The sequence below is a fragment of the Odontesthes bonariensis genome, chromosome 18, assembly GCF_027942865.1.
Source record: "Odontesthes bonariensis isolate fOdoBon6 chromosome 18, fOdoBon6.hap1, whole genome shotgun sequence".
In the NCBI taxonomy this organism is placed as follows: Eukaryota; Metazoa; Chordata; class Actinopteri; order Atheriniformes; family Atherinopsidae; genus Odontesthes; species Odontesthes bonariensis.
In genome coordinates, this window is record NC_134523.1 from 1,856,046 (window position 1) to 1,926,612 (window position 70,567).

The following is a 70,567-nucleotide window of genomic DNA, read 5'->3' on the forward strand; positions in this document are numbered from 1 at the left end:
CTTTACTGACATGGCGCGTTCGGACGGGACTAGATTTCCCGGTTATTATTACTTTACCCCAGGTCCCCCCATTAAACTAGTCCCGTCCGAATAGGGCTTAAGTCTCTACTGGAGAAACGAGGCAGCATTTACAGAACCAAACTGGATCCAGTGGACGTGGTTCTGATGGGAGTTGGGTCCAGGGTTCAGGAGTTCTGTGAGCAGACGGGTCAGAGGGTCGCCCTGCTGGGAGCTGGTTCCACCACCATGGAACTGTTTGTAGGGACACCAGAACCAGAACCAGGTTCCTGAGAGGAACTCAGAGGTCCAGAAGCACTGAGTTTAACTAGCTGCTGCAGACCCAGAAGTCTGGTTCTGGTTCTGCTTCAGTCCAACAGAACAGCATCTTCATTCAGATGTTCCTGATAAATAATTTCTGTTTCTTTACAGAACCGAGCACAAGTTCTGCTCAGAGTCCCCAATGCAAACCATCAGAACCGGGTCACCTACTCAAACTTCATCTGAGGAGGAAACAACCAAACTAACGTGGACCCGGTTCTGACCCGGTCTGACCCGGTCTGATCTGGTTCTGATCTGGTTCTGACCTCAGGACCAGCTGAAACAACGTTTCACGCTCAGCGTTAACTGGAGCTGAAGGCCCGGTGGGTCCATCAGAACCAGCAGCAGCAGGCTGTGACATCACACACCTGCTGCTTCCTGTCAGGGTCACATGCACGCCCCGTGCACCTGCACACCTGCACGTGCACAGCGCAGGATGTGCTGCTCTGTCCCTGTTGGAAGTTTTTTCTGATTCAAACCAGCAGAATTTGACAGGTGACTGGACCTCCCGTGCACGAGAACAGATCGTGCCCGTGAAGCATCTGCACCGGTTCAGAACGGAGGAACCCGGTGGGCCACCTGTTCAGCCTACCTGTCACTCACACGCACGCGCACGCTGCCGCGGGTCGCGGATCTAACCAGAGCGGACTTTCTGGTTCTCTCGGAGTCCAAAGAGCTCGGTCCCACACAGGGCGCGCGCACATCCGCCCGCACGGTCCAGCTGGGTCCGGATATATAGTCCCGGCCCGCCCTCTAAATTACCCAGAAGCCCAGAGATACCCCCCCTCCGGGCCGTGAACCCGGAGCCCCTCTCCCTGCCGTTCCGCGGAGGGTCCGCAGAACCCGGGACCAGGACCGGGGGGCTCCGGTAATCCGGGCTTGGTCCCTGGGTTCTGGTTCCGCTCACCTCACTGTGGCTCTTCAACCTGTAAGTTGGCGGGTGCGTTTGTCCGCGCGGGCTGGATCCATCATTTCCGACTGGTGACAAAGGTGCGCTGCTGAGCGCGCGCGCGTTTGCTGTTATTCAGGCGCAGCGTGTTCGCGCACGAGAGCGTGACAACACAAAGAACCTGAAAGCGTTCCGGTGGATGTGTTCGGACCCATAAGTGTCGCAGCAGAACCGGAACCACCTGCCGACACACGCACAGCCCCCCGCACACGGCTCCTGCTCACCGCTGCCGCTCCGCCGCGCCGCTCCTCACCGCTGCCGTGCCGCTCCACGCCGCGCCGCTGGTTCTGGTTCAGCTCACTCCACGGCCGCTCATCTGCGGCTCGGAACCGGATCGGTACCGGATCGGTTCTGCGTGCAGGCGCGGCTCCCACCGGGTCTGCCTGCTGAATTATAAATGCTCCATTTTCCACAGCCACAACAGTTCGGGTCCTCCCGCCTCCGGGGGAAGCTGATTGGTTCAGAGCCTCCTCGTGACGCCGCAGAGACGGAACGCACATCTGGATGCGGCCGCGCGCAGCTGGAGTTACGCACAGCAGCTGACCTGACGTCAGGCTGCGTCGCGGCTCCCCTGTGGGCAGAAAGGTTCCGGAACCAGGTGTGAGAGTGGGCCGCAACACGCAGGTTCGGTTCTGGTTCTGATGAGAAGAACCCACTCAGCAGAGGTCTGGGGGGTTCGGTTCTGGTTCTGATGAGAAGAACCCACTCAGCAGAGGTCTGGGGGGTTCGGTTCTGGTTCTGGGGGGTTCGGTTCCGCTCTGCAGACCCACCATCCGGTCCGCGGGAGCTCCAACACTCACAGCGGGATTTGTGGCCCCGCAGCGCCGCTCTGCGTCCCGCCTGGTGCCGCACCTGCCGCGTGCACGGCTCCGCTCGTGCACGGCTTCCTCAGATCCAGTTTGTTTTTTACATTTTTAATAAAAATATCAGTTCTCATTACTGAGTTCTGTTGGCCTCAGGTTCTGGTTCTGGAGGTTATTCACTGAATTATTCATTAAATTATTTATTAATCAAATGAATGATTTAATAATTCAGACATATTCCAGTTTTATATGTTTTATTTCACCAAAAATAATCAGAATAATGTAATGACTAAATATTATATTTTTCAATCAAGCAATCATTATAAGTAATAGTAATAACAATAATAATAATAATAATAGAGCTGTAACATCTGTGGCGTTTAGGTTCTGTTGGACTTTCTGCTGTTACAGTTCGGCAGTTTGAGGTGATTTTGATGCTCAGCAGCTTACAGTTTTTCAATAGCTAAAACACAATTTCTGAAACCTTGCTCAATTTTCTGAAAACATTAAACACAAAAGTTTTATTTGTGCTCAAAATGAAACACTGCTCTTAAATCATACACAAAGTGCTCAAACTGATATATCCTATCAAACAGTCAGTAAACAATACACCAAGAAATAAAAAACACATTGTTCAAAACATATAGGTCTCAGGGAGAAGAAGATTTTTAATCTCAAAACAAATTTTATATTTTTCTGTCATTGTTTTTGATGAACGTAAAGTCATGTTCATTGTACTACAGTAAACAATATTAAATATAATACAAAATCAAAAGGAGTAAACATAATCAATGTGCTTCATCCTGTCTTTGGGCCAGAGCGCCTCATCAACATCACAAGAAACCGTTTCCCTCCTGAGACAACGAGGGAAGGTTCCTCACCTGTATCACCACAGGCTACATCCAGCGCTTGCAGTAGATTTACTCAGGTGTAGGGTTGTCTGTCTTACACTTTCCATCTCCAACAGGAGAAAAACTCCTCAATCGGATTCAGGAGAGGCGAGTATGGAGGGAGGTACCAGTTCATAAACTGCCCATTGATGTTAAACCATTCCCTTACCTGAGCGGCTCGGTGGAATCGGACACCATCACATAGGTGGGAATGGGATTCTCATTTAGCTCTTGACCCTGGGTGCTGGGTGTTCTATGGCCCGAGTGTAAGGTGGTGATGAAGAACACCACGGCTGCTGATAGCAGCACAGATTGGGACATTGCCACCTCGCTGACCAGGGACATCAACAAAGGCCCGCTGGCCAATCACGTTTCGGCCGCTCCTTCTCCTCTTTGTTAGATTGAAGCCTGCGTCAGCGACAAAGATGAACTCATGGGGTCTGCCCGAGGATTCCAAGTGTGTAGAAATACAATATGTAGAATTTTGTAAGTCGTACAGAGACAGTGCTACACTGTAACATACAATCAGGCCGACTGTATTCACTTCTGATTCACATACATTGTATGTACTGTAAGTAATGTCATTCACATAGTATGTGGCAGTACTGTACACTTACTGAGCTCGCATTTCTTTCACCCTGGGTGAGTTGCGCTCAGAAGGTACTCTGTATACTTGTTTCATTCGCACCGTTACGCTGGAGGACACGGTCAGTTGTGGAAATGCTCACACTGTTGATTCCCTGGAAGTTTGTGTTGTCTTCTATCACTCGTTCCTGGAGTTCTCTGAGTCGTATTAGATTGTTTTGAAGGACCATGCCAACTATAATTTCCTCTTGTTCACAGTGAGTATAGCTCTCCTTCCACCTGCATGTGGCAGCCTTGCAATTCTACAAAATGTGCAGTTACAAAACATGTTCATGCAGTACAAAACATACAGTGATTAACTTTATGTCTATTGAAACAGCTGCATGTAGTGTAGTACAGTAAATTAGAAAAACACAGCAGTATACTGTACCTGTTCTGCTCTCTGAAAGTCCTTACTATGGTGGACACAGAAAATCTGCTTAAACTGGGTCGTACTCTAAGTCTCAGACCATGGACAAGAACGTGGTCAATTATTGTTGCACGAACTTCATCCGATATTTCCACTCTTTGTTTTCCTCTTCGTACTCTTCCTCTTCTTCCTCCTCCTCCTCCTCCTCCTCCTCCTCCTCCTCCTCCTCCTCCTCCTCCTCCTCCTCCTCCTCCTCCTCCTCTCTTCCTCCCCTTCCTCTTCCTCCTCCTCCTCCTCCTCCTCCTCCTCCTCTTCCTCCTCCTCCTCTTGCTCCTCTTCCTCTTCCTCCTCCTCCTCCTCCCTTTCTTCCTCTTCCTCTTCCTCCTCCTCCTCTTCCTCTTCCTCTTCCTCTTCCTCCTCCTCCTCCTCCTCCTCCTCCTCCTCCTCCTCTTCCTCTTCTTCTTCTTCTTCCTCCTCCTCTCTTCCTCCCCTTCCTCCTCCTCCTCGTTGCCCACCTCGCATACGCACTTGTCCTCGTCCTCTCACATTGTTTCGTCTCTCCATTCTAAGACTTTCTCCTTCCCACCTGTTTGCTCTCTGGCCTGGCTTATATTGGTTGTGTCACTTCATTTGAAACAAGTGAAATCAGTTTTGAGTGGTTGTGTTTAATGAATGACACGTGTTCTCTATTTGCACTTGTGTTTGCCAGTATGGATGACATGTGCATTAGAGTGCAGAATGTGTTTAGAGTTCTGATAAAAAGTGCAAATGAGATCTGCAAATTGTGTTTTACCATGTGAAATGGTTTAAGGTATATTAGCTAAATGAGTTCAGGCAACTGAACTTTGTTCAGCCAGTGGCTTTTAGTGTTTTAGCAATTGAGAAAAACTGTAACTGAGTAGATGTCTGATTTCCCAGTAAACCTGATCGCAGCATGAGACTCCGCCCACAGTATAAGGAGCTGTGTTGCCCTGAGTTCAGACTTTCAGGCACAACTTTCCTCTGAAGTCCGCACCATAGACATAATATACGCAGACGCCTCATAGACTGACGCTGCCTGTTGGAGCTGACGTATCAGCGCGGCCGCCATCTTGGATGGGTCTCCAATGCCCCCACGTTGCATTTATTTTGACTAAGGAAGGTGTTTATCCCCAACTACAATAATCATAACACCCTGAATATTTACCGGATTTTTACGGCTTGCTTTGTTACAAACGGCAGAGATTTAGTTATGATACAGGACGCTGTCACACATTAAAAATACGTGCTTTCATGCTGGATCACTTTGTATTATGCTCTATAACAAAGACATATGGTAGGCTATGGCATATTGATAAATGTATGAATGAATTTAAATATAAATTTTATATTTTAATAAAGAAACAAGTTTGATTGTTCATTTGAATTTATTTCTCTCACACACAGGACGCTTCTTTAACACATATACATACAAGCTCCCATATGGGATTCAAGGATTCCTTTTATTTGTATTCTTACAACAAAATTTTGTTGTTACTCAAGAACAACAGACAAAACAACAATAATTAGGAAAATAAAGTGTCATGAATAAAAAATAAATAAAGTGTTGAGTAATAAAAACAGTTATAAACATATTAGAAAAAGATATATACAGTTCTAAAAATGGCGGAAGTAAACGTCAACGCAGTATATCTAATATAACATTGCACATATATACTGTACCAGCTCAGTATAAGTATAAGGCCTAGAAAAATAAGCGTTATAATTCCAGGTCATTCCAGCGTTATACTACCCTGTTAGGCTGGCAACTAATAATAATAATAATACATTTATTTATATAGCACCTTTCATACACAAAATGTAGCTCAAAGTGCTTTACAAATAAGATCAATATACAAAGTAAATAAAGTAAAATAACCACAAGAACAACAAGGGGGGGGGGGGGGGGGTACAGACACAAACCAAAGACAAAGCACTAAAAATAGAAAAATGAATTTACCAATAAAATAGAGAAACAACAAATGCAACATACAAATAGTAATAATAATAATAATGATAATAATAGAATCCATAAAACTAGTAGAAGGCGAGGCTGTATAGATGTGTTTTTAGCTGCTTTTTAAAGTTTGTAATATCTGTTGACTGGTAGAGTTCCAGATGTTTGGTCCATAAAAACAGAAAGCAGTCTTTTTATATTTCGTCCCAGGAACACTTAATAAAGTAGCACCTGATGATCTCAGAGCTCCATTTGGAACATATTCTGTGAGCTGCGCGGGGGGCGGGGACAGCGCGGGCCTGGGGGCGGGGACAGCGCGGGCCTGGGGGCGGGGACAGCGCTGCGCGGGGGGCGGGGACAGCGCGGGCCTGGGGGCGGGGACAGCGCTGCGCGGGGGGCGGGGACAGCGCGGGCCTGGGGGCCTGTGGGTTGTTGCGGAAGTGAAGGAGCGGACCGGTGCCTGGCAGACCGAGCTGAGGGCAGAATCTCTGGTTGAGCTGCTCTGGTTGGGCGGCTGCGGATCTTTTTCACTTCTCAAAGGTACTCAGACATGGGGGTCTCAGGGGGGCTGCGGGCCGGGCTCTGCTTGGTGCTGTGTCGCGTTGTTGCCAGGTGAGTAACCAGAGGGTCACAGGTGGAGCAGGTGGAGCAGGAGGAGCAGGAGGTTCTTACAGCCTCAGAGCTTCCGGTGCCCATACGTAACGGCGTCACGTGACAGAAACGCTTTGTTTTCCAGTTGCTGGAGCAGTTTCACCTTCACGTTCACCTGGTTTAGACTGATCACGTGTTCTCTCTCCACTGTGTGTGTGTGTGCGTGTGTGTGCGCGTGTCCAGCTGTGCCCGGACTAACTTCAGCAGCATGCAGGGGCCGCAGGGGGATCGGGTCATGGCCCTCTCAGAGTGGGAGGACCGCTGGCACGAGGACAAGATCGGCTTCCACCAGCCCCACGTGCACAGGTAAACAACCAGTTTGTGCTCACTGAAGCGCGTGTGCATCAGAGGGGATTCCAAAGGTCTGTGGACAGGAAGTGACGTCATCACTGAGAATCAATACAACGATCAGAGAAGAAAATCAGATCAATTATTCTGAAGCTCAGTTCCATAAATATCAGAAACTGGAGAAAGATCAAATATTCACTAATATCCTGGAAAATAATCCAGAGAGTGGACAGCTGTTATCAGTGACCACGTGCCTGTTTTTAATGTTTATTACTGTGATTATAGCGAGAAAAACGCCAAAAATGATAAATATATAAGAGTGAAAACAGACGAAACCATGACTGCACTGAAAAATGATTTAATGATGCAGGACTAGAATGTAGTTTATAAAGAAAAAGATGTTGATGAAGCAGATGAGGAATTTCTAATAATATTTAATTAATTATACAGTAATAATTGTCCTATAAAGAAATACAGGACACCGTTTGCAGCGAATAGGAGCGAAAACCCGATGGCTGAACCGGGAAAAATTCTCCTATGGCCCCTAGTTGCATTTGGTGACCGACCAACTTATTACCGTTCAGAGTCTAAGGTCCCGCTCCAACGAGCCGAGTCACCCCACTGGTAATGTACATCCTAAAAATGATTCATTATCACCCTTTAAGAGGAATTAGCTAAACACTTTAAACATGAAACACAACCAATATAAATTTAATCAAGGCTCGATTATATGAGTATATTAGCCTCTGAGTAATTATGATTAACTTTTCTTTTAAATGATATATCTTTCTTAGATGACCACATGACGAGTCGTGTGGTCTCTTGTGGTCCAATCCTGTCGGTGCTCGGTTCTCCTCTTGGCTGAACGTCTGTTCAGCATTCTGATCCGGAACTAATCTTGGAAGGAGAGGTCACCAGTACATCGCTTCCCTGAGGGATATTCAGCATCCCCTCCCTAACTAATTTTCTTTTGGGATAATTTCGTTGTGTAGTTCTCCACCATCATCTTGGCATGATGGGCAAAGCCTCCCAGAACTCAAGCTTATGAGTCCTCCGGCCATACGTCCTGTAGTGGTTCTGAATCTGTGGAATAATATTAGCAAATCTCGCAGCGCAGTAGTGCAAAATGTCATTTGCACTGTATTTTTATACTCAGGGCATCTCTTTGAAAGGTTCAATCCTAATGCCCAATTCATTATTTATTTATTTTTTCATATGGACCCCAAATCAAAACAAAACCAAAATAAAATAAACGAAAATCAAATCAAAGAAAATATAAAATAAACATAAAACAAAACAAAACAACTGGCCAGTTGGTATAACCCTTGCTTTTAGGAACCAGAATAGTCATCAAACTGCTGTGCAGCCTTAATGAGAAATCCAGTACCATCTCCTTATTTTGCTGTGAAAAAACTTTAAATTATTTAGAGAACACATCATCACGATCAACATCAACATCAGCACAGTTGGTATAATCCTTGTTTTTAGGACAATACGAGAATTCTCACCCAGTTGCTGTCCAGCATTCATGAGAACTTCTGTATTATCCACTTATTCTGCTGTGGAAAAATCGTCAGACAGTTTTGGGATCATGACAACACACAAACAACACTCAACACCAGACACCACAGGTTAGCACAACAGATGACAAACATATATCGCATTTCTGGGTTTGCTCAAGCAAACCTCCTGTTTTCATTGGGGCCTAAGTATACAAACAGTGGTCTTCATATTCTGAGTCTGATTCCATGTCTTCTTCTTCCAGGTCAGGGAAGTCGTCCAGAGCAATTGTCTCACCTGTTTGTTGAATCAGTTGATACGAGGGCAGTGCCGGTAACTTATTATCAATAACCGTAGTGATGCATTTTACACAGAGCTGTCGAATACACGGTATGCAGCAACAACCACACAAGGTAAACATAGTCACCGATGCCAGTAGTGCAATGAATACATACGTAATCATTGTTTTCCATTTACCGAACGTTTTGTCCAACCAGTTGGATAGTGGGCTTTCTTGACCTGAGTGTCTTGCCAGCTCTGCAGACATAGTTTGGAGGCCAACAAGGGCTCGAGTTATGGAGCCATCTGGAGCTGTGTTGTTTGGAATAAAAACACAGCACTCGTGGTCGAACATAGCGCACACACCTCCTTTTTCAGCTAGAAGGAAATCAAGGGCCATTCTATTTTGATAGGTCATCAGTGACGTAGCAGCTAACTGTTCATGTAGGCCTGCTATTGCATCTCTGGTCATGTTATTGAGCCTTTGAACATTAAAGTGAATGTAATTAATCCTGTCTACATTTTTGTTAATTGTAACCCACCAAAATAGGGATGATTCGAATCCTGCTCCAATTTGATTTATAAGTTTATATTCATCGGGTACTCCTCTGGGGACCCCAATAGCATCTATGTAAGTTGGAGAATTTTGATATATGCTAAGTGTCTCTCTCTTGCGTCTATTTACGCTGCGGGTGTCACGAGTGGACAGCCATGAGGTGACCTCAGATGCAGTTACTTTGATGATGGTTATTGGTGTCACTAATGATATTATAGTACATGTTCCTGACCAGTTGGGAGGGAGTGTATTTCTCAAACGAGTTTTACCACAATACCAGTACACATCTGTGCGGGCCTGTCTAAGTTTGGTAGCATTAATCTATGTTGTAACATTAATCGTAGTGGCACACCAGTCCTTTGGGATGTGACCTACTCTGTATCCATATTTACTAAACCTAGTCAGACAGGTGTGGTTTGTTTTTACAGGTGTGAAAATCGGAGGGACCGCCCAGGTTGGAGCTAATGGATGTGGGGTCTCCAGATGTTTGCATGCTACATCAGGATTCTCAGTCATATCCAACTGCATCATGCAAAAACTTTCATTTCGAGAGAACAGTGATGGTACCGTTAGGAGAGCTGGACTGGGGGGAGAACACACAATACAATCTTGTTTCATAGCTAATTTGGCTGCCCTTTTTACCCAGTCTAGCCAGAAATTTCCCTGGTACAAACCTGTGTCTATTTCTGGGCTTGCTGCTACGGTATTATTGTCTATTAGTTGGGATTGTGTAGTCACATTTATCCGAAAGTATCCTAAAGGATCAGATCCACTTACATATGCCCCCAAAACATACATTCCAGAGTCTGACTTTTGGGGGTTCTTTAATTTAACTATTAATGGATTACAAGATCCCTTCTCACAAGAATGTCCAGATGTACCTTTAAATAAGGACAATCGTGTTTTCAGTGGGTTTGGTCCTGTGATTGCTTTAGTAGGATAATATCCCCAGTCATTCGGGCCAGTGTTAGCTGTAACATAACTCCAGGAGGAACACCTGGAGGGGTACAATTTACCATTAGCATGTCCAGTGTCGTCTGTGACCACAAAAATGTACTTCTCTGATCCTTTAAACCATTCATCGTTAGATTCACATTTTATGATTGAGCACATATCGAATTGTACGAGACCATCTTGTTTCTCACTAAACTGCAATTGAAATATGCTGTTCCTGTTGTCGGGAGACCTTCCAGCCACATGGTGTGGAGTAGCGAGGTGAGAGGATGTGTTAAGATTAGCAGCACCCCATAAGAGACATATGGAACCGAGCAGAGTTATTGCAACCGTTACTGAGGTATGACCATCTAGCCCCCAAAGTGGTGCTTTTCTTACTGGTTTCATTGTCAGTGGTGTGTTTGGTAACCACGGCCACGGGTCACGGCACCATTTGTTAGATTCGGTTCTTTTAGTTGGAAGCTCAAGAACGGACCGGAGTAATTCAAGTGAAAATGAAGTCTTTATTTGATGGCAACAAGTGAAGTATTTCAGCGCTGGTCTCGGTATGACAGAACTCTCGCAGGAATCCGTCAGATCGAGCCACGATTTCCGGGTATCATCTGTATTTATAGCCTCATAGGTTGGACTCACACTCGACCGAGTATGATTGGACATGAGTAGGTTCAACATGCTTCGTCATATTCTCTGGATCAGCCCAAAACAATGTGTGTGTGTGAATCTGCCCTTGCTTTCCCAGGCTTTCCTAATTGTTTTGTCTTTCTACTCCTGGATCACTTTAGGTCATAATGGAAAAGTACTGAGACTTATTTCATTCATAATGTCTAAGAACAAAGCCAATTTTAACATACATAAATATACAAATAGTCTGTGGGTCACCAAGGGGCTACAAAATGCCTGCAAAAAGAAAAGTATATGATACAGTATTTTATCTGCACTCTTTACTTTTAAATTAATTAATTAATGATTATTTTTAATGGGTTTTTTAATGGTTTTTTTAATTTTAAATTTTTATTTATTTTTTATTTTTAATGATTTTATTGCCTTCTTGTGATTTTATGTAGCTGTGAAGCACTTTGAATAACCTTGTGTACGAATTGTGCTCTATAAATGAAATTGCCTTGCCTTACAGACAATCCTTAAGAAGCAGAGGAAAAATATAACAAATATGAAAATAAATTAACTAATGTTGTGAGGCTGTGTAAGAAAGAATGTTATAATAATTTAGTGGAGGAAAATACCATCGAGTTATATAAGTTATCTAAGAAACAGTTTGTGCAGATAGGTGACTATAAATCTGATTTCAGGAATATTACATGCGGGGTACCACAGGGGTCAATATTAGGCCCCAAATCATTCCTATTATACATCAATGACGTGGAGAGTTTGGCAGGAACTGAAGCTTGTTTTGTTTGCAGACGACACGAATATTTTCTGTTCGGGTGAGAATCTGCAGCAGAAATAAATAAACTAAAACTATGGTTTGACAAAAATAAATTATCATTAAATGTATGCAAAACAAAGATCATGCTGTTTGGGAGACACAGAATATATATATATATATATATATATATATGCTATATTCATATTTACATTTATATTTACAAGGATATGTGTGTAGTATATGTTTATTTTTGTGATTATTTATTTCTATAGATATTTAGGAAGTGTGTATATGGCATATATTTATATAGTTAGGATATTTACAAACTGAAGAGTAGTTAAAAAGGGAAACTGAAAAAGTATTTTTACTTCTTCCCATTCCTTTTTGTTTTGTTATGTTTTAGCACTTTATGTGATTTCATTTTTAATTTATTTTTCTTTCTTTTGTTCGTACAAACAGGTTTAACATAGATTTTCTTTTTCATACATGTTTGAAAATAAGAGTTTCTGTTTCCCACTCAGGATGCTGGAGAACAACGTGGACAAAGTGCTGAGCGGGCGGGCCGGAGTTCGCTTCTTCTTCCCCCTGTGTGGCAAAGCCGTGGACATGAAGTGGTAGGGCTATTATTTCTGCCCCCTGTTTCTGCCTCCTCAGGCTGCTGTTTCTGCCCCCTCAGGCTGTTCTTTCTGCCCCCTCAGGCTGTTCTTTCTGCCCCCCTCAGGCTGTTCTTTCTGCCCCCTCAGGCTGTTCTTTCTGCCCCTTAGGCTGCTGTTTCTGCCCCCTCAGGCTGTTCTTTCTGCCCCTCAGGCTGTTGTTTCTGCCCCCTCAGGCTGTTGTTTCTGCCCCCTCAGGCTGCTGTTTCTACCCCCTCAGGCTGTTCTTTCTGCCCCCTCAGGCTGCTGTTTCTGCCCCCTCAGGCTGCTGTTTCTGCCCCCTCAGGCTGTTGTTTCTGCCCCCTCAGGCTGCTGTTTCTGCCCCTCAGGCTGTTGTTTCTGCCCCCTCAGGCTGTTCTTTCTGCCCCTCAGGCTGTTCTTTCTGCCCCCCTCAGGCTGTTCTTTCTGCCCCCTCAGGCTGTTCTTTCTGCCCCTTAGGCTGCTGTTTCTGCCCCCTCAGGCTGTTCTTTCTGCCCCCTCAGGCTGCTGTTTCTGCCCCCTCAGGCTGCTGTTTCTGCCCCTCAGGCTGTTGTTTCTGCCCCCTCAGGCTGTTGTTTCTGCCCCTCAGGCTGTTCTTTCTGCCCCTCAGGCTGTTGTTTCTGCCCCCTCAGGCTGTTCTTTCTGCCCCCTCAGGCTGTTCTTTCTGCCCCCTCAGGCTGTTCTTTCTGCCCCCCTCAGGCTGTTCTTTCTGCCCCCTCAGGCTGTTCTTTCTGCCCCTCAGGCTGTTCTTTCTGCCCCCTCAGGCTGCTGTTTCTGCCCCCTCAGGCTGTTCTTTCTGCCCCTCAGGCTGTTCTTTCTGCCCCCCTCAGGCTGTTCTTTCTGCCCCCTCAGGCTGCTGTTTCTGCCCCCTCAGGCTGTTGTTTCTGCCCCCTCAGGCTGCTGTTTCTGCCCCCTCAGGCTGTTGTTTCTGCCCCCTCAGGCTGCTGTTTCTGCCCCCTCAGGCTGCTGTTTCTGCCCCTCAGGCTGTTCTTTCTGCCCCCTCAGACTGCTGTTTCTGCCCCCTCAGGCTGCTGTTTCTGCCCCTCAGGCTGTTCTTTCTGCCCCTCAGGCTTTTCTTTATGCCCCTCAAGCTGCTGTTTCTGCCCCTCAGGCTGTTCTTTTTGCCCCCTCAGGCTGCTGTTTCTGCCCCTCAGGCTGCTGTTTCTGCCCCTCAGGCTGCTGTTTCTGCCCCTCAGGCTGTTCTTTTTGCCCCCTCAGGCTGCTGTTTCTGCCCCTCAGGCTGCTGTTTCTGCCCCCTCAGGCTGCTGTTTCTGCCCCTCAGGCTGCTGTTCTTTCTGCCCCTCAGGCTGTTGTTTCTGCCCCCTCAGGCTGTTGTTTCTGCCCCTCAGGCTGTTGTTTCTGCCCCCTCAGGCTGTTGTTTCTGCCCCTCAGGCTGTTGTTTCTGCCCCCTCAGGCTGTTGTTTCTGCCCCCTCAGGCTGTTCTTTCTGCCCCTCAGGCTGTTGTTTCTGCCCCCTCAGACTGTTGTTTCTGCCCCCTCAGGCTGTTGTTTCTGCCCCCTCAGGCTGTTCTTTCTGCCCCCTCAGGCTGTTCTTTCTGCCCCCCTCAGGCTGTTCTTTCTGCCCCCTCAGGCTGCTGTTTCTGCCCCCTCAGGCTGTTGTTTCTGCCCCCTCAGGCTGCTGTTTCTGCCCCCTCAGGCTGTTCTTTCTGCCCCCTCAGGCTGCTGTTTCTGCCCCCTCAGGCTGCTGTTTCTGCCCCCTCAGGCTGCTGTTTCTGCCCCTCAGGCTGTTCTTTCTGCCCCTCAGGCTGTTCTTTCTGCCCCCTCAGGCTGCTGTTTCTGCCCCTCAGGCTGTTCTTTCTGCCCCTCAGGCTGCTGTTTCTGCCCCTCAGGCTGTTCTTTTTGCCCCTCAGGCTGTTCTTTCTGCCCCTCAGGCTGCTGTTTCTGCCCCTCAGGCTGTTCTTTCTGCCCCTCAGGCTGTTCTTTCTGCCCCTCAGGCTGCTGTTTCTGCCCCTCAGGCTGTTCTTTCTACCCCTCAGGCTGTTCTTTTTGCCCCTCAGGCTGTTCTTTCTGCCCCTCAGGCTGCTGTTTCTGCCCCTCAGGCTGTTCTTTCTGCCCCTCAGGCTGCTGTTTCTGCCCCTCAGGCTGTTCTTTCTGCCCCCTCAGGCTGTTCTTTCTGCCCCTCAGGCTGTTCTTTCTGCCCCCTCAGGCTGCTGTTTCTGCCCCCTCAGGCTGTTCTTTCTGCCCCCCTCAGGCTGTTCTTTCTGCCCCCTCAGGCTGCTGTTTCTGCCCCCTCAGGCTGTTGTTTCTGCCCCCTCAGGCTGTTCTTTCTGCCCCCTCAGGCTGCTGTTTCTGCCCCTCAGGCTGTTCTTTCTGCCCCCTCAGACTGCTGTTTCTGCCCCCTCAGGCTGCTGTTTCTGCCCCTCAGGCTGTTCTTTCTGCCCCTCAGGCTTTTCTTTATGCCCCTCAAGCTGCTGTTTCTGCCCCTCAGGCTGTTCTTTTTGCCCCCTCAGGCTGCTGTTTCTGCCCCTCAGGCTGCTGTTTCTGCCCCTCAGGCTGCTGTTTCTGCCCCCTCAGGCTGCTGTTTCTGCCCCTCAGGCTGTTCTTTTTGCCCCCTCAGGCTGCTGTTTCTGCCCCCTCAGGCTGTTCTTTCTGCCCCTCAGGCTGTTGTTTCTGCCCCCTCAGGCTGTTGTTTCTGCCCCCTCAGGCTGTTCTTTCTGCCCCTCAGGCTGTTGTTTCTGCCCCCCTCAGGCTGTTCTTTCTGCCCCCTCAGGCTGCTGTTTCTGCCCCCTCAGGCTGTTGTTTCTGCCCCCTCAGGCTGTTCTTTCTGCCCCCTCAGGCTGCTGTTTCTGCCCCCTCAGGCTGTTCTTTCTGCCCCCTCAGGCTGCTGTTTCTGCCCCCTCAGGCTGTTGTTTCTGCCCCCTCAGGCTGTTGTTTCTGCCCCCTCAGGCTGTTGTTTCTGCCCCCTCAGGCTGTTCTTTCTGCCCCTCAGGCTGTTCTTTCTGCCCCCCTCAGGCTGTTCTTTCTGCCCCCTCAGGCTGCTGTTTCTGCCCCCTCAGGCTGTTCTTTCTGCCCCCTCAGGCTGCTGTTTCTGCCCCCTCAGGCTGTTCTTTCTGCCCCCTCAGGCTGCTGTTTCTGCCCCCTCAGGCTGCTGTTTCTGCCCCTCAGGCTGTTCTTTCTGCCCCTCAGGCTTTTCTTTATGCCCCTCAAGCTGCTGTTTCTGCCCCTCAGGCTGTTCTTTTTGCCCCCTCAGGCTGCTGTTTCTGCCCCTCAGGCTGCTGTTTCTGCCCCTCAGGCTGTTCTTTCTGCCCCCTCAGGCTGCTGTTTCTGCCCCTCAGGCTGCTGTTTCTGCCCCTCAGGCTGTTCTTTCTGCCCCCTCAGGCTGCTGTTTCTGCCCCTCAGGCTGCTGTTTCTGCCCCTCAGGCTGCTGTTTCTGCCCCTCAGGCTGCTGTTTCTGCCCCTCAGGCTGTTCTTTCTGCCCCCTCAGGCTGCTGTTTCTGCCCCCTCAGGCTGCTGTTTCTGCCCCTCAGGCTGTTCTTTCTGCCCCTCAGGCTGCTGTTTCTGCCCCCTCAGGCTGTTCTTTCTGCCCCTCAGGCTGTTCTTTCTGCCCCTCAGGCTGCTGTTTCTGCCCCCTCAGGCTGTTCTTTCTGCCCCTCAGGCTGTTCTTTCTGCCCCTCAAGCTGCTGTTTCTGCCCCTCAGGCTGCTGTTTCTGCCCCTCAGGCTGCTGTTTCTGCCCCTCAGGCTGCTGTTTCTGCCCCCTCAGGCTGCTGTTTCTGCCCCTCAGGCTGCTGTTTCTGCCCCTCAGGCTGCTGTTTCTGCCCCCTCAGGCTGCTGTTTCTGCCCCTCAGGCTGCTGTTTCTGCCCCCTCAGGCTGCTGTTTCTGCCCCTCAGGCTGCTGTTTCTGCCCCATCAGGCTGCTGTTTCTGCCCCTCAGGCTGCTGTTTCTGCCCCTCAGGCTGTTCTTTCTGCCCCCTCAGGCTGCTGTTCTGCCCCCTCAGGCTGCTGTTTCTGCCCCTCAGGCTGTTCTTTCTGCCCCTCAGGCTGTTCTTTTTGCCCCCTCAGGCTGCTGTTTCTGCCCCTCAGGCTGCTGTTTCTGCCCCTCAGGCTGTTCTTTCTGCCCCCTCAGGCTGCTGTTTCTGCCCCTCAGGCTGCTGTTTCTGCCCCTCAGGCTGTTCTTTCTGCCCCCTCAGGCTGCTCTTTCTGCCCCCTCAGGCTGCTGTTCTGCCCCCTCAGGCTGCTGTTTCTGCCCCTCAGGCTGTTCTTTCTGCCCCTCAAGCTGCTGTTTCTGCCCCTCAGGCTGTTCTTTTTGCCCCCTCAGGCTGCTGTTTCTGCCCCTCAGGCTGCTGTTTCTGCCCCTCAGGCTGTTCTCTCTGCCCCCTCAGGCTGCTGTTTCTGCCCCTCAGGCTGCTGTTTCTGCCCCTCAGGCTGTTCTTTCTGCCCCCTCAGGCTGCTCTTTCTGCCCCCTCAGGCTGCTGTTTCTGCCCCTCAGGCTGTTCTTTCTGCCCCTCAGGCTGCTGTTTCTGCCCCTCAGGCTGCTGTTTCTGCCCCTCAGGCTGTTCTTTATGCCCCTCAGGCTGCTGTTTCTGCCCCTCAGGCTGTTCTTTTTGCCCCTCAGGCTGTTCTTTCTGCCCCTCAGGCTGTTCTTTTTGCCCCCTCAGGCTGGCAGATCTGGGTCACTCTGTGGTCGGTGTGGAGATCTCTGAGAAGGCGGTCCGACAGTTCTTTGAGGAAAACAACATGACATACAGCGTGGAGTCTGTGCCCACCATACCTGGAGCCCAGCTGTTCAAGGTGAGATCAGGTTCCACAGATCAGGTTCCACAGATCAGGTTCCACAGATCAGGTTCCACAGATCAGGTTCCACAGATCTGGTTCCACAGATCAGGTTCCACAGATCTGGTTCCACAGATCTGGTTCCACAGATCAGGTTCCACAGATCAGGTTCCACAGATCAGGTTCCACAGATCTGGTTCCACAGATCAGGTTCCACAGATCAGGTTCCACAGATCTGGTTCCACAGATCTGGTTCCACAGATCAGGTTCCACAGATCTGGTTCCACAGATCAGGTTCCACAGATCTGGTTCCACAGATCTGGTTCCACAGAGCTGGCTCCACACATCAGGTTCCACAGATCAGGTTCCACAGATCTGGTTCCACAGATCAGGTTCCACAGAGCTGGTTCCACAGATCAGGTTCCACAGAGCTGGTTCCACAGATCAGGTTCCACAGATCAGGTTCCACAGATCAGGTTCCACAGATCTGGTTCCACAGATCAGGTTCCACAGATCAGGTTCCACAGATCTGGTTCCACAGATCTGGTTCCACAGAGCTGGTTCCACAGATCTGGTTCCACAGAGCTGGTTCCACAGAGCTGGTTCCACAGATCTGGTTCCACAGATCAGGTTCCACAGATCTGGTTCCACAGATCAGGTTCCACAGATCAGGTTCCACAGATCTGGTTCCACAGAGCTGGTTCCACAGAGCTGGTTCCACAGATCAGGTTCCACTGATCAGGTTCCACAGATCAGGTTCCACAGATCAGGTTCCACAGATCAGGTTCCACAGATCTGGTTCCACAGATCTGGTTCCACAGATCAGGTTCCACAGATCAGGTTCCACAGATCTGGTTCCACAGATCAGGTTCCACAGATCAGGTTCCACAGATCAGGTTCTACAGATCTGGTTCGACAGATCTGGTTCCACAGATCTGGTTCCACAGATCTGGTTCCACAGAGCTGGCTCCACACATCAGGTTCCATAGATCAGGTTCCACAGATCTGGTTCCACAGATCTGGTTCCACAGATCTGGTTCCACAGAGCTGGTTCCACAGATCAGGTTCCACTGATCAGGTTCCACAGATCAGGTTCCACAGATCAGGTTCCACAGATCAGGTTCCACAGATCTGGTTCCACAGATCTGGTTCCACAGATCAGGTTCCACAGAGCTGGTTCCACAGATCTGGTTCCACAGATCTGGTTCCACAGAGCTGGTTCCACAGATCAGGTTCCACAGATCAGGTTCCACAGATCTGGTTCCACAGATCTGGTTCCACAGATCTGGTTCCACAGATCTGGTTTCACAGAGCTGGTTCCACAGATCAGGTTCCACAGAGCTGGTTCCACAGATCTGGTTCCACAGATCTGGTTCCACAGATCAGGTTCCACAGAGCTGGTTCCACAGATCAGGTTCCACAGAGCTGGTTCCACAGAGCTGGTTCCACAGAGCTGGTTCCACAGATCTGGTTCCACAGATCAGGTTCCACAGATCTGGTTCCACAGATCAGGTTCCAAACTAGATTAAACAGCTTAATGTGCAGAGCAGCTTGTTCGAGACAGGTTCTGTACCCCGTTCTTAAAGATAAAAAGATTGCTGATTACAATTCTTTTTTCTTGTTTCACCTTAATATTCTTAGTTTAACTGAACATTTTGACAGTTTTATCGATTATCTTGGTATGTTGCCAGTTGATTTTCAGTTGGAGGCTTGACCGAAACATGGCCGAACAGCCAAAAAGTTTCACTGTTTCCCAAGAGAAATTCTAACCAGCATCCCTGTTTCAGTGCTGTTTCAGAGCTGTTTCAGTGCTGTTTCAGTGCTGTTTCAGTGCTGTTTCAGTGCTGTTTCAGTGCTGTTTCAGAGCTGTTTCAGTGCTGTTTCAGTGCTGTTTCAGTGCTGTTTCAGTGCTGTTTCAGAGCTGTTTCAGTGCTGTTTCAGAGCTGTTTCAGTGCTGTTTCAGAGCTGTTTCAGTGCTGTTTCAGTGCTGTTTCAGTGCTGTTTCAGTGCTGTTTCAGAGCTGTTTCAGTGCTGTTTCAGTGCTGTTTCAGTGCTGTTTCAGTGCTGTTTCAGAGCTGTTTCAGAGCTGTTTCAGAGCTGTTTCAGTGCTGTTTCAGAGCTGTTTCAGAGCTGTTTCAGAGCTGTTTCAGAGCTGTTTCAGTGCTGTTTCAGAGCTGTTTCAGAGCTGTTTCAGAGCTGTTTCAGAGCTGTTTCAGTGCTGTTTCAGAGCTGTTTCAGTGCTGTTTCAGTGCTGTTTCAGTGCTGTTTCAGTGCTGTTTCAGTGCTGTTTCAGAGCTGTTTCAGAGCTGTTTCAGAGCTGTTTCAGTGCTATTTCAGTGCTGTTTCAGTGCTGTTTCAGTGCTGTTTCAGAGCTGTTTCAGTGCTGTTTCAGAGCGGTTTCAGAGCTGTTTCAGTGCTGTTTCAGAGCTGTTTCAGTGCTGTTTCAGAGCTGTTTCAGTGCTGTTTCAGAGCGGTTTCAGTGCTGTTTCAGAGCTGTTTCAGTGCTGTTTCAGTGCTGTTTCAGAGCTGTTTCAGAGCTGTTTCAGAGCTGTTTCAGAGCTGTTTCAGAGCTGTTTCAGAGCGGTTTCAGTGCTGTTTCAGAGCTGTTTCAGAGCTGTTTCAGAGCTGTTTCAGTGCTGTTTCAGTGCTGTTTCAGAGCGGTTTCAGAGCTGTTTCAGAGCTGTTTCAGAGCTGTTTCAGAGCTGTTTCAGTGCTGTTTCAGAGCTGTTTCAGAGCGGTTTCAGAGCTGTTTCAGAGCTGTTTCAGTGCTGTTTCAGAGCTGTTTCAGAGCTGTTTCAGAGCTGTTTCAGAGCTGTTTCAGAGCCGTTTCAGAGCTGTTTCAGTGCTGTTTCAGAGCTGTTTCAGAGCGGTTTCAGAGCTGTTTCAGAGCTGTTTCAGTGCTGTTTCAGAGTGGTTTCAGAGCTGTTTCAGTGCTGTTTCAGTGCTGTTTCAGAGCGGTTTCAGAGCTGTTTCAGAGCTGTTTCAGTGCTGTTTCAGAGTTGTTTCAGAGCTGTTTCAGAGCTGTTTCAGTGCTATTTCAGTGCTGTTTCAGTGCTGTTTCAGTGCTGTTTCAGTGCTGTTTCAGAGCTGTTTCAGAGCTGTTTCAGTGCTGTTTCAGTGCTGTTTCAGAGTTGTTTCAGAGCTGTTTCAGTGCTGTTTCAGTGCTGTTTCAGTGCTGTTTCAGAGCGGTTTCAGAGCTGTTTCAGTGCTGTTTCAGAGCGGTTTCAGAGCTGTTTCAGAGCGGTTTCAGAGCTGTTTCAGTGCTGTTTCAGAGCTGTTTCAGTGCTGTTTCAGTGCTGTTTCAGAGTTGTTTCAGAGCTGTTTCAGTGCTGTTTCAGAGCTGTTTCAGTGCTGTTTCAGAGCGGTTTCAGAGCTGTTTCAGTGCTGTTTCAGAGCGGTTTCAGAGCTGTTTCAGAGCGGTTTCAGAGCTGTTTCAGTGCTGTTTCAGAGCTGTTTCAGTGCTGTTTCAGTGCTGTTTCAGAGCTGTTTCAGTGCTGTTTCAGAGCTGTTTCAGAGCTGTTTCAGAGCCGTTTCAGAGCGGTTTCAGAGCTGTTTCAGAGCGGTTTCAGAGCTTTTTCAGTGCTGTTTCAGAGCTGTTTCAGAGCTGTTTCAGAGCTGTTTCAGAGCGGTTTCAGAGCTGTTTCAGAGCTGTTTCAGTGCTGTTTCAGTGCTGTTTCAGAGCTGTTTCAGAGCGGTTTCAGAGCGGTTTCAGAGCGGTTTCAGAGCTGTGGAGGAGGTGTCTCTCTTTGTGAAGGAAACATCAGATCCTCCCTTCCAAATGATCTTGTTGTGATGGTGGGATATGAAGTCGAGGCTGTTTTTCTACAGCTTGTTGAGCCTTCCTTCCTCTAACAGGATCTTTATTTATAGACCACCTAATTCCAATGTCAATTGTTTTATTGACAGCTTTTATTCTGCCCTCACTAAGATCACCACTGAAAAAAAAGCCTGCTATATTATGGGTGACTTTAATATTAATCTGTTAAATAACCAGTCATCTCAATTTCTTAACCCTCTCAACGCCACTTCCTTCTTCTCCCTCATAACGAATGAGAATCCCCGCCTGAATACACTCACTGATTCCTGCGGTGCTGCGGGGGTCTCAGGCATTTTGTTCTGACTTATCTGACCACCTTCCTGTGTTTTATCTGGAGCCCACCAATGGGAAATCAGATTCATCTGCTGGACCTGGAGACATTTTCCTTCCTAACCTTAATAACAGTAATAAGTCGCTTCATAATAAATTATCCATCATTAGTTGGTCTGCTGTTGTATCTAAAAATGAAACTGACGACATCTTCCATGCTCTATATTTTAAGACCTTCATACGCAGCGACGGCACCCCCCTGTGGTGAGCCTTCAGAAGTTCATCTGTAACTCTCAGTGAGGGTTAACATCCAGCCGGCAGACTGCTCCTGAGGTTAAAACACTCTGAAAGCCTTCTTCTCAACATGTCGGGTTAGGGTTAAAAGCAGAAGTAAAGACCAACTGACAACTGATGTGTTCAGCTCTGTGAGGCATGCACAGGGAACAGGGTTCTGATCAGTTCTCTCAGGAAACACTGGACCTGTTTTACTCCAGACTCTCTCCATCAGAACGTTTTGACTCTAATCTGACATAGTTAGAGAAATGAGCCCGTTGAACGAGTGTGTCTCAGCAGAAGAAGAAGATAGAGGTGCAGACATTTATTTCTACTGATCAGTACACCAATAAAACCCATCATCCAGGTCTACTTCCACCCAGAGGCTCTAACCCTTTATACTCTGGTCCTGATCAGTGACCCTGCCGCCTGCAGAGTGCAGAACGCTCCTGAGATCCAGCTTTAAAGCTGAGGGCGGCCGGCTGCTCAGTTTCATATGAGATCCAGCTTTAAAGCTGAGGGCGGCCGGCTGCTCAGTTTCATATGAGATCCAGCTTTAAAGCTGAGGGCGGCCGGGTTCTCCAAAGCTTTGGAACAGCTTCATATGAGACATGCCATGTCATTGGAGTCATTTAAAAATGCTCTCCTTTTGGTCCTCTTGGTCCTGCTGTGAGCCAGACTCAATTTTTCCTGGTTATTCCTGAATTATTTTAGAATACTGTAGCATTTATTTTGCTGTTCTTATTTTATGGTTTTCATTAATATTTGTGTAAAGATCTTTGGTATACTTTGGTTGTTTAGATGTGCTACAGAAATAAATGTGACCTTGCTAATGTTGACATGAACTGTGTGTCCGTCCGCAGAACTCGGAGAAGAACATCTCCCTGTATCAGTGCGACCTGTACGACTTCTCCAGGTGAGCTGACTGTGTCTTCTGAGGTTCATTCAGCTTTCAATTCAATTCAGTTTTATTCATAAAGTTCCAAATCACAACAAATATCATCTCAAAGCACTTCAAAGATACTTGCTGAGAGAGAGAAACACAAGTTAATGACAACAATGATGTCACATGTACATGGAGAGGTGCATCATGGGAGCTCCCCCAGCAGGCTGGGCCTACAGCAGCAGAACTATGGGATGTTTCAGGGTCACCTGAGCCATCCCTAACTATAAGCTTTATCAGGAGGGAAAGTTTTAAGCCTGGTCTTACAGGTAGAGAGGGTGTCTGCTTCCCTGAGTGACTCTTTTTCTCCATCACAGCTCTGTTGAGGGTCAGTTTGGAGCGATCTGGGACCGAGGATCTCTGGTGGCCATCAACCCAAAGGACCGTGAGAGGTGGGATCAGATGGACTTCTTTAAGATTCAGCATGATGGACGGAAACATTAAGGAGCGTTGAACTGTTTTCTTCTTCATGTGCTTCACAGGTATGCAGCTCTCATCATCTCTCTGATGGCCGGAGACTGCAGATACCTGTTGGACACGTTTCTGTACAACCCTGACCAGTATAAAGGTACGTTTGACCAGTATAAATTTACGTTTGACCAGTATAAAGGTGCGTTTGACCAGTATAAAGGTGCGTTTGACCAGTATAAAGGTACGTTTGACCAGTATAAAGGTACGTTTGACCAGTATAAAGGTGCGTTTGACCAGTATAAAGGTATGTTTGACCAGTATAAAGGTACAGTTGACCAGTATAAAGGTGCGTTTGACCAGTATAAAGTACGTTTGACCAGTATAAAGGTGCGTTTGACCAGTATAAAGGTGCGTTTGACCAGTATAAAGGTACGTTTGACCAGTATAAAGGTGCGTTTGACCAGTATAAAGGTACGTTTGACCAGTATAAATTTACGTTTGACCAGTATAAAGGTACGTTTGACCAGTATAAAGGTGCGTTTGACCAGTATAAAGGTGCGTTTGACCAGTATAAAGGTGCGTTTGACCAGTATAAAGGTGCGTTTGACCAGTATAAACTACGTTTGACCAGTATAAAGGTGCGTTTGACCAGTATAAAGGTGCGTTTGACCAGTATAAAGGTGCGTTTGACCAGTATAAAGGTACGTTTGACCAGTATAAAGGTGCGTTTGACCAGTATAAAGGTACGTTTGACCAGTATAAATTTACGTTTGACCAGTATAAAGGTACGTTTGACCAGTATAAAGGTGCGTTTGACCAGTATAAAGGTGCGTTTGACCAGTATAAACTACGTTTGACCAGTATAAAGGTGCGTTTGACCAGTATAAAGGTGCGTTTGACCAGTATAAAGGTGCGTTTGACCAGTATAAAGGTACGTTTGACCAGTATAAATTTACGTTTGACCAGTATAAAGGTACGTTTGACCAGTATAAAGGTGCGTTTGACCAGTATAAAGGTGCGTTTGACCAGTATAAAGGTGCGTTTGACCAGTATAAAGGTGCGTTTGACCAGTATAAAGGTGCGTTTGACCAGTATAAACTACGTTTGACCAGTATAAAGGTGCGTTTGACCAGTATAAAGGTGCGTTTGACCAGTTTAAAGGTGCGTTTGACTAGTATAAAGGTACGTTTGACCAGTATAAAGGTGCGTTTGACCAATATAAAGGTACGTTTGACCAGTATAAAGGTGCGTTTGACCAGTATAAAGGTGCGTTTGACCAGTATAAAGGTGCGTTTGACCAGTATAAAGGTACGTTTGACCAGTATAAATTTACGTTTGACCAGTATAAAGGTACGTTTGACCAGTATAAAGGTGCGTTTGACCAGTATAAAGGTGCGTTTGACCAGTATAAAGGTGCGTTTGACCAGTATAAACTACGTTTGACCAGTATAAAGGTACGTTTGACCAGTATAAAGGTGCGTTTGACCAGTATAAAGTACGTTTGACCAGTATAAAGGTGCGTTTGACCAGTATAAAGGTGCGTTTGACCAGTATAAAGGTGCGTTTGACCAGTATAAAGGTACGTTTGACCAGTATAAAGGTGCGTTTGACCAGTATAAAGGTGCGTTTGACCAGTATAAAGGTACGTTTGACCAGTATAAATTTACGTTTGACCAGTATAAAGGTACGTTTGACCAGTATAAAGGTGCGTTTGACCAGTATAAAGGTGCGTTTGACCAGTATAAAGGTGCGTTTGACCAGTATAAACTACGTTTGACCAGTATAAAGGTGCGTTTGACCAGTATAAAGGTGCGTTTGACCAGTATAAAGGTGCGTTTGACCAGTATAAAGGTACGTTTGACCAGTATAAATTTACGTTTGACCAGTATAAAGGTACGTTTGACCAGTATAAAGGTGCGTTTGACCAGTATAAACTACGTTTGACCAGTATAAAGGTGCGTTTGACCAGTATAAAGGTGCGTTTGACCAGTATAAAGGTACGTTTGACCAGTATAAAGGTGCGTTTGACCAATATAAAGGTACGTTTGACCAGTATAAAGGTGCGTTTGACCAGTATAAAGGTGCGTTTGACCAGTATAAAGGTGCGTTTGACCAGTATAAAGGTACGTTTGACCAGTATAAATTTACCTCTGACCAGTATAAAGGTACGTTTGACCAGTATAAAGGTGCGTTTGACCAGTATAAAGGTGCGTTTGACCAGTATAAACTACGTTTGACCAGTATAAAGGTGCGTTTGACCAGTATAAAGGTGCGTTTGACCAGTTTAAAGGTGCGTTTGACTAGTATAAAGGTACGTTTGACCAGTATAAAGGTGCGTTTGACCAATATAAAGGTACGTTTGACCAGTATAAAGGTGCGTTTGACCAGTATAAAGGTGCGTTTGACTAGTATAAAGTACGTTTGACCAGTATAAAGGTGCGTTTGACCAGTATAAAGGTACGTTTGACCAGTATAAAGGTACGTTTGACCAGTATAAAGGTGCGTTTTACCAGTATAAAGTACGTTTGACCAGTATAAAGGTGCGTTTGACCAGTATAAAGGTACAGTTGACCAGTATAAAGGTGCGTTTGACCAGTATAAAGTACGTTTGACCAGTATAAAGGTGCGTTTGACCAGTATAAAGGTGCGTTTGACCAGTATAAAGGTACGTTTGACCAGTATAAAGGTACGTTTGACCAGTATAAATTTACGTTTGACCAGTATAAAGGTACGTTTGACCAGTATGAAGGTGCGTTTGACCAGTATAAAGGTACGTTTGACCAGTATAAAGTACGTTTGACCAGTATAAAGGTGCGTTTGACCAGTATAAAGGTGCGTTTGACCAGTATAAAGGTGCGTTTGACCAGTATAAACTACGTTTGACCAGTATAAAGGTGCGTTTGACCAGTATAAAGGTGCGTTTGACCAGTATAAAGGTACGTTTGACCAGTATAAAAGTGCGTTTGACCAGTATAAAGGTGCGTTTGACCAGTATAAAGTACGTTTGACCAGTATAAAGGTGCGTTTGACCAGTATAAAGGTGCGTTTGACCAGTATAAAGTACGTTTGACCAGTATAAAGGTGCGTTTGACCAGTATAAAGTACGTTTGACCAGTATAAAGGTGCGTTTGACCAGTATAAAGGTACGTTTGATGCTAACAGATGTTCATTTCCTTCTAAAACACCTAAACATGCCACATGTTCGCTGGTTTGTGTCGCAGGTCCTCCTTTCTTTGTGCCTGATGAGCAGGTCCACGGGCTGTTCGGTAAGTGTCACCGATGACTCCGGCTCTAACCCGATGACAGCGTTAGGTAAACTGATTATTGGTGATTCCTTCCTGTCAGGGAGCCGCTGCGACGTGGAGCTGCTGCAGTCGGTGGACGCTCTGACGGACAAGCAGCGAGCCTGGGGCATGGACTCCTTCACTGAAAATGTGCACCTCATCACCCTGAAGAGCAGCTGAACTCTGAACTGTCCGGCCTCCCAAACTTCAGACCACACCGGGGCGCAGGCAGAGAATAAATCATGCAGCTGATGTGTGTTCAGTTTTAACAGGGGAAGTTTTTAGGGTCCAGAATGAAATTAAACCAACAAAGAAACTGAGTTTCCATGAAAGATCCACAGAAAACAGTTTAGAGCTTTTCATGCTTATATTTCATAGTTTGATTCTGGTTGAATGCCTGACGATATGCTGGTGTCTGTACCGCCGCCATCAGGAGGAGCTGGGATGGGGTGAACAATCCAAATAAAAAAAATGAGGATTCCTACTTTTCCTTTGATTTGATTGTAAACAATGTGTTTCCCTGATCTTTTAAGGTCTCATGGACTTCATTTGGTTATCATTTTTACATTTCAGACCTGTAACACATTCCCAAAAAACACAGGACGGGGGCCAAACCGCCCCCTAAAAACAAGGGATGAAAATGTTCCTATAAACAGATGTTGGTCGTCAAGAGTCTTTGGGCGTTAAACACCAAACTAACACCAAGAACAAGCCCCCCCGCTCTGCTGTGTCTTCACATCAGCACCCTACCCGGGGAAACAATAGCTCTTTTTAACAGGTACAACTTGGGAATGTATATATTATTCAATAAGGAAATAAAACCATAACCAGAACATAAATAAAAATCTGATTCTCAGTACAGGTTTATTGTCCAACATGGTTCCAGCTCAGTTATTGACTGTTTTAATGAGTTTAGTTTGTGTGTACATGTTTGCTTTTATCAAACATTTAATCTTAAGGCACCAAAAAATGACAGATTTAAAGTCTCATTAGCACTGAGTTCATTCAGTACTCTAAGCAGTCTGAGCGATCTCTGCCAGGGACCCAACAGAGTCCATGAATCAGCCGAAATGGGTCCAGGCGGTTGATTAGTTTAAGGAGCTCTCTGAGGAGCAGAGATGTTCAGAGGATCTCCAGTTTGTCCACAAAAGTGTTTAAAACATGTTCCTCAGAGCTCTCAGTGGAACATGGTTGATGTGGACGGGTGATGTGGCTTTCCTCTGTTAACTTTCAGGTCAGGACCGGACATCAGGAGCAGGTCTGGAAGCTGGCTCCCTTCCTGTGGGGAGATGTTCACCACATGATGTAGTTATGTGTTTGTTGTGGAGGGGCAGCGGCCTCCTGAAGGTTCGACTCCTGCTGCTGCTTCCCTGATTGGGTGATCCTGATCCTACACCAGGAATACCCACATCCGGTCCTCGTAGGCCACTGACCTGCAGGTTTTAGAAGGTTCCCGGCTTCAACACACCTGATTCAGATCAATGCATCATCAGCAGGCTGCTGCAGAGCTTAACAATCCATAAAGAGATCCATTTCATCTGAGTCAGGTGTGTGGAAGCAGGGAAACGTCTAAAACCTGCCGGACAGATCTCTGGAGGACCGGATGTGGGTAGGGTGGAGGGTCCGAGCCGTCACCTGATGGTGTCTCTGCTGCCCCCACCCAAAGTGCGCTCGATCGCTGGGGTCGAGCGCACCCCAGCGATCGTTTTAATTCACCAATCTCTGTAACACCCTATATAACGTTCCCCTTTTTTCTATTCCAATGCCCCCTTTTGTGCAGAACCACTTGAGATCTGTGTAATATCACAGTAAAATATCAATCAAGTAGCAAATCACCCCACATTTTCAAGAAAAATAACAAACCTAGCCCTGAGTCCTTGACTCCTAGCCCTACCACCACACGTGGAAAAATTACAGACTCTTCACATGCGGATTTCAATTTAGAAGACAACCCCTGAAAGGGGATATTCATTGACAACATGAGTTAATTTTGTCTTTTATTTGTTTGAATTAAACTATCTGGACACTCATTGCTCTTCCTATGTGAGACTGTGTGTTTATACTTTACATGTGACCATTCAAATAAAACAAACAGACAGTAAATTTATACTTTGATTTTTAATGATCAGAGGACATCTTAATGCAGACAACTTAATTTAGCATGACCAATGTGCAGAAATTTCATACAAGAGGTTTTCTGCTCACCTTATGTCTAATTGTCTGAAAAAGGGTTTCCCTTCAGAGTCAGCCAATCCGGGTCACGGCACCAAATTGTTAGCTCAATTCTTTCATTGGAAGCTCAAGAACAAGCCGGAGGAGCCTTAAGTTAAATACAGTATTTATTGGTGGTCACAGGTGAAGTATAGCAGCGCTGGGCTCAGAGGGACAGAGCTCCGTCAGACCGAGCCCCGATACCCGGAAACATTTCATATTTATATGAACCTTAATCTCCCAGAGGCTGGACTTACACTCGACAGAGTATAATTTAAACATGAGCAGGTTCAACACGTCTTTGTCATGTTCTCTGGAGAAGCCGAACAATGTGTGTGTGTGAATGTTGCTTTAAGCGTGCATCTGCTTTCCCAGGTTCTTTATCTGACCCAGTTATTTAGTCCCGCTATGTCACCTTGAAGTCTTGGACATACTTAGTGTTTTTATGAGCAGTGGAAAAGTACAAACTAGGAACCTATATTATTTAGTAAAATACAGAATATGAATTCATACTGTCTAAGAACAAAGCCAATTTGAACAGCGGGTCGTTCGATTCCCACTCTCGCCGCTCACAAAGATCGATGGACTAACAGCTGGAGGGGGGGCAGTCCACCTCCTGGCCACGGCTGAGGTGCCCTTGAGCAAGGAACCCTTACCCCCACGCTCCCCGGGCGCTGTGAGCGGCTCAGTGTTTGGCATCTGTCTCCATGAATGTGTGTTCAACAGGTGCCAACATGGATATAATTTTGTGCTAACATTCGTGTGTACATAACAATAAAGTAATCTTAATCTGAAACTAATCCTGCAAACTTCAGTGAGAAACATTTCTGATCTGTAGAGATAAATCTGTGGAGATAAATCTGTGGAGATAAATCTGTAGAGATAAATCTGTAGAGATAAATCTGTGGAGATAAATCTGTGGAGATAAATCTGTGGAGATAAATCTGTGGAGATAAATCTGTATAGATAAATCTGTGGAGATAAATCTGTGGAGATAAATCTGTATAGATAAATCTGTAGAGATAAATCTGTATAGATAAATCTGTGGAGATAAATCTGTGGAGATAAATCTGTATAGATAAATCTGTGGAGATAAATCTGTGGAGATAAATCTGTATAGATAAATCTGTATAGATAAATCTGTATAGATAAATCTGTGGAGATAAATCTGTAGAGATAAATCTGTATAGATAAATCTGTGGAGATAAATCTGTGGAGATAAATCTGTATAGATAAATCTGTAGAGATAAATCTGTATAGATAAATCTGTGGAGATAAATCTGTGGAGATAAATCTGTATAGATAAATCTGTGGAGATAAATCTGTGGAGATAAATCTGTATAGATAAATCTGTAGAGATAAATCTGTATAGATAAATCTGTGGAGATAAATCTGTAGAGATAAATCTGTGGAGATAAATCTGTAGAGATAAATCTGTAGAGATAAATCTGTGGAGATAAATCTGTAGAGATAAATCTGTGGAGATAAATCTGTGGAGATAAATCTGTGGAGATAAATCTGTGGAGATAAATCTGTATAGATAAATCTGTGGAGATAAATCTGTGGAGATAAATCTGTAGAGATAAATCTGTGGAGATAAATCTGTAGAGATAAATCTGTAGAGATAAATCTGTAGAGATAAATCTGTGGAGATAAATCTGTATAGATAAATCTGTGGAGATAAATCTGTGGAGATAAATCTGTGGAGATAAATCTGTGGAGATAAATCTGTATAGATAAATCTGTGGAGATAAATCTGTGGAGATAAATCTGTGGAGATAAATCTGTGGAGATAAATCTGTATAGATAAATCTGTGGAGATAAATCTGTAGAGATAAATCTGTGGAGATAAATCTGTAGAGATAAATCTGTGGAGATAAATCTGTGGAGATAAATCTGTGGAGATAAATCTGTGGAGATAAATCTGTGGAGATAAATCTGTAGAAATAAATCTGTGGAGATAAATCTGTGGAGATAAATCTGTAGAAATAAATCTGTGGAGATAAATCTGTGGAGATAAATCTGTGGAGATAAATCTGTGGAGATAAATCTGTATAGATAAATCTGTGGAGATAAATCTGTGGAGATAAATCTGTGGAGATAAATCTGTAGAAATAAATCTGTGGAGATAAATCTGTGGAGATAAATCTGTGGAGATAAATCTGTATAGATAAATCTGTGGAGATAAATCTGTGGAGATAAATCTGTATAGATAAATCTGTGGAGATAAATCTGTGGAGATAAATCTGTGGAGATAAATCTGTATAGATAAATCTGTGGAGATAAATCTGTATAGATAAATCTGTGGAGATAAATCTGTGGAGATAAATCTGTGGAGATAAATCTGTGGAGATAAATCTGTGGAGATAAATCTGTAGAGATAAATCTGTATAGATAAATCTGTATAGATAAATCTGTGGAGATAAATCTGTGGAGATAAATCTGTATAGATAAATCTGTATAGATAAATCTGTGGAGATAAATCTGTGGAGATAAATCTGTAGAAATAAATCTGTGGAGATAAATCTGTGGAGATAAATCTGTGGAGATAAATCTGTGGAGATAAATCTGTAGAGATAAATCTGTGGAGATAAATCTGTGGAGATAAATCTGTAGAGATAAATCTGTAGAGATAAATCTGTGGAGATAAATCTGTAGAGATAAATCTGTGGAGATAAATCTGTAGAGATAAATCTGTATAGATAAATCTGTATAGATAAATCTGTGGAGATAAATCTGTGGAGATAAATCTGTAGAGATAAATCTGTGGAGATAAATCTGTATAGATAAATCTGTAGAGATAAATCTGTAGAGATAAATCTGTGGAGATAAATCTGTGGAGATAAATCTGTGGAGATAAATCTGTAGAGATAAATCTGTGGAGATAAATCTGTAGAGATAAATCTGTGGGACTCTCTTCTCTACCGGGTGAATAAAGCTGGAACCAGCTTCAGTGTGTTTACTCCCAGCAGCTGTCTGTCCACACTTCTGTATGAACCCAACAGCGCCCTCTACTGCCCCACAAAATACCTGCAGGAGAAACACAAACTGAATGTTTTTATTCTGCATGACTGAAACGGGTTCTGATGAAGAAATGATGAAGCTTTGTCTCTCAGAAGTGATGAAACATAAATCATCCTTCCACAGCTTTGAGCTCTGCCTCAGAAGCTCTCTGTTTGGGGGAATTCATCCTGTTTTTGTCTTTTATTTCATTAGCTTTGGCTCAGTTCTGGCTCAGTTCTAGGTCGGTTCTGGTTCGGTTCTGGCTCGGTTCTGGGCCCTCTCACCTCACAGAGAACAGAAAAACAACAAGGGGAGTGGGTGGGACCGCCCCCCTCCCCCCCGGTGACGCTGTTGGACGGCAGATGAAGACTGAGCACATGTGACATGAATGTGGGAACATTCAACCTCAGGGTTCAGCTGATGCTGGTGACACGGCCGAGGTGCCCCTGAGCAAGGCACCGTACCCCCATGCTCCCCGGGCGCTGTGGATGAAGGCTGAGTTAAGGCTGAGTTATACTTCTTTTTACTGCCCTTGCGCTTTCTTCTTGCGTTTATGTTAATGGCTCGAGACGTTTATACTTAATTTAGCTTTGCCGGCGCTTGCGTGTGCTGTGTGGCGATTCACTGCCAGGAGAGCAGGTGGAGTAGCGGGTTTTTTCAATGACAAGCCTACTATGATAAAAGGAAATTCACCGCCAGGACCTCTTCGAGTGATTCATGCTTCATCTTCTTGTAAATAGCCGGTATTTTGTCAGATTTTCAACACCTTGGGGGTCTAAACGACTACTTTCTCGCCTGAAAATGTTTCAAATGTTGCTAAAGTTATATATTTACAGAGTTTATAGCTTAAGGGAAATCAGCTTTTCAGGCCGGCTGATTTCGGCTCGGGCAGGAGTGAAGTGCACTGTGTGTAAACGCTCTGCATGCTGTCAGATCGATGATTATGACGTTTTCAAGTAGTAGGCTTGCGTCTTTTCTTGCGTAAAGTTTAGAAAATTGAGGTGACACACGCAAGCTCGCAATGGGGGGCTTGCAACCGCGCAAGGGCTTGCGTTTCTTCTTGCGTCTTGCTTTGCGTCTTGCGTTACCGACTATAAACCAGGCTTTATACTTCTTTTAACTGCCCTTGCGCTTGCGTCTTGCGCGTATGTTAATGGCTCGAGACGTTTATGCTTCATTTTGCTTTGTCGGCGGTTGCGTGTGCTGCGTGGCGATTCACCGCCAGGACAGTAGGTGGAGTAGCGGGTTTTTTCAATGACAAGCCTACTATGATGAAAGGAAATTCACCGCCAGGAGCTCTTTGGCAAGTCTCTCTTCCATAGATTCATGCTTCTTCTTCTTCTTCTTGTAAATAGCCGGTATTTTGTCAGATTTTCAACACCTTGGGGGTCTAAACGACTACTTTCTCGCCTGAAAATGTTTCAAATGTTGCTAAAGTTATATATTTACAGAGTTTAGCCTATAGCTTAAGGGAAATCAGCTTTTCAGGCCGGCTGATTTCGGCTCGGGCAGGAGTGAAGTGCACTGTGTTTTCGACCACAGGCAGTGGCTTGCGCTTGCGTCCTGCGTGAAGTTTAGAAAATTGAGGTGACACACGCAAGCATGCAAGGGGGGGCTTGCAACCGCGCAAGGACTTGCGTTGCAGCTTGCGTCTTGCGTTACCGACTATAAACCAGGCTTGAGTCTGACTCGGTCTGACTCGGCCTGACTCTCTGCTCAGGGTTACAGCAGAAGGGCTTTGCTGGCTCCTAATTGGCTGTAATCTGGGCCACCAGGAGCTAAGCTGGGGGAGGGAAGGGGGAGGGGGTGGGGGAGGAGGCCTGGAAGCCTTACGGGGGGCGCACACCAAGATCCGTTTTAAATCAACATTCTGACCTCAGATCGGTGTAAATGTGACAGATCTGACCCAGAGGAGGGGAACCTGTTCCTCAGGTGAGATGGACCCCCCCCCCCCCCCCCCTAACAGAAGCTGCAGAACTTCCTCTATGTTCAGAACTTTATTCAAACACCTCACGTGACGTCAGCACCTGCTCTCCTCAGGTGAGGACCGGCCCGGTTCTGCTTCCTGCGGGCTGATGGTTCCGGAGCCGCTCATCAGAGATGTGAATGAGAGCAGAAAATAAACTTTCAGAGTCGGTGTGAACCAGCAGGTGGAGCCGCAGAACCAGCGGCCCTCCTCTGGACGCCCACTGATCCGTGTCTCGGGCTCTTTGGCCCCGCGGAGTTCTCTCCGTGTCTCGCGGTGTCTCGGTGGAGGGGAGCGCACGCACTCACAGGAGCGCACGCGTGCGCGTGCCTCACTTTGTCCTTAGAGCAAGCTGAGAGCGAGGTGTCTCGCGCAGATTTCAGCGACAGTCGGCGCGCGGCGGAGCCTGCGAACACACGCGCCCGTTTGAGTGAATTCAGTCAGATTTCGGAGAGAAAAAGGCGGCGCGAGGAGGAATAACGCGCATCCGGCTGATAATAACCCGAACTAACCCCCCGAGAGCCGGGGCGGCGGAGCGAGAAGCGGAGGGATCAGTCTGCTGGAGCCGCGGAGGGATCATGAGGACCGGCTGGACCTGTGTGACCGTGGCGCTCTGCCTGCTGCTCTGCCGGGACACGGTGAGTGGATCTGTGGGGGGGGACCCGGTGCCACGCGCACACAGAGCAGACTCCGGTGCCACGCGCACACAGAGCAGACTCCGGTGCCACGCGCACTCGGAGCAGCTCAGAACTTTTACTGAGATGAGCTGTGGATGTGTGAGCTCCATCTGATCAGGTCCTCTGGTTCTACGCATCACGCGCATGGTTTTACGCACACACGCACATGCGCACATTCAACTTGTGAGAAACTGTTGGACCCACCTCAGGTAACCCGAACAGGTGAGAGAAGTTCGGCAGAATCAGAACATTTAGCATTGAGCAAGTAAACTGTACAACAGCAGCTGGATGGTTCTGTTGGTGTCAGAACCGTCTAACTGGGCCATCAGGGTCAGAACCGTCTGACTGGGCCATCAGGGTCAGAACCGTCTAACTGGGCCATCAGGGTCAGAACCGTCTGACTGGGCCATCAGGGTCAGAACTGGGCCATCAGGGTCAGAACCGTCTAACTGGGCCATCAGAGTCAGAACCGTCTGACTGGGCCATCAGGGTCAGAACTGGGCCATCAGGGTCAGAACCGTCTAACTGGGCCATCAGAGTCAGAACCGTCTGACTGGGCCATCAGGGTCAGAACCGTCTAACTGGGCCATCAGAGTCAGAACCGTCTAACTGGGCCATCAGGGTCAGAACCGTCTAACTGGGCCATCAGAGTCAGAACCGTCTGACTGGGCCATCAGGGTCAGAACCGTCTAACTGGGCCATCAGAGTCAGAACCGTCTGACTGGGCCATCAGGGTCAGAACTGGGCCATCAGGGTCAGAACCGTCTGACTGGGCCATCAGAGTCAGAACCGTCTAACTGGGCCATCAGAGTCAGAACCGTCTGACTGGGCCATCAGGGTCAGAACTGGGCCATCAGGGTCAGAACCGTCTGACTGGGCCATCAGGGTCAGAACTGGGCCATCAGAGTCAGAACCGTCTGACTGGGCCATCAGAGTCAGAACCGTCTAACTGGGCCATCAGAGTCAGAACCGTCTGACTGGGCCATCAGGGTCAGAACCGTCTAACTGGGCCATCAGGGTCAGAATCGTCTAACTGGGCCATCAGGGTCAGAACTGGGCCATCAGGGTCAGAACCGTCTGACTGGGCCATCAGAGTCAGAACCGTCTAACTGGGCCATCAGAGTCAGAACCGTCTAACTGGGCCATCAGGGTCAGAACCGTCTAACTGGGCCAGCTGATTGGACAGGTGGGTCCTCCTCTGTTGGACCCACCTGTCCAATCAGCAGCCTCTCTGGTGCCGTGCTGCAGGAACACACCACAGCCTGAACCCGATCGGTAGCAGAACCCGATCGGTAGCAGAACCCGATCAGTACCAGCAGCTGGAGGCCAGCTCCATCTTCATCTCAGGCACCTTCCTGCTCGTCTTCCTCACCCTCCTCCAGCATGTGTCACGTGCACATGCTCCGTGCACGTGACACATAAAATAAACCTAAATTCAATTTGATTCATTTTGACTCAATCTGGATGCCTAAACCTAACTTAAGTATGTTCTATTCTATGCCTTAACCTATCTTCCTCCTAACTAGTGCTGGGCCGTATGACCAAAAATACGGTATTTTTTCACGGTTTCACGGTATATCACGGTATTTTTTTTCAGGCATAATTAGGTGTTCACAGCATTTTCTACAGATTGAGAACAGAATTAAAAATAAAAATAAAAATTCTTCAAAATAATTCCTTTGTTAATAATTGGTCACACAGAACTTTATTGTATTAATATTCACATCTTCATTGTAAACAAATTAATAACAAAGCTAATTACACTGGTGGGGCTGTTCAGCTGTTTCAGACTGATACCTCCGGTTCAGGCTGGTCCTCATCCTCAACACGCACGTCTCTTTTTCAATCGCGGAAAATATTTTTCAATACTCATCTGGATTGAAGCAGCAAACATTCAGTGTAAGAGTTTAAAAAACCTACTTTATTTGATTCACAGCTGCTAGTGTTTTGACCTCGACAACCCAACTACTTTTTTTTTTTTACGGCAAACTTGCGACTAGTTAACTTTATAAAGAAGGCGTAATCGCTTGTTTGCTATGGGTCGGGTCGGGACGGGACAACATTGTATTCAAAATATAAAATATTTTTATAGGACTTTTAAATGGGAGCTAATCTAACGCGACGCTGAAGCTAGCAAGCTGCCACGCTTCCAGGGATGATCTCGCTGATGGAGACACACGCGGTGTGCACGGAGGGGAGGGGCTGTGTGTGTGTGTAGGCTGACAGAGAGACGGAGGGAGAGCAGGGAAAGGAAATGCAGCTTAACGAATACGAGTATTTTTTAAATAGCGTTAAAAATAATAATAATAACGAAACGCAATATGTGGCGGCCGGTGTTGAATCTGTGGCGCACCGCCACGAATTGTGTGGGAAACACTGCTATCCACCTTCACCTTCGCGTAACACAAGTGCTTATTACCACCTCGCACCCATAGACAGTAAACATGCGTGTTTAGAAGCGCAACACTGAAAAGGGTCCCGTCTCAAACAATGTCGCGCGACGCAGCGTTCCCCCCGTTGTGTAATCAAATACACCGGTATGGCGGTATATTAAAAATTCATATCATAACGAAATTATAAACCGGTATTCAGTGTGAACCGGTATACCGCCCAGCACTACTCCTAACCCTAACCTCAATATTTATCTACAAATTCGACCCTAAATTATATAGCCCTAACCATTATTCTGCCCTAACCCTAACCTCACAGGGAGTGGCGGCCCTAACCCTAACCTCACAGGGAGTGGCAGCCCTAGCCCTAACCTATTGCCCTAACCCTAACCTCACAGGGAGTGGCAGCCCTAACCCTAACCTCACAGGGAGTGGCAGCCCTAACCCTAACCTATTGCCCTAACTCTAACCTCACAGGGAGTGGCGGCCCTAACCCTAACTTATTGCCCTAACCCTAACCTCACAGGGAGTGGCAGCCCTAACCCTAACCTCACAGGGAGTGGCAGCCCTAACCCTAACCTATTGCCCTAACCCTAACCTCACAGGGAGTGGCAGCCCTAACCCTAACCTATTGCCCTAACCCTAACCTCACAGGGAGTGGCAGCCCTAACCCTAACCTATTGCCCTAACTCTAACCTCACAGGGAGTGGCAGTCCTAACCCTAACCTATTGCCCTAACCCTAACCTCACAGGGAGTGGCAGCCCTAACCCTAACCTCACAGGGAGTGGCAGCCCTAACCCTAACCTATTGCCCTAACTCTAACCTCACAGGGAGTGGCGGCCCTAACCCTAACTTATTGCCCTAACCCTAACCTCACAGGGAGTGGCAGCCCTAACCCTAACCTCACAGGGAGTGGCAGCCCTAACCCTAACCTATTGCCCTAACCCTAACCTCACAGGGAGTGGCAGCCCTAACCCTAACCTATTGCCCTAACCCTAACCTCACAGGGAGTGGCGGCCCTAACCCTAACCTCACAGGGAGTGGCGGCCCTAACCCTAACCTCACAGGGAGTGGCAGCCCTAACCCTAACCTATTGCCCTAACCCTAACCTCACAGGGAGTGGCAGCCCTAACCCTAACCTATTGCCCTAACTCTAACCTCACAGGGAGTGGCAGCCCTAACCCTAACCTATTGCCCTAACCCTAACCTCACAGGGAGTGGCGGCCCTAACCTATTGCCCTAACTCTAACCTCACAGAGAGTGGCGGCCCTAACCCTAACCTATTGCCCTAACCTATTGCCCTAACCTCACAGGGAGTGGCGGCCCTAACCCTAACCTCACAGGGAGTGGCAGCCCTAACCTATTGCCCTAACTCTAACCTCACAGGGAGTGGTGGCACTAACCCTAACCTATTGCCCTAACCCTAACCTCACAGGGAGTGGTGGCCCTAACCTATTGCCCTAACTCTAACCTCACAGGGAGTGGTGGCACTAACCCTAACCTATTGCCCTAACCCTAACCTCACAGGGAGTGGCGGCCCTAACCTATTGCCCTAACCCTAACCTCACAGGGAGTGGCGGCCCTAACCTATTGCCCTAAGTCTAACCTCACAGGGAGTGGTGGCACTAACCCTAACCTATTGCCCTAACCCTAACCTATTGCCCTAACCCTAACCTCACAGGGAGTGGCGGCCCTAACCCTAATGAGGACTAAAACCATAATTACAAGAATAATTAAAAAAATAATTTAATTGGTTACAGTTTAAAATTTACAATAAAAATAATAATTGATGAGTTAAACCTCAGTTATAAACAATTATTGGGTTAAAAATTTGAATTTAAATTACATTAAAAATTAAAAAACAGTTTATTTAATGCAATTGGTTCAAAATACAATTTTCCTCAAATTAATTAATGATTCAAAATTGGGTTTTAAAATTCATTATATTCGTCTTTTTGTCATGTTAAAAGTCTTTTCTCGCCTAAAAAGGCGGAGCATAAAAGGAGGCGAACAGTAGTTTTATTTCATTCTGGCTCTGGTCTTCGAAGGGGAAACATCTCCCAACCACAGCAGAACTAAAACTCTTTTTGTGCCTTGCCTGAAGAAGACCTACTAGAGGTCGAAACGTCGTGACAGGCACACTTTTATTTCATTTTCAAAAAAAAAAAAAAAAAAAAAAAAAATTAAAAGAACAAATAAAATTAAAAATGAGAAAATACAACAAAACAAAAAAAACAACTAAATAATCAAGAATGATTAAAAAACAACCCATTTTTGTTTAAAATTTGTTTATTGTTTCCCAATTGGAAACCCTCCCATAGTTGTTTGTTAAAAAATTATTTAATTTTTATTTAAAAATAATTCATTGTTTCCCAGTCTGGAAACCCCCCCTTAGTTGTTTATATAATTTAATTTAAAAACAAATAAATTATTCAAAAAACAACAACACAAAAAACTAAAACGGATGATTGGACAGTAGTCCACTACGGCAGGAGACGCCAGCGTCCTCGCCAACCACCACGGGACCAGGGTTGCGAGAGGTGTGATGGGTGGCAGGCCCGTGCATCTCCTTCTTCCTTCGGGAGGGGGGTTCAGTCCCCACGCCCTAACCCTAACCCTAACCCTGTGCAGTCTGTGTGGAGCTGACATCACTGTCACTAAAGTAAACATCTCAGGTCAAAGGTCATGACTAAAGTTAGTGGTGAGTTCGGGTTCTGCTGGACGTTTGGTTACAGAACGAAGGTGTTCCAAATATCTGGCAGAGTCTGGCAGAAAGCGGCTCGGTGAACACATCTGCGCTCGCTCATGTTTACGAGCAGCTCTGAGAGGCTCCACTCTGCTGTTTCCTGATCTGGGATCAGCATGTAAATCATGCTCTGTGCTCGGGTGTAATCCTCCATGAATTCCTCTCCACACAGCCGCTTCATCTGGAGCCTTTTCCTGAGAAAAGCTGCAGAAGGAATTCACAAAGAGCTCCCCACAGGACGCAGAGCACCCGGAGCTGAAAGCATGTTGAACACGTCCTCATGAATATTCACAGCTGAGACGTGTTTGTCATTGTAAGCGACCACAACAAGAGCAGAAGGAGCCCCGGTCCTGATCCGGGTCCACATTAAAACCTGCTCACGTAACACCATCGTGCTGCCCTGTGACATCCTGCTAACGGGTCCAAAGTGTTTTCAGCTCCAGTCATTTCCTGCTGAGGCTGCAGCTTCCTTACAGCCGTTTTCCATGCTTATAAAAGCGTGCACCTGTCTGCTGGGCTCCATGTTCATGCACAAACAAACGGGACTCTTTAACGGCTGCTGAGCTCTGCCTGATGATCCACATCCTGGCTGGAAAGTCGGAACTATGACCACACTGTGAAAGCCGTCCAGACACTGACTCACGCTGTAGGACCGGCTGAGCCGGGCTGAAAAAGGGCAAAGACGAATAGAATAAACACATGTTTGGAGTTGAGTTTCATCTGAGGAGCGGACCAACGTTTACGGACCTGAAAAGAGTCTAAAGAGGGTAAAGTTTGAGCTGCGTTCAGGCTCTGAATCCACCGTCCGGCTTCCAGAAACACACCGCCCCGCTCAGACGTCATGTGACTGTCATGTGACTGGCATGTGACCGTCATGTGACTGGCATGTGACTGGCATGTGACTGTCCTGTGACTGGTATGTGACCGGCATGTGACTGGCATGTGACTGGCATGTGACTGTCCTGTGACTGTCCTGTGACTGTCCTGTGACTGGCATGTGACTGGCATGTGACCGGCATGTGACCGGCATGTGACCGGCATGTGACTGTCCTGTGACCGGCATGTGACTGTCCTGTGACTGTCCTGTGACTGGCATGTGACCGGCATGTGACCGGCATGTGACCGTCCTGTGACCGGCATGTGACTGTCCTGTGACTGGCTTGTGACTGTCCTGTGACCGGCATGTGACTGGCATGTGACCGTCATGTGACCGTCCTCTTGGATCCGATGAGTACAGCAGAACCAGAGTTCAGTAACCAGGTGACCAAGTTTGTGGTGACACCGTCTGACATGCTGTGTGGTTGTAGCTCTACGCCGACACATGGCTCCGCCTTAATTACACTCTGTCATTGCTGAGTCATTGTGTGAGTCATCCTCCGCCCACAGCAGACTGTTCTGCAGCCATAGCTCCACCAGTTATCTCTAACCAAGGACCTGAAGTCTGACTGAGGCTGGGAAAAAGTCATGTCACCATATTTATTTTGTATCAGTTGATATCAATATATGTCGGGTCCATAACTCACAGCATCCACTGGAACTCTTATTGGGAGTATACAACACAAAAAGCTGCATCTGTCACATCACGGTGTCTCTCTGAAGGGTTCCACCTGTTGGTTTGTTCTGAAGGGTTCCACCTGTTGGTGTGGTCTGAAGGGTTCCACCTGTTGGTTTGTTCTGAAGGGTTCCACCTGTTGGTTTGGTCTGAAGGGTTCCACCTGTTGGTGTGGTCTGAAGGGTTCCACCTGTTGGTGTGGTCTGAAGGGTTCCACCTGTTGGTGTGGTCTGAAGGGTTCCACCTGTTGGTTTGGTCTGAAGGGTTCCACCTGTTGGTTTGGTCTGAAGGGTTCCACCTGTTGGTGTGGTCTGAAGGGTTCCACCTGTTGGTGTGGTCTGAAGGGTTCCACCTGTTGGTTTGGTCTGAAGGGTTCCACCTGTTGGTGTGGTCTGAAGGGTTCCACCTGTTGGTTTGGTCTGAAGGGTTCCACCTGTTGGTTTGGTCTGAAGGGTTCCACCTGTTGGTGTGGTCTGAAGGGTTCCACCTGTTGGTTTGATCTGAAGGGTTCCACCTGTTGGTGTGGTCTGAAGGGTTCCACCTGTTGGTTTGATCTGAAGGGTTCCACCTGTTGGTTTGATCTGAAGGGTTCCACCTGTTGGTTTGATATGAAGGGTTCCACCTGTTGGTTTGGTCTGAAGGGTTCCACCTGTTGGTTTGGTCTGAAGGGTTCCACCTGTTGGTTTGATCTGAAGGGTTCCACCTGTTGGTTTGGTCTGAAGGGTTCCACCTGTTGGTTTGATCTGAAGGGTTCCACCTGTTGGTTTGGTCTGAAGGGTTCCACCTGTTGGTTTGGTCTGAAGGGTTCCACCTGTTGGTTTGATCTGAAGGGTTCCACCTGTTGGTTTGGTCTGAAGGGTTCCACCTGTTGGTTTGATCTGAAGGGTTCCACCTGTTGGTTTGATCTGAAGGGTTCCACCTGTTGGTTTGATCTGAAGGGTTCCACCTGTTGGTTTGGTCTGAAGGGTTCCACCTGTTGGTTTGGTCTGAAGGGTTCCACCTGTTGGTTTGATCTGAAGGGTTCCACCTGTTGGTTTGATCTGAAGGGTTCCACCTGTTGGTTTGATCTGAAGGGTTCCACCTGTTGGTTTGATCTGAAGGGTTCCACCTGTTGGTTTGATCTGAAGGGTTCCACCTGTTGGTTTGTTCTGAAGGGTTCCACCTGTTGGTTTGATCTGAAGGGTTCCACCTGTTGGTTTGGTCTGAAGGGTTCCACCTGTTGGTTTGGTCTGAAGGGTTCCACCTGTTGGTTTGATCTGAAGGGTTCCACCTGTTGGTTTGATCTGAAGGGTTCCACCTGTTGGTTTGTTCTGAAGGGTTCCACCTGTTGGTTTGATCTGAAGGGTTCCACCTGTTGGTTTGGTCTGAAGGGTTCCACCTGTTGGTTTGGTCTGAAGGGTTCCACCTGTTGGTTTGATCTGAAGGGTTCCACCTGTTGGTTTGATCTGAAGGGTTCCACCTGTTGGTTTGGTCTGAAGGGTTCCACCTGTTGGTTTGATCTGAAGGGTTCCACCTGTTGGTTTGATCTGAAGGGTTCCACCTGTTGGTTTGTTCTGAAGGGTTCCACCTGTTGTTTTGGTCTGAAGGGTTCCACCTGTTGGTTTGGTCTGAAGGGTTCCACCTGTTGTTTTGGTCTGAAGGGTTCCACCTGTTGGTTTGATCTGAAGGGTTCCACCTGTTGGTTTGATCTGAAGGGTTCCACCTGTTGGTTTGTTCTGAAGGGTTCCACCTGTTGTTTTGGTCTGAAGGGTTCCACCTGTTGGTTTGATCTGAAGGTTCCACCTGTTGGTTCCACCTGTTGGTTCCACGTGTTGGTTCCACCGGTTGGTTCCACCTGTTGGTTTGATCTGAAGGTTCCACCTGTTGGTTTGATCTGAAGGTTCCACCTGTTGGTTTGCTCTGAAGGTTCCACCTGTTGGTTTGCTCTGAAGGTTCCACCTGTTGGTTTGATCTGAAGGTTCCACCTGTTGGTTTGATCTGAAGGTTCCACCTGTTGGTTTGCTCTGAAGGTTCCACCTGTTGGTTTGATCTGAAGGTTCCACCTGTTGGTTTGCTCTGAAGGTTCCACCTGTTGGTTTGCTCTGAAGGTTCCACCTGTTGGTTTGCTCTGAAGGTTCCACCTGTTGGTTTGCTCTGAAGGTTCCACCTGTTGGTTTGCTCTGAAGGTTCCACCTGTTGGTTTGATCTGAAGGTTCCACCTGTTGGTTTGCTCTGAAGGTTCCACCTGTTGGTTTGCTCTGAAGGTTCCACCTGTTGGTTTGCTCTGACAGAGCACAGCAGAAACACAGCCCACAGGTGGGATTCTGTAGTGAAACTTTCCTCTGGACTGTCTGGTGTTCTGAGTTGATATCAGAGCGAACAGGACTGCTATCAGGCTGATGATGACCTGCAGCATCCTTTCTGCACTGACTGTGTTGTTGCTGTTGCTGATCAGGATTAACCTGTATAATGGGATCACAGATCACCACCTGCCATCCGTCCTGTTCTCTTTCAACAGCTCCAGTCTGAGGGGCATCTTTGATCAACATTCATCCCCATATTTTCTTATTTCCTCTCGTTAAATGTCTGGTCTGTCACCTTCCTGTTTTTACGTGTCTACCTGGAATCAAAGAAGAGTCGGCTTTGTGTGTGGAAAACCATTCACCTCCAGTTCTTCCTCTAAAACTTTGACTCAGGTTATTCAGAGCCGGCGGCTGCAGTGAAGAATGCAGCACATCATCATTTTCTACATGCTGATGGAACACAAACAGCCACTCATGGCAATGAAAATGGAAAATGTTGTATTTAAACATTAAGTTTGCCCAAATAATTTCCACTTCTGTGCAAAAAAAGGCCCGATCAGCCCTCATTTCTTTATATATTTCTAATAAAAACAGGAAACAGTTGCAGTGATTTACTGAAACATGACCCAACATTAATATAAATACAGAATATGAGGCAGAGACACCCCTGTTACCTCTGACAGTCTAATGGTTTGCTTCTATGTAGCTTATTGTTAGCTTTGATGTTAGCTGTAATGACCTGATTGTCAGCTTGAGATACATTTGTGCACGTGTGTGGATTCACGATTAAACTGTGTGCACGCAAAGGCAGGAATGTGCTGCTCATTCTTTTCTCCACATTTACACATTTATATTCAACCAAACAGACGGGATGCCGAAAGTTGGCAGCTGGTTCCACAGAGAGGGGCCTGATAACTGAAGGCTCTGCCTCCCAAACTGGCAGCTGGTTCCACAGAGAGGGGCCTGATAACTGAAGGCTCTGCCTCCCAAACTGGCAGCTGGTTCCTCAGAGAGGGGCCTGATAACTGAAGGATCTGCCTCCCAAACTGGCAGCTGGTTCCACAGAGAGGGGCCTGATAACTGAAGGCTCTGCCTCCCAAACTGGCAGCTGGTTCCACAGAGGGGCCTGATAACCGAAGGCTCTGCCTCCCAAACTGGCAGCTGGTTCCACAGAGAGGGGCCTGATAACTGAAGGCTCTGCCTCCCAAACTGGCAGCTGGTTCCACAGAGAGGGGCCTGATAACTGAAGGCTCTGCCTCCCAAACTGGCAGCTGGTTCCACAGAGAGGGGCCTGATAACTGAAGGCTCTGCCTCCCAAACTGGCAGCTGGTTCCTCAGAGAGGGGCCTGATAACTGAAGGATCTGCCTCCCAAACTGGCAGCTGGTTCCACAGAGAGGGGCCTGATAACTGAAGGCTCTGCCTCCCAAACTGGCAGCTGGTTCCACAGAGGGGCCTGATAACCGAAGGCTCTGCCTCCCAAACTGGCAGCTGGTTCCACAGAGAGGGGCCTGATAACCGAAGGCTCTGCCTCCCAAACTGGCAGCTGGTTCCACAGAGAGGGGCCTGATAACTGAAGGCTCTGCCTCCCAAACTGGCAGCTGGTTCCACAGAGAGGGGCCTGATAACTGAAGGCTCTGCCTCCCAAACTGGCAGCTGGTTCCACAGAGAGGGGCCTGATAACTGAAGGCTCTGCTTCCCAAACTGGCAGCTGGTTCCACAGAGAGGGGCCTGATAACTGAAGGCTCTGCCTCCCAAACTGGCAGCTGGTTCCACAGAGAGGGGCCTGATAACTGAAGGCTCTGCTTCCCAAACTGGCAGCTGGTTCCACAGAGAGGGGCCTGATAACTGAAGGCTCTGCTTCCCAAACTGGCAGCTGGTTCCACAGAGAGGGGCCTGATAACTGAAGGCTCTGCTTCCCAAACTGGAGCAGCCAATGGGAGGCTGTGGACAGAGCGAGCTCATCTCTGACACAGCTCCAGTTAAACAGCTGCTCAGGAACAAAGACTCTAATTATAGCGATGGCTTCAAACAGGTCAGGCCTCAGTTTGGGTTCAGCTGGGTTTCATGTGTGGAAGTCAAACTCGGCGTCTCCGTGGTGACGTGTTGGGACGGATTCCTTCAGGCAGCACATGGTCACGTGTCGCCTACTCGCTGCCAGGAGTCTGGCGTCTGTTAGTGGAGGCAGATGTGACCGCATTACATCAGCCACCACATCTGGATGTGTGTGGGAAGTTCATTATAAACCCACATTTGGGCTCTTTTATTTCCACATCAAGGAAAGTGATGTGAGATGACAGGAAGGGTTAGAAACTCTACGTCACGCCGCAGTCGCTGTGTGTGAGGTCACTGTCCTTGGTTGTCATAGCAGCAGCATCGCCAACTTAAAGGGAGTTTCCTACCCATGGCGGTATGAAGGACCCGTGGTGGTGGATGCTCTGAAGCTTTGTGCTGTTTTTCAGTTAGCAGCTGATTTGTTTCAGTTAGCATCTGATTTGTTTCAGTGTTTGAGGTACCTGATGAACGCTGCCCTGTCTCAGCTCTCAGGGAAGGCTCTCCCTCAGTTTATTCAAAGCTCAACTCATTTTGGTTCCTGTGAGGGCTTTGAGCTTCTGTTCTGTTGCATCCAGACAAACAGTTTTTGCTGGTTATTGCAGTGAGAAACAGTCTGAAACCATCTGAGCTCCACGTGTCTCTGCTGCAGACTGAAAGTAAAGCCTATTTCCAAAGTGTAAAGTTTCACTCTGAACACAGAAACTTTCCTGAGCACATCCAGCGCTGTTTAACGGAGGAGGAGGAGCTCGCTCAGCCTGGGAATCTGCACAGCTTTTTCATGAGTCTGGATACCACAGCTCTGAGGTATTCAGTGAGCCGGGCCATGTTGGAGCCACATGGGCTGCATGTTGTTCCCTCTGAGCTCCCAGTGAGAAGCTTTAAACATGATCAGGGCCTCAGCGAAGTCTGAAGGATGTGGCTGAAGCTGCACCTGTGAGAGCATCCGAAGCAGAGCATCCGAAGCAGAGCATCCGAAGCAGAGGATCCGAAGCAGAGCATCTGAAGCAGAGGATCCGAAGCAGAGCATCTGAAGCAGAGGATCCGAAGCAGAGCATCTGAAGCAGAGCATCCGAAGCAGAGCATCCGAAGCAGAGGATCCGAAGCAGAGCATCCGAAGCAGAGGATCCGAAGCAGAGCATCCGAAGCAGAGGATCCGAAGCAGAGCATCTGAAGCAGAGGATACGAAGCAGAGCATCTGAAGCAGAGCATCTGAAGCAGAGCATCCGAAGCAGAGCATCCGAAACAGAGCATCTGAAGCAGAGCATCTGAAGCAGAGCATCCGAAACAGAGCATCTGAAGCAGAGCATCTGAAACAGAGCATCTGAAACAGAGCATCTGAAGCAGAGCATCTGAAGCAGAGCATCTGAAGCAGAGCATCTGAAGCAGAGCATCTGAAACAGAGCATCTGAAGCAGAGCATCTGAAGCAGAGCATCTGAAACAGAGCATCTGAAGCAGAGCATCTGAAGCAGAGCATCTGAAACAGAGCATCTGAAGCAGAGCATCTGAAGCAGAGCATCTGAAACAGAGCATCTGAAACAGAGCATCTGAAGCAGAGCATCTGAAGCAGAGCATCTGAAACAGAGCATCTGAAGCAGAGCATCTGGAGCAGAACATCTGAAGCAGAGCATCTGAAACAGAGCATTTGGAGCAGAGCATCTGAAGCAGAGCATCTGGAGCAGAGCAAAGGTTCTGAGGGATGGACTCACAGTAAAGGTTCTGACGGTTCTGATGGTTTTCCTCACAGTAAAGGTTCTGATGGTTCTGACGGTTCTGATGGTTTTCCTCACAGTAAAGGTTCTGATGGTTCTGATGGTTCTGACGGTTCTGATGGTTTTCCTCACAGTAAAGGTTCTGACGGTTCTGATGGTTTTCCTCACAGTAAAGGTTCTGATGGTTCTGACGGTTCTGATGGTTTTCCTCACAGTAAAGGTTCTGATGGTTCTGATAGTTTTCCTCACAGTAAAGGTTCTGATGGTTCTGATGGTTCTGATGGTTTTCCTCACAGTAAAGGTTCTGATGGTTCTGATAGTTTTCCTCACAGTAAAGGTTCTGACGGTTCTGATGGTTTTCCTCACAGTAAAGGTTCTGACGGTTATGATGGTTTTACTCGGAGGAGGACAGCTCGGTGTGGCAGAGAAGCCCTGACCGAGGTCTCAGCCTGAGGAATGTGCTGTGAGCCTCTGAGTCGGTTTGTGTTGGAACAGGAGGGGGGGGGGGGGGGGGGGGTGTCCGGGGGGGGGGGGGGGGGGGTCCCTTCAGCTCTGGGGGAAAGTGTTGATTCTTCCAGAGGCCGGGGGGCGGTGAAGGAGGCGTGGAGAGGGGAGCTGTTAAAGAGAGTCTGAGACATCTGATCCTGCAGTTTATTTAGAGCTGACATGTTGTGTGTGTGGGGGGGTGTGACATGTTGTGGGGGGGTCCCAGGTCTGCTGCGTTCAGAGACAATAAAACATTTGTAAAGTCTTTCTCTATAAAGTTCAGCTGCAGAACACAGTTACAGGGACTCTGATCTGTGGCTGAGGGTAACCCTTCCGCTCTGCAGCCTGCGGCTCAAACACCACCAATCACTTCATTATTGGGATATCTTGGAGGGCAATAAATGTTGGGGGGGGGTTCACAGACCACGTGCACATGCGCAGTCAGTCCTGCAGGTTGCTTTCACCCCCACCTGATGGAGCACACAGACCTGTTCTGTGTGAGTGTTGGCTGATGATGATGATGATGAAGACATCTCTGATGGTGATTCATCACCCAGCACCAGGCGGTACAGCCGCTTTGCTTTATCCTTCATCAGTAATACCTCTGATGCATTGCAGACAGCTGATTGGTCAGAAAGGATCACATGTGGGCGTGAACATCCACACAGGGGGATGGGGGTGCTTGAAGAAGTCAGGAAAGGTTCAGATAAAGTAGCTTGGCTCAGACCCTCTCTTTGATCGGTTAAAGGCCTTTGTACGCAGCATTGTTGTGTTTCATCTCGTCTCTCGGTTATTCTTCTCTCAGCTCTCCTCTTTGTTATGGAGAGCTCCCAGATTTCCTCTCACGGCTGCACACAAACACACACAAAGGCTTTAAAGGATTAGAGGGTTAAACGGCTCTGATCCAGCAGGACAGTAAGAGTTCCAGCTTTAAGACTGGAAGCATTCATTCACTGATGGTGAATGAATCATTGATGAAAAGCTTTGATTTATCAGGTCATTCATCAACCAGAACTCTGAGTTACTCCGGTGATTTATTTTAAACATCAACCCAGTAGAATGAATTTATTTCGTTTGTCATCAAACAGACTCTCGGACTAAAGATTTGTTCATCTGCAGCAGCTGGTTACATGTTTAAGGCAAAAAAATGTGTTTCAGACCACCTGCTGAAACATCTTCAACGGTTCAGGTGTGACTGAGGGAATATTTCTCTGTTTGAGTTCTTTCCTCCAAAAGGTTTATTCAGTTTAAAAAGAAGAAAGCAGTGATTTTCATCTTAAACGAGAGAATAATCAAAGTTTCCTGCAGACGCACATCTGCCAGCTGGCAGCACATCTGTACAGTAGGTTCATGAGGCCTGTAGACGCAGATGTGTTGAAGACGCCTCAGAACACAGATAGAAGTGTAACATAGGAACATATGGTTTCCTCCCACTGAGTGTTTGTTGAAGGGACTTGCAGCATCATTAAACCCTCAGTGAGCTGTGACGGAGGTGTAATAACGGCGGCTGTTATCGGTTTGCAGATAGCAGAAGCAGCGAAGACCTCCTCTCAGGCGGATGACTTGTACCTGGATGACCCCGGCTCAGGAGGCTACTACCCTGAAGACGATGATGACTTTAACTCGGGGTCCGGCTCAGGTACTCTCTCACACGGCATACACTCACTGCAAGTTATGCAGAAAGCTTCGTGTTTTCTGTCTTTACCTTTATCTTAGAATTGGAATAACTCATCAGTCTGCACAGCTTTTTATGAGCTGCTCTGTCGTTCTTCAAAAACCTTCGGAAGAATAAAATCCTCCCAGAAGTGTGGGGGTTAGGGTTGGGGTTGGGGTAACCCTGTGCAGGTTGGGGTTGGGGTAACCCTGTGCAGGTTAGGGTTAGGGTAACCCTGTGCAGGTTGGGGTTGGGGTTAGGGTAACCCCGTGCAGGTTGGGGTTGGGGTAACCCTGTGCAGGTTAGGGTTGGGGTAACCCCGTGCAGGTTGGGGTTGGGGTAACCCTGTGCAGGTTAGGGTTGGGGTTGGGGTTAGGGTAACCCCGTGCAGGTTGGGGTTGGGGTAACCCTGTGCAGGTTGGGGTTGGGGTTGGGGTTAGGGTAACCCCGTGCAGGTTGGGGTTGGGGTAACCCTGTGCAGGTTAGGGTTGGGGTAACCCCGTGCAGGTTGGGGTTGGGGTAACCCTGTGCAGGTTAGGGTTGGGGTTGGGGTTAGGGTAACCCCGTGCAGGTTGAGGTTGGGGTAACCCTGTGCAGGTTAGGGTTGGGGTTGGGGTTAGGGTAACCCCGTCCAGGTTGGGGTTGGGGTAACCCTGTGCAGGTTAGGGTTGGGGTTGGGGTTAGGGTAACCCCGTCCAGGTTGGGGTTAGGGTAACCCTGTGCAGGTTAGGGTTGGGGTTGGGGTTAGGGTAACCCCGTGCAGGTTGGGGTTAGGGTAACCCTGTGCAGGTTGGGGTTGGGGTAACCCTGTGCGGGTTGGGGTTGGGGTAACCCTGTGCGGGTTGGGGTAACCCTGTGCAGGTTAGGGTTGGGGTTGGGGTAACCTTGTGCAGGTTAGGGTTAGGGTTGGGGTAACCCTGTGCAGGTTAGGGTTGGGGTGGGGTAACCTTGTGCAGGTTAGGGTTAGGGTAACCCTGCAGCTGATCCCTGCTGCTCTGAAACTACAGCAGATGAAGTGAAGTGGAAATAATGAAGATAACATCTGAGGAAAGCCCGTCGCTCTTTACAGACAAACACATGATTACATATTGTTCAGGGCTGGGTTAGAAAAATCTGATTCCATTTGAAAAATCCAACATCAATTAAGAACACCCTTAAATTTTCTTTTATCGTATTCCATTATTGGCCTCATCTGAGTGAGGAATCTCGTGTAATCTTGCATGACTACTCATGTGAATGTAGAGCCGGTCCTGCTTGTGAGGAGGGAAACCAGCCGGAAACAGCCGCTCCGTCACATCAGCCGATGGGAGGCAGGAAGTCGCCCCATCTAGAGGAGTCGGACGCTTAACTTAAAAATGGACCTGACCAAAATAATAATCTTTTGATGAAAAGCCTTCTAAACTCAGCCAGATTAGAACAAAAACTGCATCATTTGAATGGAATCAGTCGGTAATCAGATCTAATGGCGTCCTTCTCAGTTGGAATTGAATGGATTCAGCTGTTCTGACCATGATTGAACTGAGCGACTCTGCTCCGCCCGCAGGTGGAGGTGAGGAGGTGGTGGAGGAAGCAGTGACTGTTTATGTGGAGCAGAATGCAGCTCAGCCCACCCAGGACTCCACCAAAGCCTTCACCCCCAGGATGGACACGGCCACGGTCCGAGGACAGCCCAGAGACGGCCCGCCCAGGAAACCTTTCAGAACCGAGGTGAGCGCTGATGAAACCGGTAACTGAGCTGGGGGGGGGGGGCTCTGGTAGCCTTCGTGGGGTCTGTCCCTAAAAGCTTCTCTGATGCCGACGGTCATGGTTACCGTGGTTACAGGTAGAGATGTCCCGGTCAGGTTTTATTACCCCTGATCCGATACTTCTACAGTTCATTAAAGAAATGAAGAACGGTGAAGAAACAGATCCAGGACGTCCCCGATTCTTTATTTAAATAATAATAATAATAATAAAAGTAATAAATAATGAGAATAGATATACAGATATAGATGGGTTACATATCCGATCGGGATGAAACGTCCGATTCCGATCGAGTCAGAAACCACGTGATCGGATCGGGACATCCCTCGTTACTGTTCAGGTGACGCCATCTTCTGGTTGTGTTTGAAGTCGTGTGGAAATCAGCACTCTGAGTTTCTGATCCGCTCCAGATGAAGCAGGATTACATCTGTGAGACGTAATCAGGCTTCGGCCATTTTGTGTTTGGTTCCTGCTGTTCTCACTGGATGCCACATCTGTTTGGGATTAGTCGGCGGGCTCTCGGCCCCTCAGTCGAGCCCACCTGGCATCGTTCCATTCATCTTTCCTCCTGCTTCCACAGCTCCTTCAGCCATAAACACTGGCTCCGTTCCATTTAGCTTCCACAGCTCCTTCAGCCATAAACACTGGCTCCGTTCCATTTAGCTTCTAATGTTGTTGGAAGAAACTGTTAGCATTGGCCCAGCTCCGCTCCAGATGCTCTGCTTCCAAATCTGGATCAGTTCCATTTTTTTTCTGTCCAGCCCTAAAAGTTTCACAGGTTCCACTTTAGAGCAGATCCACTGACACCAGGTTGTTTTCCTGAAAGTGAAGGCCACACAGACTCAGACCCTGATGGGCAGAATAAAAGGTGGATCAGCTCCTCCTCAGCTCACTGTCAGCGCCGCAGGCAGAAGCTGTGATTGGTGGGATGCTGTGAGGTCATCGCTCACCTTTATTTAAAACTGCAGAATAAATCTCCTTTCACCAGAGCAGGAAGAGTTAAATTACCCAGGCCATGATAGACCAATGTGGACCTCACCGTTGTTGGGTTTGTGAGGTCATGACTCGTGTTACTTCTAAACTAAACACAGTTGATGCTAATCGACCGGTTTGTTGTCCTTTTTCTCTAAATGAGAATCGATAAGGGAACCGACAAAGAACCGAATCGTTAAGCAGAATCGAAAATGGAATTGGAATCGTAAAAATCTTGTCAATTCCCATCCCTACTCCTCACCCCCCCCACCCTGCTCCTCACCCCCCACTGCTCCTTTAACCCCCCCCCCACCCTGCTCCTCTCTCCCAGGCACCAGCTCCAGTCACTGAGGACCTGCAGAGGAACCAGGTGACCAGTACGACCGGTTCCCCCGGATCTCCTCAGGAGCCCATGGAGGTCCGCACTGAGAATCTGTTCCAGAGGACCGAAGTGTTGGCAGGTCAGTGGAACTCATGTTGGTATATTCCAGTAAACAGCTTCAGTGGAACACATGTTCCAGGCCTGATGTTCCAGGCCTGATGTTCCAGGCCTGATGTTCCAGGCTCGATGTTCCAGGCCTGATGTTCTGATGACATAAAAAGGGACCTGACTCAGATCACTTTCCTCTGCTGAGTCTGCAGAATGAAATCAGGACTGAATCTCTCCTGCTGATTGACTCAGTTCAGCTGTGTTTTTGGAGAATAAGAACAAAGTCTTTGGATCAGGCCTGAAAATTCTTCTTCTCCAGATTAGAACCATTCCTCTTCATCCCTGCATGACTTGTGAGGAACTGGTTTTCCTATATTCTGCCTGCATTGAATGACTGTTGCCCTGCGCTGAGCAGCTTTCCCTACAGGAACATGTGGAAACTGAAGTGGAGCAGAGGGCAGACTGTAGCAGCAGCACAGACTCTGAACACATTAAGAAGCTAGAAAGAAGCTCATAGAAGCAGAATTCATTGAGGTGTCCCTGCTGTCCTGCTGTCCTGCAGAGCTGAGCTGTCAGTTTTACAGCACGAAGATATGAACTCTCAGCAGCTAAAAACTCATTTTAAAGTAATAGTGATGCACTATGAGGGACAAAATTCAGACTGTTGATGAGTCATAGGAGGTTAACTTGTTGCTGAAGTCGCCAGCTGATCTGACCAATCAGCTGGCAGCTTGGGAGGATTAAACCAACAAATGGTCTTTAACCCGGTGAACAGTTAGCTGACCTTCACCTGTTTGACCCCATCAGCTGACTGTTCAGTGTTAAAAACCAGCTGATCACCAGTTAAACTATGTTACCGGTACCAGTCTCTGATTGGTAGAATGCACCGGTCTCTGATTGGTAGATGGCACCGGTCTCTGATTGGTAGATGGCACCGGTCTCTGATTGGTAGATGGCACCGGTCTCAGCAGTTTGGTCTCAGCAGTTTGGTCTCAGCAGTTTGGTCTCAGCAGTGGTGACATTTGTACGGCAGCTGTGGAAATAAACGGTTGACTTTGACACTTTGACCTTTAATCACTCACAGTGTCTTTCTTTCTCAGCTGTTATTGCAGGCGGCGTGATCGGCTTCCTGTTCGCCATCTTCCTCATCCTCCTGCTGGTGTACCGCATGAGGAAGAAGGACGAGGGCAGCTACGACCTGGGAGAGAGGAAGCCCTCCGGAGCAGCCTATCAGAAGGCCCCAACCAAGGAGTTCTATGCATAAAGCCCCGCCCCCATCAGCTGATCCACAGCTGGCTGACACACGGTCCATCCCAGACGGCTGACTTCAGTAAAATATCTCAAAGGAAAGTGTTTGCATGGAGAAGCAGATCTTTTCCTTCTGTTGTTGGATGAAACAGTGAAACATTAAAGCTGCTTTCAGTCACCGACGGCGCTGATCTGTGGCAGTGTGACCTGTAAGAAAGGGTTGAGTTATTCAGTAAAAAGCTTTTTATCTGTCCTCACGTCTGTTAATTTATCTCTTCTCTGCTGTTACATACATGCCTTTGTTGTCCATATTAACCCTGCTGAGGTAAATGTTCTCCTTCAGTTACTGAGGACTGTTCCACATCACTTTTCTGTTTGACCTTTCTCCTGTCGGCTGAACTTTTACAGATAAAAATGTGTCGGCTCGGCCTCCACAGCTTCTGTTTCATGTCTGGCTGATCTTCTTGTTTCCTGCTGCCGTCCTGCAGCTCAGTGTTTCCTCCTCAGATTGTTTGACTCCTCCTCCTCTCACCCTCACATCCTCCCTCTGCCTCCCCTGACCCCTGTTACTCAGCGCTCCCATGTTTCAGTCGTCAGACCCCCCCCCCGACAGTTAAAACGCCACCGCAGGGCGACTGCTGGCTGTCCACGCAGTGACATCACATGGATCTGCTGCTGACCCTCACATCTGGGGTCACTCCTGGTGCAGCTGTGCAGTAACACGAGGTAAACACCTGCGGAGGTAAACACCTGCGGAGGTAAACACCTGAGGTAGTAAACACCTGCGGAGGTAAACACCTGCGGTAGTAACCACCTGCGGAGGTAAACACCTGAGGTAGTAAACACCTGCGGAGGTAAACACCTGCGGAGGTAAACACCTGCGGTAGTAACCACCTGCGGAGGTAAACACCTGAGGTAGTAAACACCTGCGGTAAACACCTGAGGTGGTAAACACCTGAGGTGGTAAACACCTGAGGTAGTAAACACCTGAGGTAGTAAACACCTGCGGAGGTAAACACCTGAGGTAGTAAACACCTGCGGAGGTAAACACCTGCGGTAGTAAACACCTGAGGTAGTAAACACCTGAGGTAGTAAACACCTGCGGTAGTAAACACCTGAGGTAGTAAAGACCTGCGGTAGTAAACACCTGAGGTAGTAAAGACCTGCGGTAAAGACCTGAGGTAAACACCTGAGGTAGTAAAGACCTGCGGTAGTAAACACCTGCGGAGGTAAACACCTGAGGTAGTAAAGACCTGCGGTAGTAAACACCTGAGGTAGTAAACACCTGAGGTAGTAAACACCTGCAGTAAACACCTGAGGTAGTAAAGACCTGCGGTAGTAAACACCTTAGGTAGTAAACACCTGAGGTAGTAAACACCTGGGGTAAACACCTGCGGTAGTAAACACCTGAGGTAGTAAACACCTGCGGTAGTAAACACCTGAGGTAGTAAACACCTGCGGTAGTAAACACCTGCGGTAGTAAACACCTGGGGTAGTAAACACCTGCGGTAGTAAACACCTGAGGTAGTAAACACCTGCGGTAAACACCTGAGGTAGTAAAAACCTGAGGTAAACACCTGAGGTAGTAAACACCTGCGGTAAACACCTGAGGTAGTAAACACCTGAGGTAGTAAACACCTGAGGTAGTAAACACCTGCGGTAAACACCTGAGGTAGTAAACACCTGAGGTAGTAAACACCTGAGGTAGTAAAGACCTGTGGTAAACACCTGAGGTAAACACCTGAGGTAGTAAACACCTGCGGTAGTAAACACCTGCGGAGGTAAACACCTGAGGTAGTAAAGACCTGCGGTAGTAAACACCTGAGGTAGTAAAGACCTGCGGTAGTAAACACCTTAGGTAGTAAACACCTGAGGTAGTAAACACCTGCGGAGGTAAACACCTGAGGTAGTAAAGACCTGCGGTAGTAAACACCTGAGGTAGTAAACACCTGCGGTAAACACCTGAGTTAGTAAAGACCTGCGGTAGTAAACACCTGAGGTAGTAAAGACCTGCGGTAGTAAACACCTGAGGTAGTAAAGACCTGCGGTAGTAAACACCTGAGGTAGTAAAGACCTGCGGTAGTAAACACCTGAGGTAGTAAAGACCTGCGGTAGTAAACATCTGAGGTAGTAAAGACCTGCGGTAGTAAACACCTGAGGTAGTAAACACCTGAGGTAGTAAAGACCTGCGGTAGTAAACACCTGAGGTAAACACCTGAGGTAGTAAAGACCTGCGGTAGTAAACACCTGCGGAGGTTAACACCTGCGGTAAACACCTGAGGTAGTAAACACCTGCGGTAGTAAACACCTGAGGTAGTAAACACCTGCGGAGGTAAACACCTGCGGAGGTAAACACCTGCGGTAGTAAACACCTGAGGTAGTAAACACCTGAGGTAGTAAACACCTGCGGTAAACACCTGAGGTAGTAAACACCTGCGGTAGTAAACACCTGCGGAGGTAAACACCTGAGGTAGTAAACACCTGAGGTAGTAAACACCTGCGGAGGTAAACGCCTGGGGTAGGAAACACCTGCGGAGGTAAACACCTGAGGTAGTAAACACCTGAGGTAGTAAACACCTGCGGAGGTAAACACCTGAGGTAGTAAACACCTGCGGTAAACACCTGGGGCAGCCCCGCCCTCCCTGGTGGACTGAACTGAACCCCAAAGACTCAGAGTTTCTGCCCCCCCCCATCGTGGCCACATCCTGTTCCCTAGCTTCCTGTTAGACACCTGACCTTTGACCTTTCCTAGTGTATGAAAAGATATATAAATCTATATAAATGTATATTCACCGATGTTTGAAACCCTCAAAGTGCCTACATTTGGACGTGTTCCTGCTCAGGTGGAACTTTTGTAGCTGAGCTGACAGTATTGTACCTATAAGCTGAAACTACTGAATAAACATGTGGCCTAACATCAGCTGCCGTGTCGTCTTCTCTGCTCACCTGGGGTGATCACCTGGGGTGAACACCTGGGGTGAACATCTGGGTGAACACCTGGGGTGATCACCTGGGGTGAACACCTGGGGTGATCACCTGGGGTGAACACCTGGGGTGAACACCTGGGGTGATCACCTGGGGGATCCTGCTCTCTGCATCCCTCACTATTACCAAAACATCAGCTCCATTCTTTATGATAAATCTGGATTGTTACGGTTCTACATGTCGTTCCAGCACCACATGCACAGGAGCGTTTGGGAGTTTAATCAGAGTTTTAGATTCAAAGGGAAAACGACGAGTTGGAGGTCAAACCGTGGAAGCTGAACAGATCACAGTGAAGAGCAGCTCCCAGCAGCCGGATTCAGGGTGAGAATAAAAATAAGTTGATGCAGAACATAAAGCAAAGCTGCACCCAGCAACAGCTCAGGTGAGCCGGCAGCTAATGGCTCCTCAGTTTACATGCTGGAGGAGAGAACCAGGCTGGTGTCCACCCTCCTCCAGTCTTTATGCTAAGCTAGGCTAATGGCTCCTCAGTTTACATGCTGGAGGACAGAACCAGGCTGGTGATGTGATCACATGACGTGTTTAATGTGATGATAACTCTATAAATAACCCAGTTAATGGGAATAACCCCCCCCCGTCACAGACTTTTTCTCTCATTCCCTGGAGTTTAATCCCTTCTGTTACTCTAATCTGCCTCTGTGGCGGGCTCAGATTAGGGCAGTAAAATGATATGCTGGGGCACATAACCACCGGAGGATTACTCCTCTTCATGGTGCTAATCCCCTCAGACTCTCAGGAAATGTTCACCCTTCTGTTTCTGGACGCAGAGCCGGGCTGGAGGACAGGATATGGGCTTCATGGGGACCAGAGTGGGGAAAGCTTACCTCTGAGTAATCAGCCAAATCAGCCATTTTTAAAGCTGGTAATGAGCCGTGAAGACGGGCGTCTGCTCTGAACTCTGTAGACAAAACATTCAGTAATGGATCCCTGGAGAACATTTCAGAGGTATTTCTGTGAGATAAAAACATGAGCTGAGGCCACAGAACCAGAGAACCACAGAACCGCAGGACCACCGGACATCCGATGACGTGGCAGGAGAAGGAGCCCCCCCCCCCTTAAGGGAAGGATCCCAGACATCCCCAATGTCTGGGGGTGGGAGGGAGGGGCTCGAAAACGTGAGCCCATGGGCCAGGGCCCCATGGGCTCTGAGGCCAAGTCAGTCTCTGCGGGTGTGGCTTGGTCAGGCCCTCTTGGTCAGGCCCTGCGGCCTCGTGGTCAGGCCCTGCGGCCTCCTGGTCTGGGTCTCTGGACACTGTGGCGGCTGCTGGGTCCTGGGGCTGCGGGTCCTGTGAACCTGAGGAAGAGGAGCTGTACCCTGCGGCTACCTCTTCTGGCTCCAAGCCAAAGTCCTCCAGGTTAGCATTCCATCCCTTGAGCCCCCGCCTCGCCAACAGGAACACCAGGAGCTCACCAGCCGCTCGCAGTCTCGCAAACCCGGAGTCCCGCTCCAAACTGCGCCACAGCTCTTCATAAAGGTCCCAAAACTGGTCTGAGTCCGCTGCGTCCATTTTCTGGGTTTATTTAACAAACAAAAACAAAGTTCAAACCAAAGGCACAGCTGAGCCGGATTCAAAAAACAACTGTGGCAAAATAAACAAAGAACTAGGCATGGCATGGAAATAAATAAATACTTAAAGCAGTACTTTGTAACATTTCTACCTTAAAATAACAGCTTGAAAAAAATTGTGCGGCTAGAATGAGTTTTAATATTACGATTGGCCTGTCTCCTATGCCCTTCGGGGGTCTGAGTTGGAAAAACTGCGCTATGTAACTTTGCTGGAGCGGCCCGGGAGCTGAGCGGAAGTACTTCGACTTGCTTTCTGGCACACCTACCGCAAAAACAAATAGACCCCTCTCACGCTCCCAGGTACATTTGATTACTCTTACCTTCTCGGTCGACATAGCTTGCACCTTCTGACTCCTCGCCGGTTCGTCAACAAACGTGAAAGTGAAAGGGTGTTGTATTTACGACAGCGTAACCGTACATTACCTCCAAGCCTGTAGGGGGAGCTCCATAGTGGGCTTTTTGAGAAGTTACATTGCATTGCTTTAACTTGGAGAAGACGAGGAACATGGGAAAAGACAGGTCATCGGTGACAAGGCAGGTAAGACATGAAGGGCACGAAGGCAACGAAAAGATCCGACACACTGACAGGGGAGGCAGGAGACTAAATAGGGAGTAAGTGATTGATGACCAGGTGCAGCTGGTGAAACTGGACAGGTGAGGGGAAAAACAATGGCAAAACTAAAAACTCAAAACCAAGACATGAACTGAAAATCAAAACGTAACCTAAAACATAAAACTAAAAGCATGAGTCCCATGGTGTGACACACAGAACCACAGAACCGGCTTAAACACTTTCCAGCCCATTCTCTCAGAACTCTGTGATGTAAGGGTTCAGGGTTCAGAAACAGATTTATCGAGCTTTTCCCACCAAGAGGAAGTAAAGAAGGTGGTTCTGGAGCAGAATGAATCCAAACCAGGCGGCTTGATTCCTGACTGGAAACTTCAGTGTGTTGAAGTTCACTTTTAGTCTGTTTGGTTGGATTTTAGGCCCCAGAGCTGCTGGATGGGTTTAGATGCTTCTTCCATCTGAAGCTTTCAGAAACATCTTTGTTCTGCTGCTGTCTCTGACCTGAAGCTGCAGCTGATCTGCACATTCAGCTGTTTTATTCAGTTTGGGTTAGGGTTTAAACTGTGGAATCTGAGCACTTATTTAACCTTTTTAAATTATTGTTTTTATAGTGTTAACCTTGTTATCATTAGTTGGTTTTATTTGAACATGTTTTCTCTCTGTAGCTGATCAGGAACACTTAAAGTCACCTGACCTGAGATGTGGTCAAACTAAAAAGCATCCTCAGTGTTCCTGAAACAGTTGAGCTGCAACATGTTATGTCAGAGGTCAGAGGTCAAAGGTCAAAGGTCTGTTATTGAGTCTAAAGGCTGCTGGTTGGTGTTTTCAGCCCGTAAAAAGCTGAGATGAAGCTTCAGTTCAATAAGAAAGATCCTCGCTGTGTTTCCTCTGCTGTCAAACCTTCATTCTGCTTCAGACTGGGGCTGGTTCCTCTAAAAGAGTTACGGAGCACATTTCTGGGAACTTTTGGACACCATCACGGTGGTTGGACCCTGAGATGTTCTGTCATTCTGCTTCAGACTGGGGCTGGTTCCTCGGAGGGAACTTTTGGGAACTTTTTGACACCATCACGTTGGTGGCTGGACCCTGAGATGTCTGCAGGTGTATAAAACTCGTCTTTCGGTGCATATTTCAGGTCCCTGAGGAAAGGTGGATCCTACAGACGGGTCTTTGTGCTGCTCAGAGGCAGCGGGGCACTGTGAACACAGGCTGAACACAGCAGCAGACGTCCTGATTGGACGACCTCAGGGGGCGGTGAGGCAGGCAGCCAATGTGAGGAGCCGATTCCATGAAGCTGCTGCAGGGGCAAAAGTTTCCTAATCCGTCTGAGAGGTGGTGCAAAGGCTGTTCATCTGTTCTCTGGGTCAGAAGGCAGCAGGGATGGGGTTCTGTTGGGTTCTGTTTGGGTTAATGTGGGGGAGCAGCAGGACTGAGGTTCTGTTAGGGTTCTGTTTGGGTTAATGTGGGGGAGCAGCAGGACTGAGGTTCTGTTAGGGTTCTGTTTGGGTTCTCACTGAGGCAGCGGATATCTGCAGATCTACTCTCACACATAAAAACCCATAAATAATTCACTCACCGTATTTTTAGGCCGGGTTCGCTGAAATGGTGAATTTATCAACTGTTCAGAGTCTGTTTAGACTCCAGGAATATATTCACCAAGGAAATCTGAATTTATTCTAATAAACTAAAGGAATTCAAAGGGATGTAAAGATTCAAACTGTTTTTGAATATCGTTCCCTGACTGGACTCTGATCAAACTGAACTGAAAGTCAAGATGTTTATTTATTAACTTTAAAAACAACAACAGGCCCTTCTGGAGAAAAAGGAGAAAGGGTTCTTCATGATTTTCATCCTCTTCTTTCTGCTGAGCCTTCAGGTGAAGCCCGTCTCTGACCAGAGTCATGAACCCAGCCACGTCATGTGGGTTCATCATTGTCAGATACTGGTTGGCAGGACACGGATGAAGACTCCAGAGGTGTAAAGCAAAACTTGGTTTATTAAAAAAAAAAAAAAAAGATTTAACAAGAAGTGCGGCTGAGCCGGATGACAAAACTAGAATGTGGAACCAAAAACATGAATTTGACTTTGACTAAAGAAACAAAAGACTTGGAATGACATGAAAAACCACTTATCTTTAGGCGTGGCGTGGCCTGGCCTGGCGTCAGGGGTGACAAACAGAAAGAGGATTTCACAAAATGACAGTGGAGCCTGGGAACTAAATACTAACCTGAGGGTGATTGGTGAATGGGTGCAGCTGGGGACAATGAACACAGATGACATGAGTGAAGCTAATGAACTGACTGAGGGAAAAACAACGGCAAAACCTAAAATATGAACTTAATATGAACTCAAAAACGGAGACATGAAACAACCTAAAACATGATAAAACATAAAACTATGAAGATGGAAAACCTCATGGACGTGACAAACATGATAAATACACTGATGGCTGTTATGGTCCAGCAGGCTGTGGCTGGTTTATCCTCCATCTTCATCCTGTCGACCTCTCAGGTGAGACTCACCCCCCCTCACAGAGCTCTCATGCACTCATGCACTCATGCACACTCATGCACACTCATGCACACTCATGCACTCTCATGCACGAACAGGCGCCTCACAACAAACTTTTTAAAACTTCTCATTGTGTCCAGTTTGAACCAAATTATGAGCAAGTTCCCAAAAACTAGTTAAAGGTTTAGTTCACACAGATTAAGAATGAATTAGCTCAAGTTCATAGTTCACCAAACAAAATCTGAGCTTCACAGTCATGAAATAAGCGAGTTTATTTATAAACTAACCCTAACCCTTATTCATTTTTCACTGAGCTCCTCTGAATTCGATGAATATGAACATAAAACAGTTCTGAAGTACAGGAACAAGCACATCTCTGCATTTATTCATTTTAACTCATTTTAACTCAAACCATTAGGACATTCAAACTAAAACTGTGATTTAAAATGTTTTTAGTGCTCAGCCTTCTTTATTTGATGAAGTTCACCAGGAAGCAGACAGATAAGATTTAAAACTTTCCTTTTTGATTCCTGACATTTGTTGTGATTTGGTGCTTTATAAATAAAACTGAATTGAATTAATTCTGTTTGACCCATGAGGTCAGAAGGACCCATCAGAGTCTGAAAGCTCACAGTTCAGTCTGCAGCCCGTAATGGATGAAAGTTTCTCATTTCTAAGTGAATATACCTTTTATCTGCATATATTTAGTATATTTAGCCTCTTCTGCCATTCTTTTAAGCCCCTCCAGGTGTTTGCATCTTCTTCATGTTTTTTACAAACTCTTTGACAGGACGTTTTTCTTGTCCAGTTGGATAAATGTTTAAAGGTGAAATGACTTGGAAACACAGTTTCTGCACACAAAGGACAAAATGACGGAGCTGCACGGTGTTTGCTTTCCCAGCAGATATGAGGGCACTAATGCACCTGTCAGCAGAGCTGCAGACCACACCGAAGCCTGACGTCTTTCTGTGCAAACACACCCTGCTGACATGTGTGGACCTGTGGACGACTGCAGTTCTGCTGCAGAGACAGTGGAGCCGGCAGGTTTCACCTCTGAGAGACAGTTTGAACGAGCTGAAGCCACAACTTTTAGTTCTTCTGTCCTCTTGCTCAGATTTTACAGAACGTTGTCTGTAAATTCTGTAAAACAGCGTTACTCCCGTAGGGTTTATTCACTGAACCCCCCAACGTGCTGTTGAAGATTCTCGGTCATCGAGGTCATGGTATTCATAAGAGCCTGAAGCTTCACTTCAGAACTGAAGAAGCCTTTTGTATGAGAGGTGAAACGTCTGAGAATGGTCTCCTTACACCTGGGAACACCTGAGACTGGTCTCCTTACACCTGGGAACACCTGAGAATGGTCTCCTTACACCTGGGAACACCTGAGAATGGTCTCCTTACACCTGGGAACACCTGAGAATGGCCTCCTCACACCTGGGAACACCTGAGACTGGTCTCCTTACACCTGGGAACACCTGGGAACACCTGAGAATGGCCTCCTCACACCTGGGAACACCTGAGATTGGTCTCTGTAGACCTTGAGAACACAAGGTCTTCCTCTCAGCCTGCTTCTGATCGCTGGGGGCGGCGGCGGCACTGTAACACCATTCAAAGGATATCTGTTGGAACAGGGAAACACGAGTTAATGACCACAATAATATCACATATACATAAAGAGAGTAAAGTGAGGAAAGGTGTGACAGATGAGGCCCCCCAGCAGTCTAGGACTATAGCAGCTTAACTATGGGATGTTTCAGGATTACCTGAGCCATCCCTATTCAAGGTAAACACAAGAAACTTGTGCTAACGAAAAAAAAAAAAATCTATACAGCTGATGTGTCGTCTTGTGGTTTTAAACCAGCCGTATCCACAGTTAAGTTTTATGTACTTCCTGCTGGTGTTGTTGTTGTTGTTGTTTTTCTCTGTTTGTCTTCCTGCCGGTGCTCCGCCTGGTTTCCCCACAGAGGCCGTAGGATGGTTTTCTGTTTGGTTTCTACAGATATAGCAGCTAGTTGTCTGGTTTTGTCCAATTTTTCATTGTTTTCTCTTTTTTTCCATCTCTGTCTCATTTTTCTTTCTTTGCCTTCCCTCTTCCCCTCTTCCCCAGTCATCTTCAGCACTATCACATGTAATGTATTGCAACAATAAGGAATAAATAACCAAATAACCAGTCGGCCTACTTGGCAAAGCAAATGTGTTTGGCATTAAACGGTATTCAGATTACAATTCTGCAGACATAATGAGGGACAGGAAAGAAGATGAAAAAATAAAAATAAGTATTTGTTTGGGATAAAATGATTTGCGTTCAGCCTCCTCCGTTATCTCTGAGGTGAGGGGACCAGTTCTGTAGTTGATGTTCAGACCAACTCATGCATTACCACAGCTATCTGAGGCCCAGTGCTCAGCGATTAGCCTCATACATTCACTCTGTTGTTACCAGAGAGGATAAACTGTCCAGAGAGAAGAAAGGCTCTTTTGTTTCTCATCCAGACGAGAGATGTGAAACAGTCCTCGTGTGGCTGCACAGCTAACACACTCCAATAAAGCTCTTGGGTTTTATATTACAGCCAATCAGTGAACCGAGAGGGTGGGCATCAGACGCCGTGTGGAGCTGAAGATGTGCACGTTACAGAAAGCACTGTGACCTGTGCACGTGACAGACCTGTGCACATTAAAGACCTGTGCACGTTACAGACCCGTGCACGTTACAGACCTGTGCACGTTACAGAAAGCTCTGTGACCTGTGCACGTTACAGAAAATGCTGCAGCTGTGTTTACTGGATCAGAAAAGCAGCCTCATGTTGCAGAGAGGCTGGTTCACATGATTCTGTAACCCATCTAACCCTAACCCATCTCACCCTAACCCATCTAACCCTAACCCATCTAATCCATCAAACCCTAACCCTAACCCTTCTAACCCTAACCCTTCTAACCATAACCCATCTAACGCTTCGAACCCTAACCCATCTAACCCTAACCCATCTAACCCTAACCCTTCTAACCCTAACCCTTCTAACCCTAACCCATCTAACCCATCTAACCCATCTAATGCATCAAACCCTAACCCTAACCCATCTAACCCATCTAACCCTAACCCATCTAACCCATCTAACCCTAACCCTTCTAACCCTAACCCATCTAACCCATCTAACCCATCTAACTCATCTAACCCTAACCCTTCTAACCCTAACCCTTCTAACCCTAACCCATCTAACCCATCTAACCCTAACCCTAACCCTAACCCTATCTAACCCATCTAACTCATCTAACCCTAACCCTTCTAACCCTAACCCATCTAACCCTAACCCTTCTAACCCTAACCCATCTAACCCATCTAACTCATCTAACCCTAACCCTTCTAACCCTAACCCTTCTAACCATAACCCATCTAACGCTTCGAACCCTAACCCATCTAACCCTAACCCTTCTAACCCTAACCCATCTAACCCATCTAATGCATCAAACCCTAACCCATCTAACCCATCTAATCCTAACCCTTCTAACCCATCTAACCCTAACCCATCTAACCCTTCTAACCCTAACCCTAACCCATCTAACCCATCTAACCCTAACCCTTCTAACCCTAACCCATCTAACCCATCTAACTCATCTAACCCTAACCCTTCTAACCCTAACCCATCTAACGCATCTAACCCTAACCCTTCTAACCCTAACCCATCTAACCCATCTAACTCATCTAACCCTAACCCATCTAACCCATCTAACTCATCTAACCCTAACCCATCTAACCCTAATCCATCAAACCCTAACCATCTAACCCATCTAACCCTAACCCATCAACCCCAACCCATCCAACCCATCTAACCTTAACCCATCCAACCCATCTAACCCTAACCCATCTAACCCATCTAACCCATCCAACCCTAACCCATCTAAACCTAACTCATCTAACCCATCTAGCCCTAACTCACCTAACCCTAACCCTAACCCATCAAACCCTAACCCATCTAACTCATCTAACCCTAACCCTTCTAACCCTAACCCTTCTAACCATAACCCATCTAACGCTTCGAACCCTAACCCATCTAACCCTAACCCTTCTAACCCTAACCCTTCTAACCCTAACCCATCTAACCCATCTAATGCATCAAACCCTAACCCATCTAACCCATCTAACCCTAACCCTTCTAACCCTAACCCTTCTAACCCTAACCCATCTAACCCATCTAACCCTAACCCATCTAACCCATCTAACCCTAACCCTTCTAACACTAACCCATCTAACCCATCTAACTCATCTAACCCTAACCCTTCTAACCCTAACCCATCTAACCCTAACCCTAACCCTATCTAACCCATCTAACTCATCTAACCCTAACCCTTCTAACCCTAACCCTTCTAACCATAACCCATCTAACGCTTCGAACCCTAACCCATCTAACCCTAACCGTTCTAACCCTAACCCTTCTAACCCTAACCCATCTAACCCATCTAATGCATCAAACCCTAACCCATCTAACCCATCTAATCCTAACCCTTCTAACCCTAACCCATCTAACCCATCTAACCCTAACCCATCTAACCCTTCTAACCCTAACCCTAACCCATCTAACCCATCTAACCCTAACCCTTCTAACCCTAACCCATCTAACCCATCTAACTCATCTAACCCTAACCCTTCTAACCCTAACCCATCTAACGCATCTAACCCTAACCCTTCTAACCCTAACCCATCTAACCCATCTAACTCATCTAACCCTAACCCTAACCCTAACCCATCTAACCCATCTAACTCATCTAACCCTAACCCATCTAACCCTAATCCATCAAACCCTAACCATCTAACCCATCTAACCCTAACCCATCAACCCCAACCCATCCAACCCATCTAACCTTAACCCATCCAACCCATCTAACCCTAACCCATCTAACCCATCTAACCCATCCAACCCTAACCCATCTAAACCTAACTCATCTAACCCATCTAGCCCTAACTCACCTAACCCTAACCCCAACCCTAACCCATCAAACCCTAACCCATCTAACTCATCTAACCCTAACCCTTCTAACCCTAACCCTTCTAACCATAACCCATCTAACGCTTCGAACCCTAACCCATCTAACCCTAACCCTTCTAACCCTAACCCTTCTAACCCTAACCCATCTAACCCATCTAATGCATCAAACCCTAACCCATCTAACCCATCTAACCCTAACCCTTCTAACCCTAACCCATCTAACCCATCTAACCCTAACCCATCTAACCCATCTAACCCTAACCCATCTAACCCATCTAACCCTAACCCATCTAACCCTAACCCATCTAACCCATCTAACTCATCTAACCCTAACCCTTCTAACCCTAACCCATCTAACCCATCTAACCCTAACGCATCTAACCCCAACCCTTCTAACCCTAACCCATCTAACCCATCTAACCCTAACCCATCTAAACCTAACCCTTCTAACCCATCTAACTCATCTAACCCTAACCCATCTAACCCATCTAACTCATCTAACCCTAACCCATCTAACCCTAATCCATCAAACCCTAACCATCTAACCCATCTAACCCTAACCCATCAACCCCAACCCATCCAACCCATCTAACCTTAACCCATCCAACCCATCTAACCCTAATCCATCAAACCCTAACCATCTAACCCATCTAACCCTAACCCATCAACCCCAACCCATCCAACCCATCTAACCTTAACCCATCCAACCCATCTAACCCTAACCCATCTAACCCATCTAACCCTAACCCATCTAACCCATCTAACCCATCCAACCCTAACCCATCTAAACCTAACTCATCTAACCCATCTAGCCCTAACTCATCTAACCTAATCTATCTAACCCATCCAACCCTAACCCATCTAAACCTAACTCATCTAACCCATCTAGCCCTAACTCATCTAACCCTAACCCATCTAACCCTAACCCATCAAACCCTAACCCATCTAACCCATCTAACCCTAACCCATCAAACCCTAACCCATCTAATTCACATCAGGTGGAAACAGAACACACACCAGTTTGCAAAGACTGTAATGACCAGATCAGAAAACCCGATAATTCAACCAGACACAAGCTTAGTGACAAAAGGTTTATTGGACCAAAGGTGCAGGACAGGAGTTCGGATAATCCTCCTATAAAGATGTTGATCCGCGATGATCAGATTCTGCTCCTGGATGCTGAGAACAGGTCTAGACAAGTCGGTCAGGGTTTATCCAAAAACAGGATCCTGAGGATCCAAGAAGGTCTTCTGGAAGTAAAGGGTTCTAATCCACAAAACAAACTCAGGCCACAGGCAATGGTCAGGACAGTAGATCAGAAAGACAAGGCAGCGAGGTGAGGCGAGACATCTGCTGGTTGTGAGGCTTGAGATAATCTGGCTGGAATGAGCTGATATAGGCAGAGGCTAGAGTGAGAGACAGCAACCATTAACCAGGCACAGGTGAACATCATGAGAGCAATTAGTGGCAGAGCCAGCAGCAGAGCAGGAAATGAGCAGATTCCAGGCTCCAACATTACAAAGACAGACACAGGACCCAACTTTAGATTCTGGCCAGGACTTTGTGATGTCACAGTTTCTAACCAGTATGGATCTGATGGTTCCACACAAGTTGATGGAGCCTGGCAGCAGAATTAAACCTCTGCAGGGTAAAAGCTTCATCTTCATCTTTATGTTGGCAGAAACCCGAAGCCCTTCCTGTGTGTTACCTGTGCTCATGCTGTGTTTGGTTAAAGCTCCTCTGACTGATGTGTTTACCTTTGTTTATCCCAGAAGATGAGCAACAAATTGTGTTGATCTTAACATCCCAGAATTCAGATCTCATGTTTACATGGTTTTAGTTTACAGCTGTTAGAATGTTTGCTCCATAAAGTCTCAGCCCTTGGATGTTCCCAGAGGAAACTGACTGAGCCAAGGGCCACAATGGATGATGGATGCAGAACATTTCAGTCTCTCACAGACATGAACATACAACATGTGATTAATGTCTGCTGTGAAAACTGAAAACTGAAATGTAACAAACCCTTTCCCCTGATTTCTGTGGTGCTGAGCTCGTCTGTATCTGCAGAAGGAAGAGAACAAACCTCCCTCTGACTCTGAACGTTGTGCAGAAACTCAGAGGATGATGGATGGAGTTACATGCTTATTGTGGTTTGATGTCAGAAGAAGAGTGAAGAGAAGCTCTGAGACCACAGGAACTTTCTTTTGTTCTTATAACGACTGCAGAAAGTCCGGCCTGGCTTTCATGTCCACTTTTATATCTTCTTCTCCCACTGAGAGGGGAACCATGAGTTCTCGATGAGTCAGAATATCTGTCAGGATGGGAGGGTTGGTAGGACACAGACTCAGGTGTTAAAAAGCAAAACTTTATTCACAAAAACAAAGTTAAACAAAAGGCTGAGCCGGATGACAAAACTTAAACTGTGAAATCAAAAACATTAACAGGACTATATCCATGGTTCCATGGTTCCATGGTTTCATGGTTTCCATGGTTTCCATGGCTTCATGGTTCCATGGTTTTATGGTTTCCAGGGTTCCAGGGTTTACATGGTTTTATGGTTTCCAGGGTTTCATGGTTTCCATGTTTCCATGGTTCCAGGGTTCCATGGTTTCATGGTTTTCATGGTTTCATGGTTCCATGGTTTCCATGTTTCCATGGTTCCAGGGTTACATGGTTCCATGGTTCCATGGTTTCATGGTTTTCATGGTTCCATGGTTTCAATGGTTTACATGGTTCCATGGTTTTATGGTTTCCATGGTTCCAATGGTTTCCATGGTTTCCATGGTTCCATGGTTTCATGGTTTACATGATTTCATGGTCCCATGGCTTCATGGTTTCATGGTTCCATGGTTTCAATGGTTTACATGGTTCCAGCCTTCCATGGTTACATGGTTTAATGGTTTCATGGTTCCATGGTTTTATGGTTTACATGGTTCCAGGGTTTCATGGTTTCATGGTTTCATGGTTCCATGGTTCCGTAGTTTACATGGTTCCAGGCTTCCATGGTTACATGGTTTAATGGTTTCATGGTTCCATGGTTTCATGGTTACATGGTTTCAATGGTTTACATGGTTCCAGGGTTCCATGGTTCCATGGTTTTATGGTTTCCATGGTTCCATGATTTTTGGGTTTCATGGTTTCATGGTTTTATGGTTTACATGGTTCCATGGTTTCATGGTTCCATGGTTTTATGGTTTACATGGTTCCAGGTTTCCATGGTTTCATGGTTCCATGGTTTCAATGGTTTACATGGTTCCATGGTTTCATGGTTCCATGGTTTCAATGGTTTACATGGTTCCATGGTTTTATGGTTTCCATGGTTCCAATGGTTTCCATGGTTTCATGGTTTACATGGTTTCATGGTCCCATGGTTCCAATGGTTTACATGGTTCCATGGTTCCATGGTTTTATGGTTTACATGGTTCCATGGTTTCATGGTTTTCATGGTTTCATGGTTTTCATGGTTTAATGGTTTCATGGTTCCATGGATTTATGGTTTACATGGTTCCAGGGTTTCATGGTTTCATGGTTTTCATGGTTTCATGGTTTTCATGGTTTCATGGTTCCATGGTTTACATGGTTCCAGGCTTCCATGGTTTCATGGTTCCATGGTTTACATGGTTCCAGGCTTCCATGGTTTCATGGTTCCATGGTTTACATGGTTCCAGGCTTCCATGGTTACATGGTTCCATGGTTTCAATGGTTTACATGGTTCCATGGTTTTATGGTTTCCATGGTTCCAGGGTTCCAGGGTTTACATGGTTTACATGGTTTCCATTGTTCCATGGTTTCATGGTTCCAATGGTTTACATGGTTTCCATGGTTTCATGGTTTACATGGTTTCATGGTTTCATGGTTTTCATGTTTTCATGGTTTCATGGTTCCATGGTTTTATGGTTTACATGGTTCCAGGGTTCCATGGTTTCATGGTTACATGGTTTCAATGGTTTACATGGTTCCATGGTTTTATGGTTTCCATGGTTCCATGGTTTCCATGGTTTCATGGTCCCATGGCTTCATGGTTTCCATGGTTTCCATGGTTTCATGGTTTCATTGGTTTACATGGTTCCAGGATTTCATGGTTCCATGGTTTCAATGGTTTACATGGTTTCATTGGTTTACATGGTTCCAGGGTTTCATGGTTCCATGGTTTCCATGTTTAACTGTAACTAAACTTCACGTTTTTACCCTGAACATACAGAACATACTTGTTCACACATGGCTCATAGACACAAGTTTATTCAAACATTAAAAAAGAAAAGTGCTCCTACAATAAATGTATTCAGTTTAGTCAGTGTGTCATTATTTTATGTGCACAACAGTCGAATAGCATTAATGAGCACAGATTTATATTTGGAGCCTGAACTGTTTTCCATGGCAGCAGCATAACAAAAAGGCTAAACGCTAAAGGAAACATGTTACATTTCACTGCATCCAGCAGATGCTTTTATCCAAAATTTATGAGGGGTTCAACAGGTGGACTGAGGAAGTTTAGACCAAAACCCTGCTTGTAGGAGGACATCTTTACTTCCCGAGGTGCAGCCTCCTGAGTCAGTTGGACCTGATGTGCTCATTTAACTGATTTTATTCTCAAACAGTCCAGCAGCTGAGCTGATGAAGCTCCTCCATCAGACAGCTGCAGCTTTGCTGTTAGTTTAGTTTTTACGATGGGGGGATTCTCATTAATGACGTACCTGCTGTCATGAACCTTGGCTTTTTGTTACTTCCTGTTTTTTTTTACATAGTCCTGTTCCTTCGGTCACTTCTGTTAGTTTTCTGCTCCATGTGTAACACCCGGTTTCATTTGCCCTTTGCCTAACCTGCCGTTCAGTTTGTAATCTCTCCCTCAGCACACATTTCTTCCTTGGCAGATCACTGGGTGCATTTATTTTCCCCTGTGACTTCCTCCCAGC

General features: G+C 47.0%; 3 protein-coding genes across 9 annotated transcripts in view; 2 read left to right on the forward strand and 1 right to left on the reverse strand.

Moving 5' to 3' along the window:
* The window catches only part of ext1c (exostoses (multiple) 1c), a 100,536-nt gene extending 98,450 nt beyond the window's left edge, over nucleotides 1-2,086 (reverse strand). For 3 of the 6 annotated variants that reach the window (XM_075450197.1, XM_075450198.1, XM_075450200.1), the window contains exon 1: nucleotides 1,492-2,086. The gene's annotated coding sequence lies outside the window, so the exon portion shown is untranslated. Of the gene's footprint in view, nucleotides 1-910; nucleotides 1,202-1,225 lie in introns of those variants that run through there. The other 3 variants (XM_075450201.1, XM_075450199.1, XM_075450202.1) reach the window with 2 other exon arrangements.
* Nucleotides 2,087-6,357: 4,271 nt separating this feature from the next.
* On the forward strand, nucleotides 6,358-26,386 carry LOC142368132 (putative thiopurine S-methyltransferase). Of its 2 annotated transcripts, none has more exons than XM_075450203.1 (9): nucleotides 6,358-6,541; nucleotides 6,764-6,886; nucleotides 12,063-12,155; nucleotides 16,790-16,922; nucleotides 22,128-22,180; nucleotides 22,525-22,599; nucleotides 22,690-22,775; nucleotides 25,840-25,884; nucleotides 25,964-26,386. In XM_075450203.1, the coding sequence occupies exons 1-9, from the start codon at nucleotides 6,480-6,482 to the stop codon at nucleotides 26,080-26,082; spliced, it is 789 nt and encodes a 262-aa protein (XP_075306318.1). In that variant the 5' UTR covers nucleotides 6,358-6,479; the 3' UTR covers nucleotides 26,083-26,386. The 2 variants fall into 2 exon arrangements, with proteins under 2 accessions (XP_075306318.1, XP_075306319.1); XM_075450204.1 differs by having other exon boundaries at nucleotides 6,361-6,469.
* Nucleotides 26,387-33,371: 6,985 nt separating this feature from the next.
* On the forward strand, nucleotides 33,372-55,946 carry sdc2 (syndecan 2). Its single transcript, XM_075450078.1, has 5 exons — nucleotides 33,372-33,720; nucleotides 48,504-48,618; nucleotides 50,177-50,340; nucleotides 51,680-51,809; nucleotides 52,879-55,946. The coding sequence occupies exons 1-5, from the start codon at nucleotides 33,661-33,663 to the stop codon at nucleotides 53,040-53,042; spliced, it is 633 nt and encodes a 210-aa protein (XP_075306193.1). The 5' UTR covers nucleotides 33,372-33,660; the 3' UTR covers nucleotides 53,043-55,946.
* The last annotated feature ends 14,621 nt before the right edge of the window (nucleotides 55,947-70,567 follow it).

Excerpts from the sequence above, each read along its gene's own strand:
- LOC142368132 (XM_075450203.1), top strand. The coding sequence starts at position 6,480 with ATGGGGGTCTCAGGGGGGCTGCGGGCCGGGCTCTGCTTGGTGCTGTGT. Across the intron at positions 6,542-6,763 it reads CTGTGTCGCGTTGTTGCCAG|CTGTGCCCGGACTAACTTCA; the intron begins GTGAGTAACCAG and ends GCGCGTGTCCAG. Across the intron at positions 6,887-12,062 it reads CACCAGCCCCACGTGCACAG|GATGCTGGAGAACAACGTGG; the intron begins GTAAACAACCAG and ends TTTCCCACTCAG.
- sdc2 (XM_075450078.1), top strand. The coding sequence starts at position 33,661 with ATGAGGACCGGCTGGACCTGTGTGACCGTGGCGCTCTGCCTGCTGCTC. Across the intron at positions 33,721-48,503 it reads TGCTGCTCTGCCGGGACACG|ATAGCAGAAGCAGCGAAGAC; the intron begins GTGAGTGGATCT and ends ATCGGTTTGCAG. Across the intron at positions 48,619-50,176 it reads TAACTCGGGGTCCGGCTCAG|GTGGAGGTGAGGAGGTGGTG; the intron begins GTACTCTCTCAC and ends CTCCGCCCGCAG.